The following is a 72,089-nucleotide window of genomic DNA, read 5'->3' on the forward strand; positions in this document are numbered from 1 at the left end:
AGGGGTTCAGACCCAGATGTCTGGTTGAACACAGCTGCGTCACCATCCGGCTATTCAACCCGAACTGAATTTTAAGTGCAGCACAATGAGGTTATAAATGCCAGAGAAATACCTTATAAATGCATTATAAAGCATTATGTCTTCAGGATTCACAGAGCAGCTGAAATAAACTGGTGAACATCTCGTGTGGTTTATTTGGATCTTTTCTCTTTTATCTCTGAGCTGGAATGAAAAACAGCCTTGTGATAAAAAGTTAAACTGATTTTATCTGTTCAGTAATAATTAGTTGGTTTCACAGACGCTTTCAGGGCTTCACTGAAGAAATGATGTTCCCATGATCTTATTTAGGAGGTCATTCTGCCATTTCATCAGGGTCAGTCCCTTAATTACAGGCGACAACTGCTCCCTCACGCAGTGGGAGCTTAAAGAGTCGCTGTGGTCTGATGATTAAGTGTCTATGATTTTGATTAATATAGAGTTTTAAAGTCAATATTCTTTTTAGCTCCTGGAATATTTAACTCGATTACCATCGTATTTCACTCACCTCCTGCCAAATTTCCCTCTAGGTAGCCTTTTAGCGACGACTGTCAACTGTAACGGATCCAGCCAGTGAACTGATGACCGCACTGAAGTGAAGTGAACAGAACGGAAGATTCGATTTCCCGAAATCTGGACGATGAACCTGTAAAAGAATCTCTAAACTCCAGCTCTTCCAGTGTACTGTAGAAGCAGAGCTGCTTCTGGAAAAGCCAAATGAAATCTGGTTTCTGATCCGCTTTCAGGCAAAGGCAGTGGAAGCAGGTCTGATGGGAAGATTCAGCTTTTACATGTAGCTGTAAACACTGCCATGATGACCGCCTCTGCCCCAGCGAGCCAATAAGAGCTCTTCCATTCTCATATATGCACTTCAGAGTCATGAGGAGGCAGGAATTTGGCACCTTTGCCTGTGACAAACCTATATGTTGGTATTTTCATTATTTCTGAGAACTTTGCTAGAACGGTCCCACATCTGGGGAGGGGAGGAGGGGAACCTTTAGCTGGAGCAGCTCAGAGCCCACCAGGCCCACCCTCAGCACTGCAGCTGTGCTTTACACATTTACACAATACACTCCAAAATCAGGGACCTGGATCTCGTGAAGTTTGGAAATATTTCACACACAGTTTTTTTTACAGTTGCTACGAAGAATTTTCTCTTCTTCAAGACTCACAGCTGAACAAACATTCAGTGATCATCATTTCTAAAATTCTCTAATTACTCAGTATCAGCCTTAACCTCTTAAAGGTCCAGGGCTCAGCAGCAGGTCCAGTGTTTCATTTTACACTCCTACCTGAGAACAGCCCAGACAGAGTGCATTAAAGTCCCTGTAGTTACTGAATGATAAAGGTCATCCTACAGAAACGTCCACTTCTGTCTCTCCATAGGAGTCACTGGTGTTGCTGACCGTCATCGGTGTTCCACATAATAAAGGAAACACTAGAGACGTTTTTAATGAACGATGCATTTCACAGAACATCAAATCACACGCTGTCCATCAGGGAACGTCCACTAAAATACGGAATTTAATCCATTTGTGTTTCTATTTTTTCACAGTGACCTCAGAATAAAGTCGGTCACACCAGTGACGTCGGCTAGTAGCTTCATATGAGGTCATGAGCTGAATGAGAAGATCTCTGAGAACTGAGAGACACAGTGGACTCACCATGAGCTTTTCTTCATAGATCCTCAGAAAACAGGTCAAAGGAGGTCGAGTGACGTCATCAGTGTGACTCTTATTTCAAAATAAGAGTTTTCATTATGCAGTAACGCCAGTGACACGACTCCTGGGGAACTTTCATTACATATTTTAGAATATTTACTGGGCGTTTGATTTCTTCATGTAATTTAATTTATATATTCCATAGTCATGTAGAGATTATTGTAGTTAGCTGCATAAAATAAGGCGTCAGTTTTCACACATTACTGTGGGGACGAGCTCTTCTGCAGTGATTGGAATTCTAGATGATTGATTTAAAAACTAATATTAATAAATCAATAAATAACTTATTGCTTTATTTTTAAATAGAAATAAATTGTAACCCTAACAGGTTTAAGTGTAATATATCTGTAAATCCTAGGGGCACAGAAATGGAGATGAAAATATGCTGCATATCTGGTTACTTAAATCATCAATATTATAACAGAGCACAAATCAAGAACCCAGAGAACAAATGATTATAGGGCTTAGAGAGGAAAGTGCTGATGGACTGTCTGTTCATAGCCAATCGCAGCTGATTCTTATCAGAGCTGAAGGTTCTGAACATCTAAAACACTTTACAGTGTTGTTCACATTTTGTGTTTCAGAAGTGATTTTTAAAACCCAGCATGGGTTAGTTTAGACAGATGATTATTTTACAGAATTTAAGAAATAAAAGTGTTTATTTTTCTGAAAAGAAGACCAGTTAGTTGTTTATTAAAGAGACCTTAAAGTCTTTGTAACGGTAAAACAGTTTGAGTTGTCCTGTAACCCCTTGTTTCCAGTTTCCAATTGTCTTTACCACACAGGAGAAGACAGATTCAGCGTCAGACTCACAGCTGGTTTCCAAGAAATCCAAAGAGAGTGTTTGATGCAGAATGTCAGCGGAAATTTATTATAAATAAATAGAAGTACAAAATGAAATATGCAGTGGTAACATGAAGTCTGTATATATCGCATTAATAACTGTTAGGTGAGCCCAGGGTAGAGTGAGGTTGTTTTGGCTAACTGGCCCCAATGGCAGCAGCCTTCAACAAGCAGAACTGGGGTGTACCAACTGAGTACCAACTGAGCACCAACTGAGCACCAACTGAGCACCAACTGAGTATCAACTGAGCACCAAATGAGCACCAACTGAGCACCAACTGAGTATCAAATGAGCACCAACTGAGCACCAACTGAGTACCAACTGAGTACCAACTGAGCACCAACTGAGCACCAACTGAGTATCAACTGAGTACCAACTGAGTATCGACTGAGTACCAACTGAGTATCAACTGAGTACCAACTGAGTATCGACTGAGTACCAACTGAGTATCAACTGAGTACCAACTGAGTATCAACTGAGTATCAACAGAGCACAAAATGAGTATCAACTGAGCACCAACTGAGTACCAACTGAGTATCAACTGAGCACCAACTGAGTATCAACTGAGCACCAAATGAGCACCAACTGAGTATCAACTGAGCACAAAATGAGTATCAACTGAGCACGAAATGAGTACCAACTGAGTATCAACTGAGCACCAACTGAGTATCAACTGAGTATCAACAGAGCACGAAATGAGTATCAACTGAGCACCAACTGAGTACCAACTGAGTATCAACTGAGCACCAACTGAGTATCAACTGAGCACCAAATGAGCACCAACTGAGTATCAACTGAGCACCAAATGAGCACCAACTGAGTATCAACTGAGCACCAACTGAGTATCAACTGAGTACCAACTGAGCACCAACTGAGCACCAACTGAGTACCAACTGAGCACCAACTGAGCACCAACTGAGTATCAACTGAGTACCAACTGAGTACCAACTGAGCACCAACTGAGCACCAACTGAGTATCAACTGAGTACCAACTGAGTATCGACTGAGTACCAACTGAGTATCGACTGAGTACCAACTGAGTATCAACTGAGTATCAACAGAGCACGAAATGAGTATCAACTGAGCACCAACTGAGTACCAACTGAGTATCAAATGAGCACCAACTGAGTATCAACTGAGCACGAAATGAGTACCAACTGAGTATCAACTGAGCACCAACTGAGTATCAACTGAGCACCAACTGAGTATCAACTGAGCACCAAATGAGCACCAACTGAGTATCAACTGAGCACCAACTGAGTATCAACTGAGCACCAACTGAGTATCAACTGAGCACCAAATGAGCACCAACTGAGTATCAACTGAGCACCAACTGAGCACCAAATGAGCACCAACTGAGTATCAACTGAGCACCAACTGTGTATCAACTGAGTATCAACTGAGCACCAACTGAGCACCAAATGAGCACCAACTGAGTATCAACTGAGCACCAACTGAGTATCAACTGAGTACCAACTGAGCACCAACTGAGCACCAACTGAGTATCAACTGAGCACCAACTGAGTATCAACTGAGCACCAAATGAGCACCAACTGAGTATCAACTGAGCACCAACTGAGTATCAACTGAGCACCAACTGAGTATCAACTGAGCACCAAATGAGCACCAACTGAGTATCAACTGAGCACCAACTGAGCACCAAATGAGCACCAACTGAGTATCAACTGAGCACCAACTGTGTATCAACTGAGTATCAACTGAGCACCAACTGAGTATCAACTGTGTACCAACTGAGTACCAACTGAGCACCAACTGAGCACCAACTGAGTATCAACTGAGTATCAAATGAGCACCAACTGAGCACCAACTGAGTACCAACTGAGTATCAACTGAGCACCAAGTGAGCACCAACTGAGTATCAACTGAGCACCAAATGAGCACCAAATGAGTATCAACTGAGTATCAACTGAGTATCAACTGAGCACCAACTGAGTATCAACTGAGCACCAACTGAGTATCAACTGAGCACCAAATGAGCACCAACTGAGTATCAACTGAGCACCAACTGAGCACCAAATGAGCACCAACTGAGTATCAACTGAGCACCAACTGTGTATCAACTGAGTATCAACTGAGCACCAACTGAGTATCAACTGAGTACCAACTGAGCACCAACTGAGCACCAACTGAGTATCAACTGAGCACCAACTGAGTATCAACTGTGTATCAACTGAGCACCAACTGAGTATCAACTGTGTATCAACTGAGCACCAACTGAGTATCAACTGAGCACCGAGTATCAACTGAGTATCAACTGAGCACCAAGTGAGCACCAACTGAGTATCAACTGAGCACCAAATGAGCACCAAATGAGTATCAACTGAGTATCAACTGAGTATCAACTGAGCACCAACTGTGTATCAACTGAGCACCAACTGAGTATCAACTGAGCACCAATTGAGCACCAACTGAGTATCAACTGAGCACCAACTGAGTATCAACTAAATACACGAGCACACTTCAAACCTTTTAATTTAGACATATTTTATTCATTATAAGTTTGTTGTGAGTCTGTTGTTGCTGTCCTTATGTGTTCGTCTGTTGCTCCCCACTGTTAACATAAATCTGATATAAATGTAAGTGTTACTCAAACTTCCTACATCTGTGATGTGTCTTCATTGTCTGTCTCTGTTGCTCACCTCAGTTGTCTGTTGCTATGTTCCATTGTCTCTGTTGCTGCCCTCCATTGTCTGTCTCTGATGTTGCTGTCCTTTATTGCCTGTCTCTCTACTGTTGACATAAATAGATAAGAATTACTTCATGAGGTACACTATCGGTATGGTCATTAAAACTTAAACGAATTAATAATGATATAAATTGAAGTGTTCTGTCTTATTCAAATCTTCCTACATCTGTGATGTGACTTCATTGTCTGTCTCTGTTGCTCACCTCAGTTGTCTGTTGCTTTGTTCCATTGTCTCTGTTGCTGCCCTCCATTGTCTGTCTCTGATGTTGCTGTCCTTTATTGCCTGTCTCTCTACTGTTGACATAAATAGATAAGAATTACTTCATGAGGTACACTATCGGTATGGTCATTAAAACTTAAACAAATTAATAATGATATAAATTGAAGTGTTCTGTCTTATTCAAATCTTCCTACAACTGTGCTGGGACTTCATTGTCTCTCTCTTTTGCTCACCTAGGTCTGTTGTTGCTCTCCCTCCTCTGTATCGCTGTTGCTGTCTGTCTCTGTTGCTTTTCTTCATTGTCTGCCTATTTTTCCTCTCCATCTTTTGTATCTCGCCTTCTTTTTCTTTATTTTTTAATTGGGTCTTGCCTTCACTGTCTGTCTGTTTTTCCTCTCCTTTAGGGTCATTTTACGGGAAATCGGACACTTTGGAACTCAACCGACACAGATTTTAATCAAACTTTGTGTGCCTTTTTAGTGGCAATGTAGAACCCCAGAACTGCATTTGCATGAATCTGCCACTAATATAAAGGGAGAAATGGACTAAGAATGTTTTAAGTAAGAGGGTAGGGCACTACACATTCAACCTTGATTATGTCCATTTAAATTACAAACCGATGGTTTTGATGCTGTTTGAAAGCTCTTATCTGGCTCTACAGAGTACACAAACAACATTGAACTCAACAGTTAGGCCCTTTTTAGTGGCAAGGTAGAACTCCAAAACTGCATTTGCATGAATCTGGCACTAATATTTCAGAGGTTGTTCATGACATTGCAGGCTATGTGTGGAAAAGATACTGACCATTTTAAAATAGTTTGTTTATATTCAGATTTTAGTATTTTAATATCTCATAATTTATACTCGGGTAACTGTTGAGTTCAATGTTGTTTGTGTACTCTGTAGAGCCAGAAAAGAGCTTTCAAACAGCATCAAAACCATCTGTTATTTAAATTGACATAATCAAGGTTGAATGTACTGATTTCACATGAAATGACCCACCATGGTCTGTCCGGTACTGTTAACGCAGGGGAGTTGTAAAGAAATAGAAGCCCTGCACTCAGCAGCTTACCGATTTTGGGCCTTTTTACTAGGGGTAATTTAGCATGTCCAATTGGCCTGACTGCATGTCTTTGGACTGTGGGAGGAAACCGGAGAACCCGGAGGAAACCCACGCTAACACGGGGAGAACATGCAAACTCCACACAGAGAGGACCCCGGTCACCCGGTCGGGGAATCGAACCCAGGCCCTCCTTGCTGTGAGGCGACGGCGCGTTTTATTTATTTGTTTGTTATTTGTTTCATTTCTTTTAATACTATCTGACTCGAATGCAGATATTTCTAAAATGTGAGATGTGATAAAAACTGCCAGATTAATGATGTTTTCTATCAGCACAGCTGGCAAAATCAACATTGATGTCTGCACCTGTGCACAAGGTCTGTATAGGTTGTTTGCAAATGACATGATGTAACTGTGTTGCTGTGGTGTGAATTGAGGATGGGGGGGCAGGAAGTGATTTTCCACATAGGGCGCTCTATCTCACTTTCTCAAAATGACTGACGTTTACGTTGTGTTCAGTCATTTAAAGTCAGTTTAATGGAGAAACTATAAGAGACTTTTATCAAGCACCAGGTGTTGTTGCTGATGAGGGGGGAAACGATGTCACTATCTGTAACATCTTCTCATTAAGTTATTTTAAATGGGCGTAAACAACTTCTGTTCCATACAACAAATCAAACAAATCAGAAGCGATATCAGTTCAGTGGCATGCCATTTTGCTGCAGCAGTATACACTCTGCACAGTTCAATAAGGAGGCTTCTAATACTTATAGTAGAACATCATTTCTACAATTAACTTTTTTTTGTTGTTTTGTTTCTGTTTATAGGTGACTGCAGACATCATACATGTTGCCCATAGCAGCCATGCCGGGAGTTGGTGTCATCTTCACTCAAAAAAGGGGTTTTGAATGGCTGTTGGTTTTACATAACTAAAAAATGCTGGTATGACTCATGGTAATTATGTTTTGCATCTAAACATGAACGCATAGTGTTTCTTTAACTGAAATAAACATGCTTTTCATCATACTTGACTATGTATTGTACTCATAACTTAACGCAATTGCTTTTTCCCTTTGAACCTACTCGATGTAATTACTTCAGTTGGATGAAGCCGGATATGACGCAATGGAAAGGGCGTTTCTTCGCGGTGCGAACGTTTTGGTTTTAATGGCGTCTCAGGTAGGTTAATGCGAAATATTTAAAAAATCCACAATACACACCAACTGTGCCGTTTTTTGTACTTGTACTTGTATTTGTACTTGTTTTAAACATGTGTAGCAACTTTCATTCAAACTCTAGCTATCTTAGTGCTAACGGGCTATACGGTAGCGTTAGCTTAGCTAGCTAGCAGGCTATCGTTATTCTGGCTTTGTCTCGTATATTTTTAATATCTTAAATATAATATGGATGCAGGTTAGGGTTGCCCGAGACATATTTTCGTGGATTCGGTACGGATTTCATGTGTAGTGAGTTTTGTGTGGTAATAAGGTCTCAATAAATGTAGCACCTGCACCACTATGCTAATACTAGCGCTACACGCGATGGCGCTCTCCGCGGCCGAGCGGCCGATCTTAAATATAATACAGATGCAGGTTAGGGGTGCCCGAGACATGTTTTATTGGATTCGCTACTTATACGTAGGGTTATTGAATGTGTAGTCAGTGTTGTGTGGTAATAAGTTCACTACCTCGTTAATGCTAGCGCTATATTAGCGTTAGCTGGCTAGCTAGATAACGGTCATTGTGCTCTTTCTAGGAAGTTAAGAACATGTCTTAACGTGTTTTAGATTGGGACTGTTTGTTCATTGAACCTTACTTATATAAATTACTTTAAAGTGCTTTAATTGGAGTAGGCAAACATTACTACTTTGAGTTGGATTGTCAAAATTCAGTTGGGTTTCTTTCACTCCAGTTTCTTTTGTAGAGTTGAAAAGATAGTAGTGAAAGATATGTGTTGTTCAAAAGAGTTTGGGTTTCATAGCAAAAAGACTTTGCGGATGGTACAGAGAACACTTCAGAGCATTTGAGCTGACTGAATCTCCAACAAAGGATGTTTTCTTTGTTGAATTTAGTGATTTAGTCGATAAATATCCATTGGAAGTGTATATGGTGTCTTTAAAAAGACATGTGCATGTGTAGATTTCACAATAGAGTTCACAATGTAGGAAAGACGTTTTGGAAGTGTGACAGTTACTGTTGACTGTGTTGTGCAATGAAAACCCTGCAAAACTATATATTTTTTTACTACATTCTCTCAGTGTTGTCCAAATGGCAGTGGCTTCTTCAGTCAGACTAAGAGTCATCCTTGGAGAAGACAACTGTCAGCAGGTAATTCCTCGGGATGGTGTGCCACATTTGATGAATGACCTTTTGGCGGAAGTTTAGAGGCAGTGTAATTTTCCTGGAAGTTTTCGACTGCGGTTCAGGAATCCTGAGTTTGACAATGAATTCATGAACCTTACGTCGCCATCAGACCTCCAGGACAAAGCTACTGTAAAGGTTGTTTTTTTCAGAGTCTTCCCCGTCTACCCATGTTGCTGTGTGCCAAGATGGTAGCCCTCCTCCTCCATATTTTGGTGCCTCCCACAGTACAAACCACTCTCCAGTTCTCTCTCCTTCACGCTCATCCTCCTCTTCTGACACAGTCATATTGTCAACTCCTGCATCTACGTCAGGGGCATCGTCCGAGTCCTCACTTGAGTCTCCCTCAGAGTAGGCAAGCAGCTTGAAATCTTCTCAGTGGCCCTCTGTCTTTGATGTCTACTGTCCATCATTTCCAAGTGGCAAAACTGCTGAGAGTCTTGAGAGAGTAAGAGTGACCCTTCTTTCAGAAGTTAAAAAGAAGGACAATGAGCAGACATTGAAAGTGCTAATGGACAAGACCTTCGCACTGAGAAGGCATGAAGTTATCCATGAATCGCCTCTTATTGCAGACTTCAAAACAAGATGGCCTGCTCTTTTTAGAACAAAAGAGGTAAGTGAATGCAGGTGTCAAAATTACAATTACAAATTACATTTTGTCTAAATTCTGTGCATCTGAATGTTTGTAGGTAAGCGCTGAATTCGAGCGGATTACAACAGTCCATCTGCTGTCACGGTTCTTTTCCAAGTTGGATCTTCACTCTGCAAAACTTCTCAAAGTGTTTGCCAAAAGAGGAGGAGTCCAAGGAAGAAAGATAATGCAGCTTGTGACGGCCATGGCACAGGTACTCATGGTTGCATTCAAATATAATTTAACTTTGAAGTAGTGTGGACAATTTGAGAGGAGATGCAGAAATGGCTATTGAGTTACAAAGATGGTGTAGGTAAGAGACATAAGCTGCAAATGTTTAAGGACAAATGAGCAGGAAAGTTTTAAAAATAAATACTTTTTGGGGTGAATATGGTAGGAAAAATTATAATGCACAGGGAACCTAGAAAAGGATGCTCATTGTAACCAGTTAAATGACCAGTTAAATTTAGAATGCTTATAGTTTTAAAAAAGTGGAATAGGTGTCACAAAACACTAATTGATTACTCTTCCCATCCTTAGAGTGACAACGTTGAAGTTAAAAGAGAATCAGTTCTCAGAGCTCTGTGTCTCTACTTGATTGAAGAACCGGATGATCTCATTTGTGAATATATGGTTAGTAAATGTGTTTAATTATTTTGTTGCCTAAATTATCTGTTCACCTGCCTTGTGTTTGGTGATGTAAGGCTTGGATGCAGCTGCAAGGCCATGGAAACCCATTCCATGAAGCTCTTTACGCACTGTTAAGCTATTTTGAAGACCACATGAAGTTTGGAGGTCTGTAGTGAGATTGCCCTCTGTACGCTATGCTCCTCAGCACCTGCTGACATCGCTCCGTCATTTGTAGCTTCCATTGTTATAATAGCACTGACAGTTGGCTGTGGAATATTTTGTAGTGAGGAAATTTCACGACTGGAATTGCACAGGTGCTGCATCCTATCACGGTACCACGCTGGAGTTCACTGGGCTCCTGAGAGCATCGACCTGTTCTTTCACTAATGTTTGTAGAAGCAGTCTGCATGACTAGCTGCTGCTTTTATGCTCCTTTGGCCATTGAAGTGATTAGAACCGGAGTTCAGTGATTTGGATACTTTGACAATGTAGTGTATTTGAAAACCCATATGGAAATAGTGGACTATGAATAAATGATTTATGTTTTTATCTTTCTTTTTCTGTAGGTTTCTGATGTGGCCGCTATTCAGCAGGGAATTGACGGGACTGTCTTGGGCATCTATACAACCAGAGTCGAGGGAGCTGAAGTCATGGACCATCCTGCAGATGTTGGAGTGGTAATCGAAGGTGTTGTGGTTCTGGAAGACCTTGCCAGTGTGTCTCTTGCCATTGCATTGTTGCTTGGATTAATTTATGCCTTTAACTTGAGTTACCCTCCCAAATTCAGATATACATTTGAGGTAATCCAGAAGCTTTTTCTGGACCTAGATGCTAACAAACTGTCACACAAAGTTCAGGCTCTGAAAACCAAGCTCTTCAGTGAGTTGGAGTCGGGTTAAGTTCATGATGGTCTTGATTTTGGAAGAATTAAGCTTGGGACATGGTGCTAATTATATGTTACAATTTGTACTGGATTATTATTGAGGTTATTGTTGTTGCATTTTGCTGACATTTAGTTAAAGTAGTTTAGTTAAATGTATGCTGCATGGTTAAACATTTCAAAATCTGATTTTTGTTCACGATCAGAATGGAGCATTTTTTTGAGGCGCCTTCAGTGTGATGTACTGTTTTGGGGATACTTATCATTTACATTCTAGAAGTTTTGGACAGCCGTTTTGGATGTGTAGTACTTACTGGCATATGCTGTTAAATGTAGTAATGATCAAATATTTGTCCTTCCATATTTAATGTGAGAGCTATCTTGTTAAAATATGTAAAATATTAAAATCTAAAAACTCAATTTGGAAGAACAAATATTTGATGGTTACTACCTTTATGTCAAGATTAATTGATATGTATATCTCATTAAAATACATCATATTTTCAACTTCCTAGGCAAAAATATCTGATTCAGTTCTTTTATTTCACCTGATTTTTAGATAATCTCTTCTACTCTAATTAGAATATCCACTTTTCTGATTTGTGGCCTGAACATTAAACATAATGAGCCCAGTGGCCAAATATTTTAGCTTGTAGTCTCTATGGTATATGTTTATTTGAACTTTATATTGATCAGACATACCTCACCTAGCCTTGTGATTTGAAGTAAAACTGCCCTTTTATATATTATGATGATCTTGACTTCGGAAGTATTAAGCTTGTGGCATTGTGCTAATCTTATGTTGTGATGTGTTGTTTCTATAATTATTAAGGTTACTTTTGTTGCATTTTGCTGACAGACTCTAGAGAGCTAAATATGAATGTTTTTGAAGCACTTTATTCAAATGTATGCTGCATTGCTAAAAATGTGCAAATTGTTGAGGCACTTTCAGTGTGATGTATTGTTTTGGGGTATTTGTATCATTTTACATTTTAGAAATTGACATTTTGGATGTGTAGCACTGTAGTAAACTTGAGGAATTGATAATGTAAGTTATGGCCTTGACATACAGTTGAATCAGCCCTGGTCCATATTTAAAATGCAGTGGTTGTTTTTGTTAAAGTTTTTCTTTAGTGTAGTAATTTATGCTGGATTGTTCAAAGTTTCAATATGTTAAATGTTGTACAGAGACATTGGACATACTACAGATTCTGTAAGTGTTGCATTTACAGTATGGATAATTGCACTTTATAAACTGCACTTTGGGTTCCCTTTTACAGCAGGTGATTTAAAAATTGTATTGCATTTAAGTTGTACATTTAAGTATTGTACTTTCTGTATGTTTATTTTTCTAAATACAGATTTGTACATTTTGTTACACATGTGCTCTGTTTATTTTTCAGCACCACCACACCATTAAGGCTTATCACATGCTTAAACTGTAATGTGGTTTGAATTTCAACATTTTGTGTTGAGGTAACATAATTCAATTAGATGGAACCACTGTCCACAATCACATTACTTAGATCTAAAGAAAATGCTTTGAGTTGGATAAACAGTAACAGTAAATCTAATTAAACATAATAAAAATCTGTTGGTTCATTGAACCTTACTTATATAAATTACTTTAAAGTGCTTTAATTGGAGTAGGCAAACATTACTACTTTGAGTTGGATTGTCAAAATTCAGTTGGGTTTCTTTCACTCCAGTTTTTTTTTTGAGTTGAAAAGATATTTTCATGTTGAAAAAACACAATTCCATTGTGTGGAACCACTGTCCATGATTAAATCAAGTTCGTTCAAAGAAATTTTTTTTGAGTGTTGAAGATTCCTGATGTGACTGGAATTGGAGCTTTTAACCTAAGTTCGATCTGTACCTGTGCTCCATGTGCTCCATGTGCTGTTATTACAGGCAATTTTACATGGTGGTACAAAAAAACTGCTAGTGCTCTACTTTAATGCACACCTTGTTTACAGCTTGGTCCAGTGTTGTCTGATTACTTTGATTGTTGCTGAACTTTAAATGTTTGTGCATTTCTGAAGACACTTAGAACACATGAGCAAAGAAGGGTACAACCTATCTGGAGACATTCGACTATGCTGCTTCTGTTACTATTTGCAATGAAATAAATATGCTTACCTTGAAAGTTCGTGTTTCATTTTCATTGCGTGGTGTTGAACATTGGTCCATCAGGTCTTCAGACACCAGGTACAGTCTTCTTTTTTTGCTGGGTTATCCATGTGTTTGTTGTGATTTTTGTAATAACTAATTGTATATGTAAATATTGACGTTTTTGCTAATTGCCTATTTCTAGGGCTTGGAACTTCAGTGTATGACCCCATGTATAATAAGGCGAGGACAACAGCCATGGACTTTGCTTGGTTAAGTCCTGTTGCCTCCAGGATTTACTATCTTGAGCAGATTAAATATTTAAATTCTGTCCAGTTATGTGAAGACTTCTTAGCAGAGGTAAAACCTGCAAATATTTTTAGTGTTAACATGAAAGAAATCTGTATTGTTGTATGTGCTCAATTCTACAGACAGCTTTATTTAGCTAGTGCTGTTTAGATATGCTTGAGAATGGAGAATGTCTGCATATGGTCATATCTATGTATAATTAAGTTTGGCTTTTGCAAAAACTACAGCCTATATGTTTCTGACTCAACAATGTAGGTAACGTAACGTAATTTCTGTTTAATGAACAGTTATGTCGTCATTGCTAAGTGTTTCATACTTCCTTGATGTCACTTGTATGAACTGGTGATACTGGACAGGGCACTGTGGCTCTGTCTGAAGTGAGAGTTAATGAAGGGTTTATAGTATTAACTGCCTTCCGTCGTGGTTTTTCGCTGCTGCAATACGAAACTCTCTCGCTCTCGCTCTCGCTCTCGCTCTCTCTCTCGCGCGCTCTCTCTCTCTCGCGCTCTCTCGCGCTCTCTCTCTCGCTCTCTCTCTCTCTCTCGCGCTCTCTCTCGTGCTCTCTCTCGCTCTCTCGCGCTCTCTCTCTCTCTCTCTCTCTCGCGCTCTCTCGCTCTCTCTCGCGCGCTCTCTCGCTCTCTCTCGCGCTCTCTCTCTCTCGCTCTCTCTCTCTTTCGCTCGCGCTCTCTCTCTGGCGCGCTGTCTCTCTCGCTCGGTCGCGCGCTCTCTCTCGGGGTCTCGCTCGTTCGCGCGCGCTCTCTCTCGGGGTCTCGCTCGGTCGCGCACTTTCTCTCGGGGTCTCGCTCGGTCGCGCACTCTCTCTCGGGGTCTCGCTCGGTCGCGCGCTCTCTCTCGGGGTCTCGCTCGGTCGCGCACTTTCTCTCGGGGTCTCGCTCGGTCGCGCACTCTCTCTTGGGCCTACAATTGTCTTGATGGCAGCATATATTGTTAAAACATGTATAAATATCGTTCAGCATTAATGATGTCTTCAAAGATTTGAACGTCACCCATACCATGTGCGACCCTATACCATCATGAATACTGACTTTTAAACTGTGCACTCATAACAAGCTGAATGATTTCCAAAAAGAAGTTCAAATGTTGATTTGTTGGACCACAGGACACTTTTCCACTTTTCCTCTCAGTCCATTTTAAATGAGCTCTGGCCCAGAGAAGGCTGCATTTTTAGATCCTGTTTATATGTGGTTTCTTCTTTAGAGTTTTAACTCGTATTTGTGGATGCAACGACAAACTGTGTTCACAGATGGTGGCTTTCAGAAGTGTTTCTGAGCCCCTGCAGTGATTTCCACTACAGAATCATATGCTTTTAATGCAGTGCTGCCTGAAGGGCCAAAGATCACAGCCAGCAAATACTGTTTTTGGCCTTGTCCCTTGCTTACAGAGATTTCTCCAGATTCTCTGAGTATTTTAATGTTATTCTTAAAAGAAGAAACATTGAAAAGGCCGTAATTAAAATGCTTTAAAATGTTTTTTTCATAGTGATATTTTACTTATTTGATCATTTATTATTATTATTATTATTATTATTATTATTATTATTATTATTATTTTTGTGTTTTTATATCTTTTGGTATCTACAGAAAAGTTGGTAAATCTCGGACATCTGAATAAATATTATGGTCTTTTGAGGAAAATATGCTTGTCTTTTATTTATTGTGATTAAACCAAATCAAACATTGTTTCAAATGGATCAAAAGTGAAAAGTCTATCCATATCAAATGTAGCTTTTGTTTGTGAATATGTTGCCCTACATTTAGTAAGTTTTGTGATTAAAGAAAATACATTGATTAAGCAAGAAATTGTAGTTTGTACTGACTCAGGAAATTAACTTGAGAAAAATTAATAAAATTGCTTGTAACAAAATTAGAGTAATTTAATTAGTTTACTTAAAAGTAAAAACTATACTTGAATGTAATAGTAAATATAATTAAAAAAAAATAAGTTGAAACAAGGTTAATAAATGAGTATGTGGTCTTTATAATAAGTAGTCTTTTTACTTTGATTGCAAGTATTTTTTTAAGTTTGAGTAAATAAATATTTTAGTTGATATTAAATTAAAATATAGGATTTTGACTGAATCATAAATATACTTGGAGAAAAATTAATAAATTTAAATGTAACAAATTAGAGTAATTTTTTTAAGTTGGTCCAAAGTATCATTTTTTTCAGTGTGTCTCTATCGCTCTCAGTGCCGCAGTGGGCCACTCCAACATCCTATCTGCCTCCCGTATGAACAGTGCTGTTGTGCTGTTTCTGAAATCGGTGGACCTGGCTAATGACCTGGTTCAGAGTGGGGTCGTTATTAATGGTCAGCTGACTCCGGTCTTGCCCCTTAGTACCCCCTCGAAAAAGTTCATTCTGTCTAACGTGCCCCCCTTCATTAAGGACGAGCTTATGAACTGTCCCCATAAGGAAAAGTTGTTTCTCCTATTCGGAAGATCCCCCTGGGCTGTAAGAACCCTCGGATTAGACACCTGGTGTCCTTCAGGTGGCTTGTGTTCATGGTTCTGAAGGATGGGTAGGATCTGGACTTGGTTCTGAAGTTCAGTGTTGATGGGTTTGAATACCCTGTTTATGTTTCTTCTGAAAACCCCAATGAAGTGTTTCTGGTGCGGGCAGGCGGGACATCTTGTTCGCGCTTGCCCTGTAAAGGCAGATGGGAATGCTGATGCTCCGCTGAGGGCTGAGCCGGAGCAGCCAGGGCCTGTTGCTGCTGGGCCTGTGGTAGTCGTTCCCCCTGCGGCTGCTGTGCACCCAGCTGCGGCGGACCCAGCGGCTAACCCGGAGCCTGAGGCGGGTGAGCCGAGTGTGGTGGAGTCTGCTGCTGAGGAAACTGCAGGGGCTGAACGGGCCATGGAGGGGTCTTCCTCGTCTGCTCCTACTGTGCCAGGGCCAGCTGTGGTGGAACCGGGCAGTACGGATGGGGGGCACTGCTATCTCTGAGGGGCAGGCCGCTGAGGTGAGTGGCTGTAGTTAACCTGTCTCTGCTGAAGTGGTGATGCTGGAAGCTGTGGCTGAGGTGGACATGGTGGATGAGCCTGTTTTTAAAGTTCCTGCTAAACGGAAGAAGCAAGGGAAGGGGAAGAAAGAGCTTAGTGGTGCTGATGCCAACACTGAGAGTGAGGGTTCTCTGTCCGACTCTGGCTGGTCAGTCTGCTCTCAGGAGGAGAGGCTACCTGTGTGCTACACTGCTGAGGAGATAAAGAAGTTCCTGAGTGTGACTAAAGGTTATAGAGGTGTACAGGTAGAGAAGCACTTTACGGACCCTCAGCAGTTTGTACATGATGTCAAACACTTCAGGAGGGAGGGGTCTTTTAATGCACTGGAAACTTTTAGGTTGAAAAAGATGCTGACTAAGCTACATAAAGCGGGTCCTGATGAGGAGGCTTAGTGTGTTTAGTCCCTGTTTCGGACTGGCCTTCGCCATCACAGTTTTATGCCCTTTTATGATCTTGATGAGTGACATTAAGATTGCTACTCTGAATATAAATGGGGCGAGAGACCGGGGGAAGAGGGCGCTGTTTTATGAGCTGGCGTGCTGATGTTTTCTTTCTTCAGGAAACACACAGTGATGGTGATAATGCAGTAGATTGGGCTAAAGAGTGGGATGGGCTGGTCATCTTAAGCCATAACTCCACTGTAAGTGGTGGAGTTGGTGTTTTATTTTCGATTTTACCTGGGAGGCTGTTGAAAGTACAAGCCTGTTATGAGAACGAAACCCCTGTCGTTGGCCAGACTCGATCGGTTTTACAGTTTTAGACGTCACTTGTCTGTTTTTATGCAGTGTTTTATTTCTCCTGTTGGTTTTTCCGATCATTGTATGCATTTACAAGGCATTTTGGTCTGTATTGGGTCAGGATGTGCTTGAAGTGCTCTGGGTCAGTGTACAGGAAGGAAAGCTTCCTCTTAGCTGTCGGAGAGCTGTCCTGACCCTGCTGCCTAAAAAAGGAGACCTGACGGTGCTGAAGAACTGGCGCCCTGTGGCATTGCTGTGCACAGACTGCAAGCTGCTCTCAAAAGCGTTAGCCTCCAGACTGGGGAAGGTGATGGAGCAGGTGGTGCATCGTGACCAGACGTACTGTGTGCCTGGTAGGTCTATCTTTGATAATGTTTACTTAATTCGGGATGTTTTGGACGTCTCCAGGCTATTGGGTTTGAGGGCTGGTCTTATTTTCTTAGACCAGGAAAAGGCATTTGACCGGGTTGGACTTGTTTTTCCTCTCTACCTCAGGGTGCATGTCGGCAGCAAGACTAGCCATTTTACTTACAGCAGTGGACTAAACCAAAATTACATTCAGGTATTCTTAAGGCAGTCACGTTCCAGTTCACAATACAAGCATATTCAGCATTTAGTTCAAGTATATATTTCTACAGATTTGATTCATGGCACATGTTCAATATTAGCAATTAGATCATAAACAGTGTTTGTTTTTCTTTTTCCAGGTTGACCTGTGTACCCCCCGTTTCTCTGTCCCTTCCAGGCCTGCAGACCTACAAGAGGACTGGATGACCCTCGCTGTCACTCTCTCCAGGAAACAGGTAAGTATCTGTCTCTTTACATTATTTTAAACGAAAGGCTCAGTCAAACCTTTGTCTGTTTCAGTCGTTATCCATGGCTAGTGATATGCTAGACCAGCTAGCATCATCACAGTGCTAAAAAGTTTTATTTGGCGTGTGCCATAGAAGAACCACTTTTGGTTCGCTAAAGAACCTTTCAGTTGAGGATTCTTTAAACAACTATTTTTATAAATAAGATATACAAGGTTGAAAACATTTGTTTTTTTAATTTAAAGAACCTTCATATAATGTAAAGGTTTCCTGGAACCGTATGTCTAACCCAAGAACCATTTAGGAACCTCTATTTTTAAGAGTGTACTGCTCTCTGAAAGAGAAACTTCAGCAGATTATCTTAATAACTAACATTCTCCTTCTTCACTCTTTTCACTTCCATTATTTAGGACTGTCATGATTCTGAAATTTTAACTGATGACTAATCATCATACAGATAATCACAATTAATAATACAATTGTCTGTTTCTACACTTCCACTATTTTATGAGGCCTATATGCTTAATAATAGTTCAATAAAAAAACAAATTTATTGAACAATACATTTAAAAACATAAATAAGGGTATGCTCTTGCATTTAAATTAAATTTGTATGCATATTACCTTGAAAATAATAGTTAAACATTTTCAAAATAAAAAACAATGCTGGTTTTTCTGCCAGATGTTAACTGCAGCATTTCCTTGGCTATAAACCGTGCTACACTGTGGGTTAACGTAGATATGTAGATACTCCCTCCGTGCCTCCGGAATAGCCAGCTACCCGGGAAGAATATGATGATGCTGTTGTCTTTCCAAGTTCACCTCAAATGTTTGAATATTTTGGACAAATCTACCTTTAGTAGCTGTGGTTTGTCTCTCCATTTCAGCTGAACTTGAAGTTTGGCAGTTTAGTGCACACCAAGCCATTTAGCTTTATTTTCAAGTTAGAATCACATTTACCTCCAACTTATTAGTCATAAACAGTTGACTAAAAATGATCTTCAAGGCAGTAGTTGCTTGATATATTTTAGTAGTAGCTAATATATTTTGTGCTGATTGACTGTTGGGTATCAGCTACAAACAATATTGAGCTTGCATATGTAAAATCACTATTGCATTAACATTGCGTTAATATTAGTTTTGATTGTAACATTTAATTATTAGATATATAGATATATAAAACATTTAAAATATAGTAATATTTAATGTTGGTGTTACTTACAATATTAGTGTTACTTAAAGTATAGTAGTATTTAATATTAGTGTTACTTAAATGTAATTTTATCAGGTGCTTAAAACATTTACACATTTCATGTCTCATTTAATTAGTCATGTTCACTTTTACTTTTACTGTTGCTTAATTTTCATGTTCATTGCCACATGATAACATATATTTATGTATTTGTATATTCACCCTCCATAAGAGCTCTTCTCTACATTGGACACTTGTTAGCATAATTCCCAAGAAAAATTCCTTTGTAACAGTCCAAACAGTTGGACTATTTACTAAATCAATCAACAGTCTACTTTAGTGCTACAGGTTCTACTCTGGCCTGTCTGTCTCCTACTGAAACAATGTGGTGCATGATGAGGTATAAAATTCTACCGTGAGCAGCGAAAGACCTGTAAAACTAAAAACTGTAGCAGTTTCTGTCTTCATTCCCCAAATGACTATTAAGTGCTGTTAAAAGTAAAGGTGATGTAACACAGTGGTAAACATGCTCTGTTTTCAACTTTCTTGTACCGTGTTTCAGGCATCACATGTGGAATAATCGTATATTTTCAGAAAACAATATAGGTCATAAGGTAAAACATCAAATATATTTTGGTATTACAGGCCAAACAAAATGTCTCAACTTCCTTGGGACTGAGTTTGTACAATGAAATTGTCTTACCTGTTTGTGGACAGAACTGCATGATGTTAAGTTGGGTTGAGTGATTGCTGACTGGGTTGGCAGCTGCACAGCTGTAGATGTGATTTTCCTGAAGGTGTATCTCCAGGTGGAGGCAGAGAGGGACACTGAGGTCAGGATTACTGCTTTGTTTCAATGTATCTCTGTTTCTAACCCATGACAGATTGACCTTTGGGCCATTTGTAACTGAACAAAGCACTGTGCAGAGATCTAAAGTTGACTCTTTCTTTATGTGGATACTCTGAGACTGCATTGACTGATTTACTGGAAGACAATGAAAAAAATTAAGAATTAGGTGGTTTAATACAATGTTTTTGACAAATTATCACTTGTTCTACTGGTTGTTGACATCATCATCATCGTTGTTGACCGCTTAATCCAGATAGGGTCGCAGTAGCAGTTGGGAAAGCAGAGAATCCCATATGACCCTGTCCCCTGCAGCTTCCTCCAGCTCCCCAGCTTCCCAGGGACCCCAAGCCACTCCCAGGCCAACTTGGAGATGCAATCCCTCCAGCAGGTCCTAGGACGACCCCGGGGCCTTATCCCGATAGGCCGTGCCTGGTACATCCCCACCGGGAGGTGTCCAGGGGGCATCCGAATCAGATGCCCGAACCACCTCAGCTGGCTCCTCTCAATGTGGAGGAGTAGCAGCTCCTCTCAGGGTGGCATGTCTCCCGGATTAAGGAGTTCTTATAATGACAATATCCTCATTTGAAGTCAGAGTTTCTCCATCCTTGCCGAATAAAGCTTGGGCACAGCCACCCCGACCACTCCTGAGTCACGGGACACTTGTCCAGAACCTCCTTGAAGCTGACCAAAAGTCTTTTTCCATGGCAACGCCAAACTCCTCCCATGCCCTGGATTTTGCTTCTGCCACCGTTGCAGCTGTCACCTTTTTCACCTGTCGGTACCTCTCTGCTGAGTCGGGAGTCCTTTGGGCCATCCAGTCCCTAAAGGCCTCTTTCTTCAGATTGACAGCCTCCCTCACCACTGGTGTTCTTGAGTTACCGCCTCGACAGGCACCCACAAGCTTTTGGCCACAGCTATGCCTGGCAGCTTCCACAATGGAGGTTTTGAACAGGGTCCATTCAGACTCCATGTCCCCTACATCCCCTGGGACATGAGAAAAGCTCTCCCGGAGGTGGGAGTTGAAATCATTCCGAGAGGGGCCTCCAACAGTCGTTCCCAGCACACCCTCACTATTCACTTGAGCCTACCGGGTCTGACCATCAGTTTTCCTTGCCATCTGATCCAACTCACCACCAGATGGTGATCAGTTGACAGCTCAGCACCTCTCTATACCCAAGTGTCCAGGACATATGGTCCCAAGTCAGATGAAACGACAACAAAGTCGATCATTGATCCCTGACCCAAGGAGCTCTGGTACCATGTACACTTATGAACATCCTTGTGTTCGAACTTGGTGTTTGTTATGGACAATCCATGCCTGGCACAGAAGTCCAATAACAATTCACCATTCGGGTTTCGATCGGGCAGGCCTTTCCCAATCATGCCTCTCCAGGTCTCCCAGTCATTGCCAATATGAGCTTTGAAGTCCCCCAGTAAGACTATGGAGTCTGTAGGCGGGACCCTTTCCAGAACCCCGCCCATTCGCTCCAAGAAGGCCGAATACTCTGACCTGTTGTTTGGTGCGTAAGCACACACAACAGTCAGAGTTTTCCTCTCTGCAATTTTAATTCGCATTGAGGCAACCAGCCTGGGACTCGTGAGTATCCCCACTCCCACCCGGCGCCTCTCACCCTGTGCAACCCCTGAGTAGGAGAGGGACCAACCCCATATCAAGGAGTTTGGTTCCAGAGCCGACGCTTTGGGTGGAGGTGAGCCCAGCTATATCTAGTTGGTACCTTTCAACCTCCCGCACAAGCTCCAGCTCCTTCCCCCCCAGTGAGGTTACATTTCACGTGCCAAGAGCCAGTTTCTGCCACAAGGGCCTAGGCCGCCAAGGGCCCCCCTGCAATCTCCCACTGCCTGTGCAGCACTGCACTGCTCCCCCATGCTGGACCTTGCGGGTGGTGGGCCCACACGGTCCCCCCGCGTTGCCTCTTCGAGCTGAGCCCGGCTGGGTTACGTGGGCTTCCCGGCCACCACTACCCCCAGGCCTGGATCCAGGGGTAGGTCCTGGTGACCCTTTCCCGCGCAGGGTACACAATGTTCTGTGCCTGTTTTTCATGGTGGGTTTTGTTGACATTCTCTCTTATAATAAATGTAGTACCAGTCAAAAGTTTGGACACACTAGTTGGAATGTATTGGACAAGCAGCCACGTGGGTCACAGCCACGCCACACAGAAAGCAAGGCTTTAGGTTAACAGGTAGCTCTAGCATTAGCCTGTGTCTGCATTCTCGCACATTCGAGCTCTGACTGACTCAGTTTATCCGGTTGTACAGGCAGGACGTAACAAGCTGGCTAATCCCACCCATAAGAACAAGAGTCTTTAGAAAAATAAACTCAGAAATTAACTGCAGCAGAGCAAATAATCAGAACAAACATATAATATTTCTTAAACACCCACACAACCCTCTTACTGAAGGTCCTCAACCCCGAGGATCACAAAATCTTTGAACCAAACTGGGATCCGCCCTCTTCTCTTGAGTTGCGCTGGGTTGGGGACACTCTTGGTTTATGAGCCATCCGTACTGACTGGTGCTGGTGGACAGCCAAAAACCAACTCTGTGGCATTCTCCATCAGTGTGCCAGAGCGGAAAGAGCAGGGTGCGACTTTTGCAGCAGCTTTTCTTGACCACGCACAGATCACAGCAATGCACAAATAGGTCTGTGTCATCCTCTTAGGCATGAGAAAACCTCTCTCCAGAGACCCTGGGAGTAATGACAACAGAAGCAGCCTTCTTCTTGACCACCTTCTGCTCTCTCTGACATCCCCTGTGTGATCAACGCTGGTGGGGCTGCCGCTTGTGCGCACACCCCATGGAAAGCCGTTCTGCCCCTGATCTGACAGCACATTCTGCCCATGGAGATCCTCCACTGGCTCTAATGTTCCACTGTGCACTGGACATCTGATGGCTTCCCTGTTAATGGATGGCCACCTCTGAAATTCAGCATGGCACCCTCTAGGTCCACTTGGTACCCCTTGAATCTCAAAAAGTCTAGGCACAGGATGCACATTTCTTGGTGCACGTTCTTGTTTCTGGCTGTCAGCATCGGCCATCCTGTCCCCATGATTGGTGCTAGATCTTCGGTCAGCAGGCAGAGATGAAATGTCATGTCTTCCCGCTTGAACCCTGGAGGCACCACTTCTGGCCAGGCTACTGTGACTGTCAAGCCTGTGGCAGGCATGGAAACCAGCAGCACACCATAAACAGGGGCAGTGACACCACAGCACTGATATACATTCAGGATGGTCATACATCCAGAATACTCTTTCTCTCTCTCCCTCTCACTTTCTCTTTCCCTCTCTCTTATTGGGAACAGTGTAAATAAGGAAAATGCTTCAATAAGTGTTTGGGTCTGTCCAAACATTTGTTCTAAAGACATTATCAAACATTTGCACAACAACGTGCACTTAGAGATTTCTAATGTTATGTATTTTTACATACCTGAGTGTTGTGTTGTGTTACACTCACTGCTATCTGATATGTGTTTGATGGTCGGTACGGAGACAGGTGCTGGAGGACAAATAGTGAACATTGCAAAGTACATTGAAATTTAAAAAAATGATTTTATAAGTATATATAAGTAGACCTATATTACTTGTATGATGGTATTGAACTCCAATCTACATTGACTTTAAAACTGAATTGAACATTTATCAGCTAATAGATAAGCTAAAACCAATACTCCCTTACCATAAACAGTGACATTGAAATGCTTGTTAGTAAAATGACCATATAAAGGAAGATCTGTACTTTATAATCTCCAGAATGTGTGGTGCTGATGTTGCTGATGGTCAGAGATCCAGTCTTTGTGTCCAGCTGCAGTCTGTCTCTGAATCTTTCATCATAATGAGTGGAAGAGCCTGATGAATCTTTCAGTGCTATGCCAGTATTTGCAGTTCCAAACATCCAAACTATATCAGCATCCCTCTCACTAGGCCAGTCAGTTCTTAGAGTTACAGTGGCTCCCTCTTTTACTTCCACTGTCTCCACTTCATCCCCTGCAGTTGCTCTCACAACTGCAAGACAGACGGATATTGTTATAGAAGTGTTCACACAGCTTAAACACAGTGTAAATTCCCCTAATGTGTGTAGGTAACCCACACAGGCGAAACAGGAAATGACTAGTATAGCTTCATCCTCTTTACTCAGTCCACAATGGACTTTTATGGTTACAGTTTCCACTGCATACTTCTTATACTAGTTTTAAAACTACATAGTTTTACAAGTACTTGATTTACAGCAAAAGCACTAATTTATGAAGCAAGCATTAAAACTATTCAAAAGTCAAAACTTAGACACTGAGTGAGAAAATGCAAGCATTTGAAAATTGGAGTATTCAAATTAATGAAAGCACAAATCTGAAAATGTCAAGTAGGTGAAACAACATCAGCTAAAAAAGAAATGAAGAGAAAATCCAAATTTGATTGTTAATAAAAGTATAAAAATTTTAAGCAAACAGATTAAAATAGGAACTCTTACGTGTTTGTTCAAGATATAACCATGCAAAACTTTATTAACCAGAAACAAGTCATTTGAATTTTCCTTTATTACAGAAACATTTGTTGCTGAACATCAATAGGTTAAGACTACTGCCATTGAAGGCTTGTTTGTCTCTTTTTTGAACCAAGACAGAAAACGATCCCAATTTAAGTAACTTTTTAAATATTTTTAGGGCCCTTAGATATTATTACTGTTTCAAATACATCAGCTAAACCCCCATATGAATGAAAACACTATGAACAACTAAACGTCTCACCCGCGGCGCAGATGAAAAAGCAGACAGTGGCCATCATGCTGGAAGTCTAACAGATACCCGCAGAGATACTTCTAGCAGAGCGTCTGAAAGCTATTGTAAAAACCTTAGTGACCGAGCGCAGCTCCACTGAAGCATCACTCTCTATCAGAGAAACAATGAGTAATGTAGACATAAATAAGGAAGAAGAACCTTCAGATCAGAGTCATACAGTCCAGCAGATGGCAGCAGAGCCTGTGTGTGATAATTTAGGCATACACTTTGCTTGATACTGATAAAACACACATTTCCTTTACATCTTATCAACATTCACATTAGAAGGAGCGGCCTTTGAGCTTCAGATATGCAGTATCTTGGCCAACTGTATTTGTTTTAAAAGGAAAGTTAGGTCAATTTTCAGAATGTATTCCTGTTTATCTATAGATAAAGGCATGGAAGACAGGTTTACTGCTCTGTTTGAAGCTCACATGGCCCCTAATTCATAAAGTGAAATCTCCATTTTCAAGTGAACAAGGCACTTTTTCACACCCTGTATTAATCTTAAAGAGCTAGTGATGATATAAAGCATGACACTATTAATAATAGTGTGGATGCTTAAGCTTGTGTCCAGCACAACTGTTGATTTTCCTGACTAAACACACCTAATTACACGGATCTGTTAATTGCCAGGTTTAAGGGGTGTGTGAGTAGAGATACTATCATACAGTCATGCACCCCTGAACTAGGGCCTTTCAGAGAGATGGTGAGATGCCAGGCTAGGAGAAGATAGGAGCAGCTACGCTATCAAACATCAAGTTGGTTTAGTACCAGGCTATTGTTTTTCATAATGCTATTGTGCTTAATCCAAGCAGCAGCAAGACTGACTTTCCCTTGCACCCAAGCTCACATACCACCTATCACAATTCAAAGCACCAATTCAATGCTATTCAAACAAAACACATATTTTAACTGATTATTTTATGCTTCAGGAAAATCTGAAATTCACAATCCACCTTTTTTGAAACAGCCTACCAATATTACCTGCTCAATTATGGTTCAGTGCAGCATGGGGTCAAAACTCAACACATTTGAACTCCTCCCCCCGAGTGGCAACCAACACCTCTCTTAAAAGTGAATGGCTGAGACATGCAGAAAAAAAACGCTGCTTAAAGCTCCGCTCTTAAGTGGCACTTTATCTGTGAATGAAAATTATGGAGCAGAATGCAGTCAGTTTTCTCTGCTATGTGCATGGTGAGAGAGCTGATTTGAGAACCACAGTTATACCTGCTAATGTTTATGAGCTGTGGTTTACGATAGTGTTTGAAGAAGTGTAGTAATGTATTTCATGCATGCAAAATTTATCATTTAATGTAAATCTTCATCTAAAGGGAGCTTCAACGTTTTATCTGGAAAAAAGTGTGGCAGTATCTCTCCTATTACTGCAGTGGTACCTTTAACGGCACTTTGGGGACCATACCACATTCATTTGTAATTATATCCATACAGGCTTTTTGCCTTTATCGAACATTAGGTTTTGAAAAGGCACAAATACATCATTTTATCCTGGGGAAAAAAAATAATAAAGGCACACAAATGGACCTTAAGATCACGGTTGTAGATCTAAGGGTACATTTACATTATCGGTGCCTTGATGAACAACAATGAACATGTAAAGTACATTTTTTCTGACAGTTTTTGACTACAAATCTACTTAATCTGCACAAAATTGAGAGTCGTGGAGGGGTAATATCTTATATTGTGCTTAAACTGGCTTCAATACTCATACTGACTTTATGAAATTATTACATCTCTATGTTTGCATTTAAAAATTCAAAAACAACATGAAAAGGCATGGATTGTACAGACTGCTGGATGCATCATGCAGGGATCATGTGGAAATGATTGTATTGTGGGTGCAACTTTGCCACCGTTGCATCAAGTCAGCTGTGAAATTTCTTCCCCCCTAGGTTCACTAATCAACTCTGAGTGGTATTATTAAAAATTGGAAATGTTTAGAAACCACAGCAAACCAACTACGTGAAGTTATGGGGCCGAGGTCACTGAGTGCTGAAGCACGTAGTGCATAAAAGTCACTAACACTCTGCTGACTCACGAAATGGTTTCCCTGGCCGATCAGCTACACACAAGCCTAAGATCAAAACGCATAGTACCAAGGGTCGGTGGAGGAGTGGTGTAAAGCACACCAACACTGAACTCTGGAGCAGTGGAAACATATTCTGTGGTACTGACGAATCTTGCTTCTCTATCTGACAGTCTGATTGATGAGTCTGGGTTTGGCAAATGCCAGGAGAACATTACTTGCCTGACTGCGTTGTGCCAACTGTAAAGCTTGGTAGAGGAGAGATAATGCTGTGGGGTTGTTTTTCAGGGATTGTCCTACACACCATAGTTCCAGTGAAGGGTAATGTTAATTCTTCAGCATACAAAGACTTTGTTATGCAATTGTATGCTTCCAATTTTAGGGCAGAGTCTGGGGAAGGCCCTTTTCTGTTTCAGCATGACAGAGATCCAGTGCACAAATCAAGGTCCATAAAGGCATGAGTTTGGTCTGAAAGTACTTGACTGGGTTTCACAGATCCCTGACCTCAACCCCATCGAACACCTTCGGGTTAGAGCTAGAACAGAGATTGTGAGCCAGGCCCTCTTGTCCAACCTCAGACAAACTGCAAAATGTTGTAGAAAGTGTCCTGTAAGAGTGGAAACTGTTATTACTATAAAGGGGGGGCAACTCTATATTAATGCCTATGGATTTCTAAAGGGATGTCATTAAAGGTCCTGAAGATGTCCCAATACTTTTGCTAAATATAGTGTATGTATGTTGTAAACCTAAAATGTATATGATGTGCTGTAAACCTGACGTCTATCATTTTTACCAACTTGTTATCTAACTTATTGGTGCTTGTCTGAATAATGAATGGTAAACCAGTGGCCATTAAGTCAGTCTGCAAAATTTTTTTTATGATCCTGATTAAATAATAAGTCAAGTTGTCAAAAGTAACCTGATTAGAAGTATCAAAAGTACCAGGTTAAAAATCTATTGAGCTGCCTGGAGAACTGCAGTAGAACGTTCAGCATCTGTCATCATGGACTAAAGTTTATTAGGTACAACACAGCTTTAGATCATTTTGGCCTAAACTAAAACCTTAAGCTCCAAGGTGAAATGTGCCAATCAGAAAACAGTCCTGATGCTGCCACCAATGGAACAATGTGTTCATTCATGGAAAAAAGAAAGGAATTTAAGCTAAAACATCACTGAGTATAAAATAAATTCCTTACCTCACAAAGACGATTGTAAATAAAAGTATTATCATTTGAAAAAGAACAACCTAATTGAAATATAACATCATTATATTTAACTGATGTAATGTTCAGGGGGTGGAACTGCCATTACCTCTGCTGTATTTTTTTTGTGATCAGATGTTTTTGTTTTTAAGATAATGCTTCAATGTAATACCAAATACAATAGGCAACAAAAGAAATAGCAACAAAATGCAGCACATTCCCCAGCTACATGGCACCCAGTAACCCACCACTGATCAAGGAAGAAAATAACAGTGAAAAAATAAATGAATTAATAATCTCTTTGACATATCTGGTAATACAAACAAACCAGTACTATATGACAAATATAAAAATAGTTGTAAAATATAATAATGCTGCTTGGGGAATAAACATCTTTCACAAAAAGTTGCCAATTTTCTTTCAACTTTCTAATGAGTTCAAGGTTCTCCCATTAGCTCCATGGATCTGTGCAGTTGAAAGTTCCATATTGATAATATCCACAAAGGTGAGGATCCTTTGCCACCAGCACTGAGGATGTGGAGATTGCATCTCTGCTGGATTTTGGTGATTACTCTTTTTGCTACAGACATGAGAAATCTCAAATATTTCCTAAAAAATTAATAACTGGTTAGTTACATAGCCACCTCCTCTGTATATTGCTAATTCTGCTCCGTTTTTGCTGGTTATTCATTTTATAGAGGGGAAAAAATCTCAGAAATATCTCCTGAATATCCTGAAAAATGAATAGCTTGTACATGCAGCACAGCGCCATAGAGCATGGCATTTTCACCTGTACGGGGTTTAGCTGATGGGGGAATGGAATTCCTGTGGCCAATCAACGAAGGAGGACAGACACCTCAAGAAGGGTTAGAGGAGGAAGACTTTAAATACAAGTTCAGTGATTCGACCACAAAAGTGAACCAGTACTTGAAACACAGCCGAAGTACAAATTTTTCGCACCATTGAAAATTTGTTTCAGCATATCTGCTGTTTACTTTTGCCTCCCTCGGGAGGTGTCACAGGCAAGTCCACCCTGGAGGAGACCCCAGGGAAGTCTCAGGACATGCTGGCATGACTATATTGCCCAGCTGGCCTGGGAGCGCCTTGGAATCCCCCTGGGGAGCTAGTGGAAGTGGCTGGGGAAAGGGAGGTCTGAGCCTCATTGCTTAGGATGCTGCCTCCGAACCCCGGAGAAGTGGAAGATAATGGATGGATGGTTGGATGGATGGACTTGGGCTCATAAACATCATCTTTATGTTTTCTGAAAATGTATATTTTATAGGAAATTACACAGAAACCTATTACACCAAAACATGATCTTTTTCAGTATTTAGTATGTCCATTTCATCTTCTCTGTGACAGCTTCTTGACAGCTCCTCATCCTTTTAGATTTAGTTGTCTTCTCACAGTGACAGGATGGACAGAAACACATGTAGATTTTTTCAGATCTTTGGTCTTTTAAAGCTTCAATAAAAGAGCAATTTTATTTGAGCAGAAAAATGACATGTATAGTCACGGCAGGTCCAAGGGTCCTGCCGGCATAGGCCAAATCAAGCCACCCCGGGATTTGCAAGCCTTCTCCAAGGTGCTGAAGAGCCTGGCAGAGTGCTTTAGGACTAATGATGTATATAGCGAGGTACAAGTGGCTAAGACGAGGACCCTCCCTTATTCTGCTCAGCTGGGACCTGTTAATGAGAGCCCAGCTGCACCTTGTTGATGAGCTCTGACTGCCCTTCAACAACAGAGCTTGAGGACAGGAAGAAGCAGCAGGTTGGGCTAACGGTTACTGTTCTTACCCTTTTTCTGTTTTGTCTCCCTACAGACACTTAGACATCGCTGGACTGCACGAGTGTCACCGTCCTGAGCCCTGGGTTTCCCCCTCGGCGATAAAAATTCTTTTTTTCCTCTCTTTTCTTTTTTTGCTTGTTTATATAAACATCTCACTGCTAGGCATGGTAAGTCTGAAACTAGTCTCATTCTTTCATATGTGGGCCCAAGAGTCTCACCGACTCACAATAATAATACATTCTGTAAAAAATATTAGTCTGGTCTAGATCTGGTCTCTGTCTTGGTCTTTTTCACTCCAGGTCTTGGTCTTGTCTCGTTTACTAACAGTCTTGATCTTGACTTGGACTCTATGTATCCTAGTCTCAGCCTTGTCTCTGACTCTGTCTCTATCCATCTTGATTACAATGCTAGCTTTCAGTGCTGTTTATCTTACGGGGGTAGTTTTCGTGGTCTACCACGAAAATCCCATTCTTATTACATACTAAAGCTTATTTAGTTAGTTATTATTCAGTAACTTCAACACAAACTGGTTGAGCTCTTCTCAGGTTATAGAAGTGTGTAATTAAACGTTGGGTCTGTTGGTGTGTTCTGGCCACATAAGATTTTAAAGAACATAAGCTTGACTCTATGTTTCTAACAACGTCCTATTTGGAAGAATGAATTTGTTTTATATCTATTATATATTTTTATATTACATGATTATTATTTTATATTAATGTTAAGTTATTTATAAATATTTATAATCTTATATCTGTGTGAAAATGTGATGTATTGGCCAGTGGTTCCCAACCTGGTGCTCATTTTTCCTTCATCCCCTTGTCTGTCGCAGGCTGGGGGTGGAGAAAAATGACCCTGGGGAATTGGGTTGGGACCCTGTTGGGAATTGGGTTGGGAACCAGCCTGTGCTGATTGTTAGATCACTTTACTAGCTGACAGGCAATGTTAATTGGCCTATAATATGTTTAACTGCTTTTATAATTGGTATTCAGTTAACTGCATTTTGCTACATTCCTGAGTTTTGTTGCGATTGAGAATGCATGACCAAAGATGAATCTTAGTGAAGACTGAGTGATTTTTTTTCCTTGTCCATTAGAGAAGACCGTCCTTTTCTGAATATACCTGTATTGCTAATGCTACTGCTATTGACTGCAATATCTGCTATGCAGAAAGTACCATTGATGGCAATGGTGAAATCTCGAACTGTACCACGAGCCCTTCGAGCTTCGAGTACAGCTCGGCTTGACCCGCCGTCCTTCAAGGTGCACGGAAGACGAGCGCCGAGAATGTTCTCTGTACTGGCGCCCAGGTGGTGGAATGAACTCCCACTGGCTGTCCGAACAGCAGAGTCTCTTGCTGTCTTCAAACGCAGACTGAAGACTCATCTCTTTACACAGCACTTAAATGAGCATTGAATTATAAGCTGCACTTATTTTATTTATTGTATTGTATCTTATTGTTATTGTATTGCATTGAATGGCTCAGAGTTCTGCGCTCAACTCTGGTTCTTTTTCTCTTGGTGTCTGCAGTGACTGTGTCTCTAGCAGTATCTGAGCTCAGGACCGTCTTTTCTCTAAGCTATTGATAACTAGCAAAGATACTTTCTCTAGATTGACAAAGCACTTCTTGTAAGTCGCTCTGGATAAGAGCATCTGCTAAATGCTGTAAATGTAAATGTACCATATAGGCTGACCATAAGGCCAGTATAAAGACAGTTCATGTCCTGTGTTTTCAGTGTGCAAAGTTATTTGTTTTCTTGATACATAATATTTTAAGACAAAAAAGACAGGCCTTACTCATAAAGAAAAGATAAGCTATTTCCCTGTCTGTCATATGTTTGTTTCTGCATTAGGTTACCTGTATGCACTGATCAGCCATAAAATTATGACCACCTCCTTCTTTTTATGCTCATTGTCCATTTTATCAGCTCCACTTACTATATAGGAGCACTTTGTAGTTCTACAGTTGCAGACTGTAGTCCATCTGTTTCTCTGCGTACTTTGTTAGACCCCTTTTACCCTGTTCTTCAGTGGTCAGGACCCCCATGGACCAGAGCAGGTACTATTTGGGTGATGGATCATTCTCAGTAATGCAGTAACACTGATGTGGTGGTGGTGTGTTGCGCTGGTCTGAGTGGATCAGGCACAGCAGTGCTGCTGAAGTTTGTACACATGTCCCAGTAATGATGTGTAATTGATAAACTCCAGAATCTTCTCTGCTGATGTTTGTGATGGTTAAACATCCACTGGTTCTGTTCAGCTGCTGTAATAGTCTGTAATAGTCTCTCCTCTAATGATCAGGCTGTTCACTATCTTTATATCTGCATTCTCAGATCTATAGAACCACAGTATGTGAGCATCACTCTGAGCTCTAGTTAATCCAGTATGGATGGTTACAGTGTTTCCCTCCAGCTCCTGCAGTCTGACAACCTCTTCTCCAGCTGTGAGCACCAGACCTGAGACACAAGTGAGTCGGTCAAATTTATCACATAAAACCAAAGCCGTAGGCAGTGTTTGGAGTGGACTGAATTGCCTTCCTGCCTAATGATTCTTGCCTGCTTAAATGCTCCAGTGAAATGCTCTTAAAGGCAGCTATGTTGTTGTTGCTGAGTGCTGCTGCTTAGGATCTATGGTTGGGAACTCGTGTTGTGTTTAGCAGTCGTGGCTACAGACTGCATGTTGTACTGTGATGGAGCACCTTTATGGATCCCAGGTGCATGTGGTGCGTACTGTGGCTGTCAGAGACTTTTGTGCATTGTTGTTTTCTGCTGCTCTGGATCTGTGGTTGGGCAGCTGTATTGTGTGGGCCTAATTCACAGTGACAGTGAGAAGTTTGGCTGCTACAGGAGGTCCCCAACCAATAGAGCTAAGAATGTAACGTCTTTTCCTGTGTATAACTGAAAAAAAGGAATTTCTTAATGGTTTAATTTAGCCAAAATAGTAGTTCTCTCTTGCAGAGCCACATGTTCAGTAGGGAATAATCAAAGAGCCACATCAAGTCACCACAAGTGACATGTGAGTCCAAAGGAAGGCTGCCTCCATCATCAAAGACCCCACCCACCCTCAGCATGGACTGTTCAAACCTCTGCCCTCAGGCCGGAGGTATAGGAGTATGATGTGCAAGACCTCCAGACTAAAGAACTCCTTCTTCCCCACCGCAATCAGAGTTCTGAATCAGAAATAACTATTCACACTTCGGTCTGCCAGACTTGGGTACAGACGTGTGATGTGTATCCCACTGGTAAAGAACTCTTTCCTCAGGAATAACCTGCACCTACTGTCACTTTAACTGTAGCACATGTTTACAATTGCACTATCGCACTTTAGCACTCATTTCTGCTGCAGATAATCATGTTCCCGGCAAGGCACAGCACCATCCATCCATACCACTGTAATTTATACACTGTAACCTAACCTGTTGTAGATTTCAAAACCTCTATTAGTAGCCTATATTTAGTGCGTTATTTCTTGATTAATATATATGCTTGTATATATACACTCTTTTGTATTTTTAATGTTATATTTGGCATTCTTAGTGAGGAGCAAAGTAAGCTTTTCATCGTATATAAGGAAACCTGTTTCCTCTGTGCAAATGACAATAAACACTTTGAACTTTGAACTTTGAACATCTCCACCCATTTAGGAAATCTGCTGATTTATATTCCCACAATGTACAGTGCAACCCTGTAATGGAGCCAATACAAAGTGACACATTCAATCTCTTCTGTGCTAACTAGTGTAGCCACTAGTATGCACAAAGTTTACTCTTAGCTTTTTTTTATCACCTGCTGCTATAAAAGCATAACATGCTTGACCCCAGCTTGCCTATACTACTGCATCTGATCTTGGCAATTAAGGAGTTCTGAAGGAGTTAATTAGCTGGACGAGGTGTGACTAATCTGGTTGGAATTAGACTCTGCAGGAAGGTAGATCTTCAGGACCAGGTATGGTGACCACTGCCATAAAGCAGTGCATCTACATCAAATGTGTGCTCCTTTACTTCAAATCAAATCAAATCAAATTTATTTGTATAGCGCTTTTTACAACGGATGTTGTCACAAAGCAGCTTTACAGGATTTCAGAAAAGACAAAGTTTCCACAGGACTGAAAGAATGTACAGAATGTACAGAAACCCCCCAGTGGGCAAGCCAGGGGCAACAGTGGCACTAGCGTCTCAGTTTACTATAATTCCCTGTGTCCATGGACCCCTGGATCTGCTGCCTTTATCTAGGGGGGGAACATTACCTACCAAAAGCTAAACTGAACAAGTGAGTTTTCAGCCTAGTCTTAAAGATTGAGACTGTGTCTGAGTCCCAAACAGTTTCTGGAAGATCATTCCAGAGTTTGGGGGCTTTATAAGAAAAAGCTCTTCCCCCAGCTGCAGCCTTAGGAATTCTGGGAACTATTAATAAGCCAGCGCTCTGGGATCTGAGTGGTCGTGATGGCTCATAATGAGAAATAAGGTCTTGCAGGTATTCAGGGGCAAGACCATGTAGGGCTTTATACGTCAGTAAAATGATTTTATAATCAATACGGAATTTAATAGGTAGCCAATGAAGTGATGATAGCACTGGACTGATATGATCAGATGTTCTAGTTTTAGTGAGGACCCTGGCTGCGGCGTTTTGGACTAGTTGGAGTTTGTTTAAATTCCTGCTCGTACATCCTGACAGTAGTGCGTTACAGTAGTCTAGCCTGGAAGTAATAAAGGCTGTACTAGTGTTTCTGCATCACGCAGGGACAGGGCATTTCTGATCTTGGCAATGTTGCGAAGATGTAGAAAAGCTGTCCTAGTGATGCCGCCTGTGTGTTGATCGAATGATAAATCTGAATCTATTATAACGCCGAGATTTTTTGCTGCTAGCCCATGTCGGCTGGAAAGTCGGCGAGATTTAAGATTAAATCTGGTAATTTACTTCTTGCTAATTTTGGACCCAGAAGGAGAACCTCTGTTTTGTTACTGTTTAATAGGAGGAAGTTGCATAACATCCAGCCTTTCACGTCTTTTACACAGTCCTCCATTTTCTTTAACCTGTGTTGGTCATCAGGCTTGGCTGATATGTACAGTTGAGTATCGTCTGCATAACAATGAAAGTTTACGCCATGGTTACTTATAACTGTGCCTAACGGTAACATGTATAGTGTAAATAGTAATGGTCCTAATATAGACCCCTGCGGAATTCCAAATCTCACTTTTGAATAAGTGGAAGATAAATTGTTTACCCTAACGAACTGATAACGTTCTGATAGGTAAGATCTGAACCATGATAGGGCCGTCCCTGTGACTCCAACCATGTTTTCTAACCTTTCTAGGAGAATATTGTGGTCTATTGTATCGAAAGCCGCGCTGAGGTCAAGTAGCACTAAGAGAGATATGTAACCTTGATCAGAGGCAAGAAGAAGATCATTAGTTATCTTAACTAGAGCGTCTCAGTGCTGTGGTGTGGCCTGAATCCAGACTGAAATTTTTCATATATATGGTTCTTGTGTAGATATGAACTAAGTTGTTGGGCCACAGCTTTTTCTAAGATCTTAGATATAAACGGTAAGTTAGAAACAGGCCTGTAATTAGACAAAACGGCGACATCAAGATTTGGTTTCTTGATCAGAGGTTTGATAACTGCTAGTTTAAAGCTTTGGGAACATGGCCCAGACTAAGGGATGAGTTTACAATAGTTGAGATAGGGTTTATAATAACTGGCAGTACTTCTTTGAGTAATTACTTGTGATTACTTGTAATTACTTGCTGTACTTGTGCAGGATGATGATTATGTATTATTATCATGAACCCATGCACAGATACGCTGAAGAAAATGCAGAAAGATCAATTCCTAGATGGTTGCTAGGGTCTTTCCAGGCAGTTAATATGGTGTTTTAGCTGGTTGCTATGGTGTCCCAGCTGGTTCCTAAGGTGCTGGTAAGTGGTTGCTGTGTTATCCCAGGTGGTTATTATGGCATAGCAAGCGGTTGCTAGAGTATTGGTTCCAGTAGTCTGGCCCACATGGTTAATAGGGTTTTGCTAATAGACTTGTACCATCATGATATAAGTTAACACCTTCATTCCTTTGGGGACAATTCATCATTTAACTATGATTGTTTGAAAATCGTACATCCGATCCAAAAGCTGTCAGCAAGCACACCATTCCCAATGAGAGTAAATATTTTGGAGTTGGAAAGGTATTGATATCTCGAAAACTGTGGGAGAATCTAGCAAACAAAATTCGTTAGAAAAATAATAAATGTAGGATGCGGGGCATTTTAAAGAAGAAAGAAACTGAGCCAACTGTGAAAACACCGTATAGAGCACCGTTAAAGGAAAAAAGTGTCGCTGTGGACAGCAGCGGTCAAATGAAAAGTCACTTTGAACAGTATCTCAAGTGCAGCCTGAACGCAGTTAAAAGAGATAAAAAACCTGTTTGTTTTGAAGCACTCCACTAATGGTTTGTTTTCCTAACACACGTGACCAGTGATGTGCATAGTTTTCTTCAGCACAAAACCATGTGACTGCTTTAGAACCTGATCCAACAGAACTCACTTTCTGTAGTTGCTGGGTTGTTTGGTTCTCACAGCTTCTCAAACACTAGAGGGTGCTCCTGAGCTTGACCAAAATGACTGGGTTAAGATGGAGCAAAATCACAGTTTATAAACGCATATTTTAAATAGAAAAGAATACAATCATTTCCTGAACATTGAACAGCGTAAAACATTTTAACCCTGCTGTTTTACTTTTAAGAGCTTTTAAACTCGAGTTGTAGGAGTTTAAATGGTGCCTCACGTAGGTCCATAACGTCAGTGAGCACAAACAGCCAACCAATCAGTCAGTACTCAGTATCAGTAATGACGGTGTCCTGCTGCCTGAAACCTGTTTGCTGTAGAAAAAAGAAACATGCAGGTGAGTTTTCTTTGCTTCGTTAGTGAAATACATCCTTCTACTTTGTAGACTTATAGGAAGGTTCTGGGCGAGTGATCAGAAACTATTTTTATATTATTTCACAGCCATTGAGCTCCATTCACCCCCATTCATTGACGACTCGCTCGCGAGCGCTCTCTGGCGTTTTGCAGTCACGTTTATGATGTAACAGATAAACAGGAAGGGGCTCCTCGTAAACCCGGCTCTGGTGCTGATTTCTTCTCAGTGAATGCGGCTCCTATTGACTTGATTCGTGAAGGAGAAAATGAGGAGGAGTGAATCTGATGCAACACCTGCACCGGTTTTCATGATTTTCAGCCCAAACCGCTTAAATCTTGATTTAGATTTTATATATGAAGCTCACACCTTGGCTATTATAGAATATGTGGAGGAGTAGAGCAAAGGTTAATGTGAACCCTGCAGAAAAAAACACAATCATAGAAACCATTCAAAGAATCTGTTGGTTCCTGGTGGTGTCCAATAGTCACTAGTGGTATTTTATGTTTTCCTGATGGGCTGATATCACAGTGTAAAGGACTCTGATGGTTGAGCAGGTGACCTGGGAGATGCAGATGCATTTGATGGTTTCCTAATGGGATCTCAAAGTGTCCTTCAGGAAACTAGTGGTCTCCTAAATGTAACAATTATGTCTATTCCCCTTAGAAAGCAAAGCATTCAGGTTTAAATCTTACTGATTCTAATGGTCTTTTTTCAGCAGGGAATGAGGTCAAATGTGTGTTTGTCAGGAGATTTGCTATAAATACCAGCTATAAACTGCGTTGAGGCTCAAAGGTGATGTAACTTTTTGTAGAACCATCATGTTTATGTTAGTTACCTTCAGTGCTTTAGAAACAAGTGAGTTGCTTTTAAAATCACTAGAAAATAAAGAATGGGTCCTTTATTGTAAAATATCTCCCAAGACAGAGTGAATTTATAGCTGCTGTTCATGTTTTAAACCACCAGGTGTCGATAATGTGCACTGATTTTAAAACCTTACAGTAATTAACCCTTTTTAGATAGTCTTCACTGATTTAGACAGCTTTGTTTTTGCCATCACTACTTCCACGTTCCCACATGATTATTTGGTTGGGAGGCCGAAAAACGTTCATGCACGCTGTTCTACTGTCTACAGAAGATTAGCCCCGCCTATTCATATAGAAGTGTTTTAGTCCAGACTGCAATCAATCAATCAATCAATCAATCAATAAATAGGGACAATACAGGGAAGCCAGCGAGAACCAAGGTTATTTACATATCGCTGCTGTCAGAAACAAAACCTCGTATCTCCAAAATAATAAGTTTACCGGAGGAGGATAAACATACTTTACTTTTAACGCAAGTCACTGGAATCAACCCCCCACCGCCCCACCCAAAGTCATTTTGGGCCGTTTCTTTTAGTCCGTTCATCATGAAATTTACACACATTGTAAACAGCAACAGGTATTTTCAAACTATATCCAAAACTGAAAAGCGACAAAAATGGAGATAGATTTTCTTTCAAGAGCAGGATGTGTCAATCTTAAAGCCACAGTATCAAATACAGCCTGTTTAATGATGGCAGAAGGAGAGCTTTTGGGCAAATGAATCACAGCGGGTTTTTTTGTTTGTTTGTTTGTTTTGTTTTGTTTTTTGTGACATCACAAATGTTTTGTGAAAAGAGAAGCTCTCACACTACTATTTTACATAAACATGTAAATAAATTTACTTAGAAAAATCTTTTTAGGAATTTAATACTAAATAAAACTAATCTATAACTAAAAGAAAGGATAAAATAGATCAAAATAAAGAAAAAATTGTTTCAACATGTTATCGCGTTCACATACACACAAACTTACATGCAAAGGCTTAACTAAGGCACAAGTTTAAAGAAAATCTACAGGTTAAAACCAAGGAGTGAGTGAGTGAGTGAGTGAGTGAGTGAGTGAGTGAGTGCGTGAGTGAGTGCGTGAGTGCGTGAGTGAGTGAGTGAGTGAGTGAGTGCGTGAGTGAGTGAGTGAGTGAGTGAGTGCGTGAGTGCGTGAGTGAGTGAGAGAGTGAGTGAGTGAGTGAGTGCGTGAGTGCGTGAGTGAGTGAGTGAGTGAGTGAGTGAGTGAGTGAGTGAGAGAGATTGGAACACCTGAATTCAATGATGTGAATACTTTTGGCAATATAGTGTATAAGTGATATTAAAGTAAATACTGTCATGATCTCTGTGAGTGTTACTTAAAGCATATCAAAACTTTACACTACTGACTAAATAAAAAAAAACAGTGGATGACATTTATCAACACAGGCCATACAGGTTGTGTCAAATTAACATAAACTAAACTCAGAGTCGTTGGTGACTTTCGGTCAACAAAGATAGTGACCTATGGTGTCAGTAAGAGTCTCAGTCAGGCTGAAGGTCTTGAAGGTTCCCAAATGGCCACCTTTCATCCAGTTATAGGATGATGGAAATACTCAGTTCCAAGTACAACACACTGTAAAACATAATAACTGCACTGACTTAACGTTTTTTGGTTCATGTTAAAATTACTAATACAGATCTGGTAACACGTATAAGTTTTTGTTTTATCCTCAGTTACTGAGGTAAACATAGTTAAGATCAGTTCATTTGGAGAAGTCCTACAGACTAAGGAATCTTGGGCCCAAGAAGCTCCTCAGCATTCTAAGCGGTTTTGGTGGTGTCTGTTAATTAACTCTTATTTTTCTCATTTGTGAATGTAATACTCTTAGCAAAATGCTGTTTTAAGCAAAGTATCTGCTTACTGTGTATTTTACTGTAACAATGCCAATTTCCCCCAGTGGGATAATAAAAGTCTATCTTATCTTATTCAAATGGACTGATCTTGTACCATCATTAATAGTACACCTCCTGAAACCAGTTGCTGGAACCACATTTCTCATGACTAGCCTACAGTCCAGGCTTTATCCCACCAAACACCGATCCTCTCCACCTGATAAACGCACGGTTATATTCAGTTTGATGGACTCTTTATATTGCTTGAGAGAGGCTTACCAGGAGGCTTGTGGCAGCCTTTCAGTTTTCAAGATAAACCCCCTAAAAAAAGGATGCTGTGTGTCAGAGTTGGTGGCTTTGTGGGAAAAGCCTTGTCTCATGTCCAAGAGGTTGCCGGTTCAAAGCCAGGCTGGACTCTGCTTGTGGTCCTAGTGGGTGGAGGAGAGAATCAAGGGTGCACAGAAATGAGGTGGTGAGGAGGGAGACCGAAGTGGAGAAGAACAGCAGCGGTCTTCCTCCAAAAAGCCACTCAGAATGTGGGTGATAGGTTTTAAATATGAAGCTGCATATTTAAAACCTAAGTTTTTTCCCTTTCATGTGCCATAACCCCTTATTCTCTTCCTCCAGGAGGCCCGGGGGGGTGGCCCGGGTTATTTCCCCCCCTTCTCGGGTATCGCCCTCCGGCCTTCCTCCGCTGCCAGTGCACCTCCAGGCTCCATCCAGGACATCCTTGGAAGGTGACTTCAACTGACAACGGCAACTGTGACGTGGAGTTCCTGATCGGGATTTGAACCGATAACCCCCCCACCACGGGGCATGGCATCTACCAGCGAGCCACAGGATCTCACAAGGCTTTCTTATTTTTTTTCGACATTTATCTCTCAGATTTCCAACTTGCTGTGTGAAAAGCAGTAGCTTGAGCAAGATTTGAACCCACAACCTTTTGAGTGCAACTACATTGCTTTTCTTAGTGAGCCACCGTGGCTCAGGTCCAGCACCTTTTTTTTTGGACATTTGATTGATGATAATAAGGATGCCTGAACATGAGTTTAATAGTGAAGATATGTGCATAAGCTACTATGGCTTGTTTACAGTGATCTTTTTTGTTTGGATATTTGACTTTGAGATTCCCAGGCTTTCTACTGTTTCTACTGATGCTTCTAAGACTCTTAGACCAGGATCATTAGAGGAAGAGGAAGACTGACTGTTCAGACCTGAATAAACGGCAGTCTAAATAATACAGTCCTGAAAGCTTCCTGTTTTCTTCCTAATAATGCATGATTGTGCATTCAAACAATGGAAAGTGAAATGGGTGAAAAGGGCTTATGTCTCAATTTAATAATCGAATCTGCAACGTGAAGATTTACACCTTTTTTAGTTTGCATGGTTGCAATGTTTGATGCTGATTTCTCAGTCAGTGCTCATTCTTGGGAACTTGATTTGTGAGTGTCTGTGGTGCACCTCAGATAATAAGTAATGCAATTCCTTCATTCTCATATTGACAAGTTTTCTTGAAATTCAGTGATGGCTTTTTTTTGGGTTTGCCACACCAGGATTTCCAGTGAGTCCATCTGGCCACCTATATGAAAAAAATCTGGGGTGCCACTGTCTGGAAGAAATCAGTACCCTTACTAATCTGGTAGTCGATGGCCATGTGTGATAACTACATGTTATTCCAGCCTCTTTCATTAGATGTTCTTTATTATTTGTAACAGACTGTAATGGTTCACAAACCTCTACCCACATACCCACCTACCTACCTACCTATATGTCTTCAAATAGACACCATAGTGGTGCAAGTTGAGGTTTGTGAGCCATTGCAGCCCCCTGTGGTCAAAACTGGTATAGCATGATAGATTTGAAAAACTAGTATTATTTTCACCATGAACGTGCTAAAATATTTCAGTTCTCAGTTGTGGTTAACACATTTTGTTTTACTTTTAATACAGAATGTGTTAAACAGCAAACATTAACACATAAAATGTGTTTAAGGCGAGGGTAACTCATGTTATTTAACACATCAGTTTGTTGAAAGTGTGGGAGTTTCACCTTCAGCCCAAATCAACACACCTGATTCATGTAGAAATTAAATGGACATGGTGTTGTGGATTACAGTTGCTGCTAAACTTACACGAAATAAGGTAAATAAAAATAATCATATTATTACTCATTAAATTCTCATCATCTTGTCCTCACAGGAGGTGCTGGAGCCTGTCCCAGTGTGCATTAGGTAGAAAACACAAAACAGCATGGACAGGTTGTCACTCCATCACAGTGCAAGCACAGCCTTCAGTATCTCCAACTTGCCTGTAGACACCAAAAGGAGAACATGCAAACTCCCTAGTTTGGGAATCGAACCCTGGCCTTTCTTGTTGGGAGACAACAGCACTACCCAGTGCACCACCATGCTACTGCCACAGAACTCTAAATCTCCATATTAAACGATGACCAGTCCTGATGGTTAAAGATCCACTGGTTCTGTTCCACTTCAGTCTGTCTCTGAATCTCTCACTGTCATAGTCTGTAATAATCTCTCCTCTAATGATCAGACTGTTCACTATCTTTATATCTACATTCTCAGGTCCATAAAACCACAGTATGTGAGCATCACTCTGAACTCCAGTTAATCCAGTATGGATGGTTACAGTGTTTCCCTCCAGCTCCTGCAGTCTAACAACCTCTTCTCTAGCTGAGCACAGCAGACCTGAAACAATGTAAACAAGTAACATGGAAAATGTTTCTGAAACTGTTTAAATAGTGACACATTAACATGTAAAAGATATTCCATGTAAATTTAACTTTGAAGTCACTACCACACGTCTAACATAGTGACCTGACCTGCATCAGGTCCTTTTTAAACACTAAAGTTATTAGCTCCACGTTTGCCCCAGTATGTATTGCTATGTATCTAGTATAAAGGAAGAATGCTGGGTGATTTCTCCTATTGGTGCAAGCTTGACATTTTGGTGTTTTATAGAACCATATAAAATACCTTCTTCATCATCTGAAGAACCATTTCACTATGCAAAGAACCACTTAGGCATGAAATCCCACTTGGCATTTCAGTGTTTAACGTCGTGGATGAAGGTTGAGTCACCGTTGGACTTTTTTTTTTGTTTTTGAAAAGTGAACCAGCGTTGATATCGTGACATTGTTTCAACATCTTACCTTTCAACACTGAATCTCCCAGAGAGCAAAAATCATTTGAGCCACATCTAAGCCGAATACTACACACCGAGCTCGGAAGGCATTGGCCGAGACTTTGAATTCAGGCCCAATTCTGGCCCAGTTGCTCAGCTCACATCCGGGTACTCCATGATATTAACCCTCCCCTGCCCTGCCAGCATAATATACTCACTCCATTCACTTCCAGATACGTTCTGTGTAAGTCTAAATCTCTATTTATTAACTACATGTACCGGAATCAATAGCACAGCATCAGATGTAGCCTAACGTTCACTTTTATTGAGAAACAGCATAACAGAGAAAGCAAACAACCACGAAAAGAAAACCAACTGACCCAATCCCCAATGAAGGCAGTACAGCATAGGTGAACACAGCCAATCAATCAATAGTCTGCTAAAGTTTTAACGTGCATTATCATGTCTTCAGCCAGTATGTACTGCCTCGTAAAGTCAGCAATTCATAAAGCTCACCTGTTTTCATCTGTATACATGCACAAATTTCAATGACAACACTAAAAATAATTTGGAAACAATTGCTTTAAATTGTCTGACATAAATCCAAAATACAGCACTTGACTACAACACAGACCAGATTGGTGGAATAGTCAGTACGTAGATAAATAATCAGTTACCATATACCAATATTAGTATCAATATTAGCCACTTTAGTATTTACAGCTACCTTACCTTCGCTCATTTCCAACTTATATAGGAGCATTTTGTAGATCTACAATTACAGCCTGTAGTCCATCTGTTTCTCTGCATACTTTGTTAGTCTTTTCACCCTCTTCTTCAATAGTCAGGGCCCCCTCAGGACCCCAACAGAGCAGATATTGTTTGGGTGGTGGATCATTCTCAGCACTGCAGTGACACTGATGTGGTGGTGGTGTGTTAGTGTATGTTGTGCTGCTACAAGTGGATCAGACACAGCAGAGCTGCTGGAGTTTTAAACACCTCAATGTTGATGCTGGACTGAGAATAGTCCACCAAACAAAAACACCCAGCCAAAAGCATCCTGTGACCACTGATGAAGGACTAGAGGATGACTATCAAACTGCATCAGCAGATGAGCTTATGGCTCTGACTTTACATCTACAAGGACTAGCAAGGTCGGAGTGTCAAGAGTGGACAATGAATGGACACAGTGTTTAAAAACTTAACCGTGATTTAAGTGGTGTTGCTTGTACCTTTTAAACCCACAGATGAACTGTGCAAAATTTTGCCAGCATTTTTGGTCAATTTCTTGCATTTATCCCCCTGTGAACAACAAGATTTGGTACGTGATATAAGTTTCTCAGAGCTATTTAAGCAACCATAAACAATGTAAAGCACAGGCATTTTGAGAGCTTGTGGCAGTTCTTCTAATAAAAATCACTTCCTGCCCTCCAATATGTGCCACAGCAACGCAGTGACGGATTGTCATATGCACACAGGCTCAATTAGTTAGGTGTGGCAAAAGGCCTCTGTGAAGCTGTGACTTCACGTGACTGTGAACATGAGATATTCTGAAGTAATGACAAGCACTTTTGTAAGTCGCTCTGGATAAGAGCGTCTGCTAAATGCCATAAATGTAAATGTAAAATGTAAGCTGGCCCCCCATTTGGTCAGAAATGGAATAAAAATGCCACTATTCGTTTGTGCTGCATTTGTGCTGGTTTGTGCCCTTGAAAGAAACATTCCAGCTCTTTCAATTCTCCAGTTATAAAGCCATAAATGCTGGATTAGTGGCATCACGCATTCATGAGGATGAAGCAAAAAGGCCTTTCTCAGATCTTCACCATCGACTAGTGTTAATCCTGTGGTAAATGATGTCATCTGTAGTGACAAAACCTGTTCATGCAACAACTTAAGAACTATAACAGCACAAACTTTTAACGGGACAAACTAGCACAAACGAATGAGAACATTTTGGTTTGTTTTGGATGTTGATGGGGGGCTGCATGACGTCACCAGTCCAACCTTTATGGCTTTATCACTGGAGAATTAAAATAGCTGGAATTTTGCTTTTAACGGCACAAATGAATGAGACCCTTTTGGTGTGATTTGGACGTTGATGGGAGGCTGAGTGATGTCACAGGCAATAAACTGTAATGTTTAATATCTCAGAAATGGTGCCAGCACAAACGATGATTTCTACAGCTCAAACCAGCACAAAAAATAATAGCATTTTTACTCCATTTCTGACCACACGGGGGGTCAGCTTTACAGAGGTTGTAAGAAGATGTCAGTGAGCATATATGTAGAGCATGAATGGGGGAGAGAGAGACAGAGAGAGAGAGGGAGAGAGAGAGGGAGACAGAGAGAGAACCTCTAGGAGAGGAATGAAGGTCAGTAGAGATAAGACGGTATACATGTGTGTGAATGAGAGGGAGGCAGGTGGAAAGGTGAAGATGCAAGGAGTAGAGGTCGTAAAGGTGGATGACTTCAAATATCTTGGGTCAACCATCCAGAGCAATCGACAGTGTAGAAAAGAGGTGAAGAAGAGGGTGCAGGCAGGATGGAGTGGGTGGAGACGGGTGTCAGGGCTGATGTGTGACAGAAGGATAGCAGCAAGAGTGAAAGGGAAGGTCTACAAGACAGCAGTGCGTCCTGCTATGATGTTTGGTTTGGAGACTGTGGCTCTGTCTAAAAGACAGGAGGCTGAGCTGGAGGTGGCGGAGATGAAGATGCTGAGATTTTCGTTGGGAGTGACAAGGATGGACAAGATTAGAAATGAGCAGATCAGAGGGACGGTGAAGGTGGAGCAGTTTGGAGATAAAGCCAGAGAGGCCAGGTTGAGATGGTTTGGACATGTGTTGAGGAGGAATAGTGGATATATTGGGCAAAGAATGTTGGAGATGGAGCTGCTGGGCAGAAGGAGAAGAGGTAGACCTCAGAGAAGGTTTATGGATGTAGTGAAGGTGGACATGGAGATGGTTGGTGTAAAAGCAGAGGAGGCAGTGGATAGGACAAGATGGAGGCAGATGATTCGCTGTGGCAACCCCTAAAGGGAGCAGCCGAAAGAAGAAGAAGAAGAAGAAGAAGAAGAAGAAGAAGAAGAAGAAGAAGAAGAAGAAGATACACGAGTCTTAACAGTTGTGGGGTTTCTGGTCAATTTTTTGTCACCTGCTGCTTGTGACTGTGGATTCTACATGGCTGCACCTAAAATAAAGACAAAAGTAAGCAAAATGAGTAACAACCTCACCAGATAAATGAGAGCTGGCCGACTACATGGCCACAAGAGAAAAGGGGATGTGTATGAAATAGCATACAAGTAGAAGGCATACAAGGAGGGTTTTACTGTGAACTAAAACAGCTGTTTTTCCCAGAAGTACTCAACATTCAAAGCTCAGCTTTTGCAAACTAAAGAAAAAAAAAAAAGAAAGCAGGTGAGTCACGGTTTTAAATACATAATATTGTACTAAAAGACACAGTAAAATATTATAGAAATATGATAATGAGGAGCAACTCTGTAACCATTACTATACATAAAAATACCTGGGACGAGCTGTAAGTCTTTATCTGTCAAGAACCAGAGGCAGCAGGTGGGTGGCTGTAGGAAGAGGACACATTTAGTCAAAGTTTAAAATGCTAACTTTAATAACTGAAACAGATACAGGCATATTTCTGTTGACTACCTGCATTTCTATAAGTCTACAAGCCTCCCAAATCCAGTCAAGACATTGCTTCCAAACCTGAGAAATACCTGTTTATGCAGACAGGGTTTGTTTCCCAGCCTCTGCTCGTAAGCCAGGAGCCGGGTGGACGCAGCACACAACCTCTGTACTGGAGTAAAAGGGGAAATGCTCTTGGTAAAATTTTACTTGAGCAAAAGTAGCCGATCAATATATATATATTTTTTTTAACTACTTGAGTATCAGAAGTAAAAGAACTAAGCTATTAAAGACGTTCTGTAATTCTGAATACTTTCCAGTGAGGAGAGGGACAGTTCAATCTAATGCCTGCAGCCACACAGGCCTCCTTAAGAGAAAGGATTAAAAACAACAGAACTGCAATAATTCTCAGTAATTTGACTTCAGATAATTTGATGAAATACAATTGAAGTCAACCTGAAATCAAATGGAAACTTCACCTTTGTTAGTGCATATTTACTTCGATAAGTAAGTAGAGGAAATCTGGGGCTAAACAGAACTCATAATGACTTTCTGGTTCTGAGACCCCTGACTGTGACAGGAGCACATCTCACATAGGGGAGTCTGGCCACTTCAAGGTATGACAATGATAACTGTCCTCTCTACAAATACTCTGTGGAGAATGACCTCCAGCAGAGCCGACTCACAGAGGCTGAATCTCAAACAGCCCTGTACTCCCTACGTACTGCAGTCTTCTTATACTGACTCTCGAGCCAAATCAGTACATATTAAGTCATGTGTGCATAATTTCCTACTTGACACTGAGAGAATTATCTTCATGAAGAAGTTCCCCTAGTGCACTACATAGGGAAGAAGGGAGCCATTTGAGACACAGCCTGAGGGAACAGTGAGCAGAGACGGTTTATGAAGAGCCTGGCTACTTCTTATTTCCCCAGTTATATCAAAAAACAGCAGAGGGCGCGAGTGAGTCCTCACTGAATGGGAGTAAATGGAGCTCAACGGCTAAAAATGAAAATTTAAAATAGTTTCAAATCTTTTAATTTTAGAAAGCAGAAGGATGAAAGAAAAAGAAAACATACATATTTTGTATTTTTTCTACAGCAAACGGGTTTGGGGTATTACTGCCGGTATTACTGCCACTGACTGCTGATTTGTTAGCGTTACTGCTACTGAGTGCTGATTGGTTGGCGAACGGAGCAGCTAACTGACGTCATTAACGTACATGAGGGGCCGTTTAAAAGCTCTTAAATTATTTTACATTAAAAATGTTTAAGCATTTATAAACTATGATTTTGCTCAAATGCTCCATATCAGCCCATTCATAGTCGTAATTCACCCAGGGAGAATTACACTCTGCAATGTCTTCTGGTTTTCTCAAACGCTAGAGGGCGCGCCCGAGTGAGACCAAAACAAATGGGCTGATATGGATCATTTGAGCAAAATCATAGTTTATAAAGTTTTTAAAGGCTTAAACATTTTTAGTGTAAAAGAATGCATTTCATTTCCTGAACACAGAGCAGCATATAACATTTTAACGCCGCTGTTATATTTTAAGAGCTTTTAAACTCGAGCTATAGGAGTTTAAAACGACGCCTCATGCACGTCACTGGGCGCGAACAGCCAATGAGCTGCTCCGCTCGCCCATCAATCATTCCGCTCTAGCAGTAAAGCCCGTCTCCTGCTGCGCAAAACCCGTTTGCTGTAGAAAAAGGTACAGTCTGTTTTTTTTTTCTTTTTAGTGAAATACATCCTTCTACTTTCTAAAGTTAAAGAAATGTTCAGGGCGAGTGATCAGAAACTATTTTAACCGTCCGTTTTTAGCCGTTGATCTCCATTCACTCCCATTCATTGAGGACTCACTCGCGGGCGCCCTCTGCTGTTCAGCAGGCCCGTATTTGATATAGTGGGGGGATATGAAGCGGAACGGCTCTGGTTCTTCTTTCTACAAGTTCTCTGCTGTGAGTTCTTACCGTTCTGGTCTGTTCAGATGCTGTAAAATTCACATCCACGTCTTCCACATTCAGGAAGATCCTTAAAGAGAGAGTCTGAGGTGCCCAGGCGAACAGCGATTTCTTGGAGGATGCTTGAATACCATGAGCCTTTGCGTGAAATGTATATGAACCTTGTTCTCACTATCAAGTGCTCTCGCATTGTATCTCGTCTTTTGTGTACATCAGATACCCCCTCAGTAGATGCTTCTAAACGGTGTGGCGTGACATTAAAAATGAAGCTCTAAGAAATGCAACTTATTATTATTCAGTGAATTAAAGTCAATTCCATATGGATTCATTTTCTCATTCATACGGATTGTTTTGGCGAACCAGACACTATAAAATAAAGCGGTTTATTCAAATAAACACCAGACCAGGAGCAGCAAAACACGATATTGACATGGGAGAAAGTCACAACCAAGGTCACGTTAGATAAACATGTGAGGGTCGAGACCAAAGAGCCGATGTAAAGGTAATCTTAGCCAAAAGGGGAAAATCCGAGAGATCGTGAGAAACAAATCAAGGTCATAAAAGGTTATCTACCACAACAAGAGAACAGCAGGCAGCACTTCAGACAGGCATTTATACACAGGCGCTAAACGGACGGGGTTCCGCTGATTAACGAATGATTGGTTGGCGGAGTCACATGACAAACTGAGGTATCTTGGGAGTTGGAGTCCGAAGGAGACGCGAAGCGTGGCGTTGCTAGTGTTTGTCTTTGTGTCGGACTTTACTGGTGTGAAATGTTCGGTTTTAAACTTTCTAAACTCAGAATTGTTCACAGTGGTGATGATGAGAACCAGACACGCCTCTACAAGCTCCTTCACAGTACCACTGTTACCCAAAATGGTTATGAATCCACTGCCGGACACCTGAAATACTGTTTTACAACACATTTGTCAGACGATATTGGCTTAAAACACAAAAATCTCATCTGTTAATGGCACAGAGGTACAAGCAGGGTGTCCTAAGGCAAAATAATCTGAAAAAGGAAAATAAAATATATTTTTCAGATGCACCTACTATTTTATTATCAACACTATAAAACGTAAAAACGTAGAACACGGCTTTGAGTAAGAGGTGAGGCTTACTTTGGTCAAGAGTCCATTTATTTGCTTTCTTTGTTGTCAAAAATTTGCCCCTTCCTTGTTCAACCTGTACACTTCAACTGACTTCAAGTAAAACACACAGTCCTGTCATCTGCAGAAATTCCCTGATGACACGTCCATTGTGGGGTGCATGAGGAACGGACAGGAGGAGGAGTACAGGAAGCTGAACCAGCTGTAGCTAAACATCAGTAAGACGAAGGAGAAGGTGCTGGACTTCAGGAAGTCTAAACCTGCCGTGTGACCAGTCACCATTGATGGTGTTGATGTGGAGGTGGTACAAGTACCAGGGTGTGGACAACAAGCTGGACGCCTTGGACATTGTTCCAGTCTGTGGCAGCGAGTGCTTTATTCTGTGCTGTTGTGCTGGGGCAGCAGCATTAGCACAAGTACTCTGAACAAAATAAACTTATTAGGAAGGCTGGCTCTGTTGTAGGAGTCAAGCTGGACTCAACAAGCTGTTAGCCATCTTGAACAATATCTCACACCCTCTGCATGCTACGCTTGATGAACAGAGAAGCACATTCAGTGGCCGTCTGTTACGGCTATGCTGTGTTAAAGAGCGCTGAGTGAGATCTTTCTTACCCACAGCTATACGGCTCTACAATGAGTCTCCTTACTGCAGAGAGGGTACTGATCTTCTGCTGTCTGAACTGTGCTGAACCACATCACTGTATCTCTTCTCTGACCAATACACACTGTGCAGTATATCACAGCTGTTACTGTAATAACGCTTTCACTATGCACTTTACTTTTCACTGTAATATTGATGCAACTCAGAGTTAGTCATGTCTATAATATGTGCTTTAGTTTACCTCATACCACTCCATGCCTGCTGTCTGTAAATACAACAAATCTGTCATGTAAATAGATATACTTTTACTTCTCTTGTACTTTAACTTATGTCTAGATTTATTTCTATTTTTCTGCATAGTATATGTAAGTTTATATGTAATTATGTCTTGCTACTGAAACGCTGCAGTTTCCCTCCAGGATCAATAAAGTTCTCTCTCTCTCTTTATATATATATATATATATATATATATATATATATATACACACACAGACACACACACACACACACACACACACATATATATCACCATCACAAAATAGTCAATTGTGTTACCGAGAGAACACTAAACAATGAAGACTGGTGATATGTGTTTGTTAAAAAGTGTCAAGACACATTTGATCAGACAAGCAAGAAAAAATGCAAAGGAATGACATGGTTTCATTGCTTGTTTATTTATAAATATGCAAACATTAAAAATGAGACAGGCAGCAGCTGCAGGCCACAGTGTAATGAAATGTTTAGCAGCAAGAACCGTTAAGCAGTTTAATGATCTCAGTTCTGCCTATCTGGGGCTATTTTCAAAGACAACCCACTTAAAACAGCCTATTTTCACATTTTTCATACAGACCTGTACTTCTTAACCATTTCTTTTTTTTTTAGCTTTTTTTTTAAAAGAAACAAACAAATGAGAAAACACGCTATGGGAGTCCAACCCCCGTCATATTTTTCACTTTTTTAAGTTTTGCGCCATTTTCAGAAGCCACTCAGCAGCTGTTTGTTCATCATACTACACTCCTGCCACCTTCATACTGGGCACTTGTCAGTAATCATACTCAAGTAATCAGTTTGGAAAAAGACCATAACACAAAGTAAAACTGATAATGTCCACTTTCCCTTCCTGTCTACGCAATTTCACTCATGAAGGAGACGCTTGGCCCACAGTGTTGTTCTGCTGTATACTTTATTCCTAGTATTATTACTACTTTATTGTATCTTTCAGCTACGGAGGAACCTGCAAAGATAAGCAGTGGAACATTAGTAGGATCACAGAGAGCAACAGAACACATGCTCAGTATTTACATTACTGAGATTGTGAGCATTGTGTGCTGGCCTGCTGCTGCTGTTTATGTGGGTTTATGCATTGCACTGCATGCTGTATCTAACTTAGTATAAGAAAATTAAGCCATAATAAAGTTAAATGATAGAACAGTTGTAGTGGAGATGAACAAACTCGACTATGTTTACAGTCCCATTTACTATTAAGACGTCGTGGAATGAGCACAACTTTATCTCTGAGTAAACGTAGATCACTGTTGCTGGGGATGCGTGGACTGCCACACTCACCGTTTCTCATGAGCAGCGAATTAAAATGGATACTGCACCATTATGTCATGTTTACGTTTGTCATATGGAGAGATTTCACGCTATGAGTAAAGTTAACAAGCGCAAGGCGACTCGATTAAACAGACTGGCATTCCAGAGAATTCAGAGGCAACTGACTGGCTGTCATACAGTTATAGTTGAGTCAGATTGTTCAGTGTTGATTATAACAGCTCACAGTCGTATTAAGTCTAACAGTAAGAGATCATGTATGATGGTTACACGCTATCACCGCCTGTTTGTTTAGAGTTTCTGTATTGTTTGGATCAGATTGTAATGGCTCGCCGGCTCTATCTTCTCTTTCCACTGTCTTGGTTAAAAAGTGTAGGTGATGAAGAAAAACACTACAAATGCTATCAGATAATAGTCTCTGGGTTTAGGGTTAGGTTTTAGGTTTAAGGGCAGATTTGATTTCAGGTTAGGTTAGGTTTTAGGGCTAGCATTTTGGGATTAGGGTTAAGGTTAGGTTTAGGGTTAGGTTTTAGGTTTAAGGGCAGATTTAATTTCAGGTTGGTTTTTTTTGGGGGGATGGGGGGGGTTGTTTGGTTAAGGTTAGGGTTAGGGGCAGGGTTAAGGTTAGGTTTAAGGACAAGATTAAGTCTAGGTTTAGGGCCCGGGTCCAGATTAGGGTTAGCGGTGGGGTTAAGGATCAGGTGCAATCCTTTAGATAGTCCCTCATCACCAAAGTCCCAAATCCCCACGGCCACCAGCCAATTAGGGAAACCCCACTGGTCTGGTGCCTGTGTTGCGCACTGGCCTATCCACTGTCATCAATCACAAACTATCCATTCTCCCATTCTCCTTAATTCCCGTACAGATTTATAAAATTATCCTTTTTTGTTCGTTCAGGCCCCCTGGATGCATCGATCCCAGTTTCTCTATCCATTCCCTCTCTTTTTTCTTTCTAGTGTTGAGGGACCACAGAGGACTGTACTCCAGTCCCATAACCCTCAGTGATTCCGGTCCATGTCTGAGGAAATGCCGAATCAACAGGGTATGAGCCTCTTTTCCGTATCTCAAATTGTGTCTGTGTTGGTACATGCGGGTAGCCAAGTTATTCTTGGTCTCACCCACATATTGTGCATTACACTTATAACAATAAATTAAGTAGACACAGTTTGAGACGTCAGATTTTAGAGGTGGCCACATTGAAAATAAGCTTTTAGTATTTGGGTTGGAAATCCAACGTTTTGGTTCAAATTCCAAAATGTTATTAGATTTATTTTTGTTTTCCTGTAATGGGTGTAATTTAGTGTGTACCAATAAATCCTTCAAATTTTTATTCTTTCGATAGGCCGAGATTATCCTGTGATCCTTCAGCATTCCCTCCGACGTGGTAAAATTGGTAAAATTATCTTTTAATTTTTTATTGAGATCCACACTCCCTTTCGAGAATGTGGTAATCAATGGAATCATTTCTGTGGTTTCTTTTTCTTTTTTGGATAGATATCCCTCCAGGCATCCCCGAAGAAATGAACGGGAGTACCCGCGTCGTCTGAGGGCCTGAAAAAGGATTTCTTTTGCCGTCCAGAAATCCTTCTCCTGGGTGCAGATTCTGCGAAACCTCAGGAGTTGAGATTTCACAATCCCCCTAAAAGTATGTTTAGGGTGATAACTGGACTTAAATAGAAGGGCATGTGTATCTGTTTCCTTGAAGTAGACCTTGACATGAAGTTTCTGGTCCTTTAGAAAACCATCACCTTTATAGGTTACAGTGTCCAAAAAATTGACCTCTGTTTTGTGTAAAGTGTATTTAATCTTAATCGATTGATTAAATCGATTAAGATGGTCTGTGAACTTTGTGAATTCCTCTTCTGTTCCAGACCAGACCCCCCAGATGTCATCAAGGAATCTAAAATAATAGAGAGGCTTGGTGTGCCACGCAGCAAGTGCCGCTTCCTCCCATCGGGCCATAAATATGTTGGCATATGATGGGGCAAACCTCTTCCCCATCGCAGTACCCTTGACCTGAAGGTAAAATTTGGAGTCAAATTCAAAATCATTCTTAGTTAAATTTATTTCCAATAATTTTAGTAATAAATTGTCAGGTCTGCTTTTATCAGGGTATCGCGTGAACCACTCTTTCACCGCCTCCAGTCCCGCTGGAGTCTCTATGTTAGTATAGAGACTGTCTATATCCACGGTGAACAGGAGGCAGTCAGGTGGAAGGTGGATGTTCTTGATCTTATCTATGAAATCATATGTGTCCTTAATGTAGCTTGGGTGTCTGGTGCTAATTGGATTCAGAAAATGTTCTATGTATTCTGCTGTGGCGTAGGTCTCACTACCACAGTCAGATACAATGGGCCGGCCTGGTGGCATTTCAAAAGGAACACTCCAGGACAGAGGGTCCTTATGGATTTTAGGAAGGAGATAGAAGAACCTCTGACGTGGACTGTCAGGGCCCTTAAGGTAAGTTTCCTGTTTTTTGTTAATAAATCCTCCTTTCCGTAATTCTGCCAGGATATTGTGAACCTCTGGAACTGTTTTTAGGAAGATAGGTTCAGAGAGCTTCTTATAGTAATTTTCCTGATGTAATTGTCTCTCTGCTTCCCTCACATAGGCGTCCCTATCCATGATCACCGTGACACTTCCCTTATCAGCAGGTTTGATGACCAGGGACGTGTCATCGCGAAGCTGTCTCAGAGCCCGCTGTTCCTCCCTATCCAGGTTTGGAACTTCTCTATAATTCCACGGTAAGTTTTTCACCGCGTATTTATCTGCTCTAATGATCTTTCTCACGGTGTTAGGTACCTGAGACAGTCTCGGAGTCCATGCGGACTTGGGGGTGAATGGAAGGGGCTCAGACCCTTCATCATATCTAAAGTAAGAGGCTAAAAGTAGCCTTCTATGGTATTGTTGTACATCCAAATTAATTTGTTTTTTCATGTCAAGGTCTATTTTAGGAGTGGGTATGAAAGTTAAGCCCTTGTTTAATAGTCTAATTTGACTTTTTGTAGGGGTAAAATGTTTGGAGAGGTTTAAGACCTCTTCCCCCCTCTTTAGACCCTTTTTCAGGTTCACAGGGCTGGGTAGTTTAAGTGATTCACCCAATGATCCAGCATGGCCCTGGCACAATCCGGTGTCCAGTGCACTCTGTCCGGTTTGACCTTGAATTGGGCTGCTGGTAAGAGAGGAAGGTGAGGCATATTTTTCGTCATGTGTTTGTTAATGCCTGTTAAATTGTTTTGTTCCTCTGATTTCAGGGCCCTGGAGAAATTAATTAAAGGGATCCAGATCGTGGCATCTGAGAATTTCTCTTCTGCCACCTTTAAAGCCCGCTGGATCTGTTTTACAGCCGTCTCCTTACATTTTTGGTTGCGGTGGTTGATGCCAAATGACAGAATAACTGTTTCCACCTTATTTTGAAATTTTGCCCTGTTTAGTATGCTCTCTGCATGCCTAAATGTAGCTCCTGGATAGCTGTCAATTTGAATATTTTCATATGGGTGTTCTGGAATTTTGGCCAAATTCGAATCAAATCATCAAATCAAATCAAATTTATTTATATAGCGCTTTTTACAACTGATGTTGTCACAAAGCAGCTTTACAAAAATGGGAATCACAGCACAGAGAATCAGACAAAACACTGAACATAATATACAGAATATACAGAACCCCCGTGAGCGCTGAGGCAAGGAAAAACTCCCTCAGAGCTGGAGGAGGAAGAAACCTCGGGAGGACCAAGACTCACATCTAAAGGGGGGACCATCCTACCACTGGTCAGACAACTTATAAGTTAAACATTGAAAAGTCAATTTTACATCCACGCAGTTCTAATATATTCAGGTGTGTATAATCAACAGTGGAAACAATTAGAGTTCATATAGATTTGGATGTGATCTGTAGTGGAGAAGCTGCGTTCCAGAAACTTCCATCAGTCTGGTCAATCAGGGGGACAGGGGGACTTGAGGGTGGGACATCCATCAGTATTGGGCCGGACCGGTGGACAGTCAGTAACTCGGAGGAAGGAAAGATTTAGGAATTAGTTTAGACTGGATTTATGAAGAACAGAAAATGTAAAAAATTATCAGAGTGTGACTAATGACTCCGGCAGGTCTGAATATGACAGCCTAACTAAAGGGAGAGAGCCAGAAGGTAACATAGACACGGAGGCTCCCTGAGACACTGGCATTCACCCACTCCACCGTCCACAAACCTGAGTGACTGCATGTAGTGAGTGACAGCAGCACCAGCATCTCAGTTTACCCACAATTCACTATGTCCATGAACCCCTGGATCTGCAGCCTTATCTAAAGGGAATTAACATTAACTACCAAAAGCTAAACTAAACAAGTAAGTTTTTAGTCTAGACTTAAAGATTGAGACTGTGTCTGAGTCCCGAACATTATCGGGGAGATTATTCCAGAGTTGGGGCGCTTTATAAGAGAAAGCTCTTCCTCCTGCAGAGCTTCTCTGAATTTTGGGAACTACTAGGAAGCCAGCACCCTGTGATCTAAGTAATCGTGGTGGTTCATAATAGGAGATAAGGTCTCTCAGATACTCAGGAGCGAGCCCATGTAGGGCTTTATACGTTAACAGGAGAATTTTATAGTCTATGCGGAATTTGACTGGAAGCCAGTGAAGAGCTGATAGGACTGGACTAATATGGTCAAATTTTCTAGTTTTAGTAAGGACCCTGGCTGCAGCATTTTGAACTAGCTGAAGTTTATTTAAGTTACTGCTAGAACATCCTGACAGTAGCGCATTACAGTAGTCTAGCCTTGACGTAATGAAGGCATGTACTAATTTTTCTGCGTCATGTAAGGATAAAGCATTTCTTAGCTTGGCGATGTTACGGAGATGTAGAAAAGCTGTTTTAGTAACATTAGATATGTGTTTATCAAATGCTAGATCTGAATCTATGATAACGCCAAGATTTTTAGCTGTTGAACCAGGTGTGACTGAGAAGTCGGCCAGATTCAACATTAGGTGTGATAATTTATTTCTAGCAGCTTTAGGGCCTAATAGAAGAACTTCTGTTTTATCACTATTTAATAGAAGAAAGTTGTGTGACATCCATGATTTCACATCTTTTACGCAATCCTCCATTTTCTTTATTCTCTGTTTGTCATCAGGTTTGGCTGATATGAAGAGCTGCGTGTCGTCTGCATAACAATGAAAATTAACATTATGTTTTCTAATAACTTTGCCCAGGGGGAGCATGTATAACGTAAATAATAACGGTCCTAAGATAGAGCCTTGTGGAACTCCATATCTAACCTTTGTATAATTGGAGGGTATATTATTTACCCTCACAAACTGAAAACGATCGGTCAAGTATGATTTGAACCACGATAAGGCAGTTCCAGTTATACCGACCATTTTCTCTAATCTTTCTAGGAGGATATTATGATCTATTGTATCAAAAGCTGCGCTCAGATCAAGAAGTACCAGTAAAGAAACGCAGCCTTGGTCAGCGGCAAGAAGCAGATCATTTGTTATCTTAACTAGAGCTGTCTCAGTGCTATGATGAGGCCTAAATCCAGATTGGAATTTTTCATAGATCTGGTTTCTTTGCAGATAAGAGCCAAGTTGTTGGGCCACGGCCTTTTCTAAAATCTTAGAAATAAATGGTAAATTTGAAATAGGTCTATAGTTAGATAGTACACTAGGATCAAGATTTGGTTTCTTGATCAAAGGTTTAATTACTGCTAGTTTAAAGGCTTTGGGAACATACCCCAGGTTTAATGATGAGTTTACTATTGTTAATAGTGGTTTAATTATGTCTGGTAATACCTGTTTTAATAGTTTTGTGGGAACTGCATCAAGTGTACAGGTTGTGCAGTTTGATGAGGAGATAATTTTCTCCAGTTCTAAATGATGTAGTGGGTTAAAAACTTCCAACCTGACTTCGGTAGCTGGATTTTGTTCTATATCAGCCACACCAGATGACAGACAAGATGTGCTATTTATCTGTTGAATTTTGTCCCGAATATTTTCGATTTTATTATCAAAATAGTCCATAAAAGCATTGCTAGTGTGGATTGCTGGAATCTGAGGATCAGTACCTGCCTGATTTTTAGTCAGTTTAGAAATAACACTAAAGAGAACTCTAGGGTTGTTTTTATTAATCTCGATCTGAGAGGCCAGATACTCTGAGCGGGCTTTATTAATTTCTCTTCTATATTCAACAATACTGTCTTTCCAAGCAGAGTGGAATACTTCCAGTTTGGTTGATCGCCATTTTCGCTCAAAATTTCGTACTAATTGCTTTAAAGTACGAGTTTGGTCGTTATACCACGGCGCAAGTTTTTTCTGTCTCTCTTTTTTGTGTTTAAGTGGTGCTACACCATCTAAAGTAGACCGGAAGGTATTTTCTAAACAATCAGTTAGTTTGTCTAGTTCTGCTGGGTTACCTGGAGAGTACACTATGGTTGATAAATCAGGAAGGTTATCAGTAAATTGTTGAGCGGTAAAGGGCGTTATTGAACGTTTCATAGAGTAGCTGGGGGATGTACGTATATTATGACTAAGATGAAGTTTAAAAGAAATAAGATAATGATCTGAGATTACTGAGGTTTGAGAAAGAATATCTAGGTTATCTATGCTAACACCCAGGGTCAAAACCAGATCCAGAGTATGATTACAGTAATGCGTAGGTCCTGTTACATTTTGAGCAATACCAACTGAGTCTAGAATTGATGCAAAAGCCTTTTTTAATGAGTCATCAACTTTTTCAAAATGAATGTTGAAGTCTCCTACTATAATTACTTTATCACTACAAACTGCTAAATCTGCAGCGAAATCACTAAATTCTTTTAAAAATTCTACATAGGGTCCTGGTGGTCTGTAAATATTAATTAAAGAAAATGCATTCTGTTTTGTAATTGGATTAATTATATTGATGTAAAGAAGCTCAAAAGAAGTGAAATTATCATAGTGTTTCTGATTGACAGCTAGGGAATTTCTAAAAATTATGCAGACCCCGCCTCCTCTACCGGACAATCTGGGGTTGTGTATATAATTATAGCCTGCAGGGGTGGCTTCGTTTAATGCTAAATATTCATCGGGTCTAATCCAGGTTTCAGTGAGGCACAACACATCAAATTTCTGATCAGTTATGATTTCATTCACTATTACTGCCTTTGAATTTAGAGATCTTATGTTAAGTAAACCAATCTTTAGTTTTGAAGTGCTAGTGCTACAGTCTGGATATGATTGTTTAATATACGTTAGGTTATTTAGATTTACTGTTTGAGTTTTTTGACATTTATGTTTGACTCGGGGGACAGACACAGTCTGAATACATTGGTAACTAGGTAACGTCTCTTTGCAGCTCACAGACGGTCGGTTAAGCCTCTCTGTCTGTGGCCTGGTCCCGGCTCCGGTTTGTCAGCAGCTTCTAAGGCTACTGCTACTCTGCCGACTAACTAAGAGACTATGTGCTATGCTGCACGAAAGTAAGGCAGCACCATCCCGCGTGGGGTGGACACCATCCCTACCTAAAAGACCAGGCTTGCCCTCAAACATTAGCCAGTTGTCTATCACCAGAGTACCTTTAACAGGCTCCTCAGCGGGTGCTTCACTGAGCGGGGCAAACCTGTTTGACACGTGAACTGGGGGAGCATGGTGTACAGGTGGGCTGGCTGTGGCCTTTGCAGTAGCATTAGCCTTAGCCTTTCGACTATGCCGCCGAGACGTTACCCATTCGCCCTGCTGTGGGGGCTCTAAGGCCGGAGTCGAGGGGGTACTAGCTCTCCCTGGTGTACCCGGGGCTGCTAACAGTGACCCTTGCTGTCTATCCCTTATTAAACCCCGGATACGCAGCTCTAACTTGTCCACCTTCTCTACCAGGCAGTTAACTAGCTTGCACTTTGAACAAACACCACTATCATTATGACTATCGGTGGAGAAGGGGTCTAAACTAAACATGCCACACTCTGAACAAGAGAAAAACCCAGCAGTAGCCATGACAAAAAAGCACTCACCTTGTTTCAGTTGAAATTAGAAACTAACACAAACCAAACAGCAGCAGCAAACAGCTAATCCAGCAAACCACCAGCAACAGCAGCAAGACAGTAGCAGAGAGCAGACCAGAGTCACCCAGGATGCACACAGGTTTACGAGCATTGAAGTTCCAAGTGGAAAGTTTCTTATTAGTATTAACATGTCTGGTGGGCCTAAAGGTCCCTACTGTCTTTGGACCCACCACCACTGGTTCCATGGGAGGGTTCGGCAAGAGGCTCACCTCTCGTTCCTCTCTAGGAACACTGCCTAAGGGATCGACTGGTGAAATGATCTCATCCAGTACACTCCCTTTAGTCCTCCCCATTGGAGTGAAGGGTATTTCAGGGCTTAATGCGGAGTCAGGTTCTGCCAGCAATCTCACCTGAGGGTCCTCATCGGTTCCCTGGGTGTGCGTGGGAGTGCTGCTCTCTGCATGCACCTCCACAATTGCTGGTGACAGACACAAGGACTCCCTCCGTGGCTCCTCAATAAGCGGCGGGTTCCTAGTCTCTTGTGTGTCAGCACAGGGCAGAATCTGGATTAAATCCAGACAGTCTTCCGTATGGGCGACTGCTGGATTTTTAATTGCAGACTCTCGTCTCTTGATTCTTTGTCGGGACTGTTTTCTGGGTGGACGAGGTGGCAGAGTGATAGGAAAAGGGGTTAAAGTTCCCCATGATGTGGACTGTGGCGAGGGAGTATCCACCCGCTGGGGCAAAGGTGGAAAATCCTCCTCATCTAGAGGAATCTCCTGCACTGAGGGCATATTTATCCCCTGTTCCTCCCTTACAGCCTCAGGTGTGCTTTGAAGTGTGGAAATAATTTTTTCTACACTATTAACTGCATCCCCCATGTATTTCTTTGGGTACCTTTTTTGGTACCATCTAGTGGCGACCTCTAGTGCCTCTCTCATGTCCTGCACCCCCACCTTTATTAGCTCTGCTGTTTCCTGGCTAATGTGTGTTTGATAATGCTCTGTGAGTATGAGCCGTGTGGTGTAGGCCCAGTTTCTAGCATTTCCCTCTAACAAGATTCTGGTCTGGGGTGTTATGTTTGCTGGTTTCACCACTTTAGAAAGGTAAGCAGTTAGTCTGGAGAAGGTTGGGGGCTCTGTTTCAGCGTTAGCCGCAACCATCTCCATGTGGTGGTGAGACCGCATCAGATTAAATAAAATCCTCACCAGACCAGTAAATCTTTTGTAAGTAGCACTATTTTTGTCCTGTGTGTTTGTTTGTGGGTTAGCTAGATTTGTATTTGTGTTCTTTTTGTTGTGTTTCCTATTTTTGTGTTTGTTATTTTGTTTTGTTCTCTGTTTTGCAGGTGCGGCACCCTGTTTGCCGCTTGGGTTTTGCAGTGCCGAAGCACTGTGGTTTTTGGTCCAGGTACGTATTGTATCCCGTTCCTGGGGTTTCGAAAAATTTACATTATTCCCACGGTTGGGAAAATGTGAGTAGCTGTATCTGTTTACAGGTCCCCGAACCCTTGTGATTTCAGGCGGAAAAGGCCGATAATCACGCCATTCAGGTCTCCTATACTGAGACCTGGGTCCACTGTCAGCCCAGAAAAACCGTACGTCAGGTCTGATCCAGTGGTCACGGGGCTCCCTCTCAGAAGACCTCATCGAGAATCGAGGTCCTGTCTTTTAAATTGCATATTTTGACCAGGTCTATACTGAAACATTTTAAAATTTTGAGATACAAGTCTGTTGTTGCAACGTTTCGGTTTTTAACAAAACCTTCTTCAGGCACAGACTTGTATAAAAAAAATTGAGAATCTGTTTTTGTAGCAAAAGGTCTTTCCTACATAGAAAAGATACAAAACCATACAAAAACAAAAATCCCCTTCCAAAAAGAATTCTCTTCTCGTATAGGGAGAGAGCTTTTACAAGGGAAAAATTTCAGGTCTGGCTCTTCCTAAGTAGGAAAAGTCAGATAAACTCAGTAGAGTAAACAGGGAAAACAAAAAAATAAATAAAAAGAATATATATTTTTCTCTTTACCAAAAAGGGAGAGAGAATTGAAGGAGGATTCAAATAATGCTCCTTCCCAAGTGGAGAGAAATGAGCTTTCCCCAAATAGGGAAAAAATATTTAAATCAACAAAGTAAATTAAATTAAATCCAATTGAAGTCTGAAATGAAATAAATCAAAAGAAAGTTTAAAGTTGGAGCTCTAAAAAGAGCTTTTGTGGTCTTGTCTCAGGAGAAAGGTAGAGAAGTAGATGACTGTCTGTCCGTGTCTCTCTCCGAGTGGATCTGGCTGTGTAATGTGAGTCCTACTCAGCTCCTTGCTCAGCTCTGTTGTAGGACCGCCCCTAGTTGACCGTTTGAAATTTTAAACGATGCTCTCTGTCACCTGTGTAGTTCGACCGCCATCTAGTGGCCGTTGGAGGTTATTAAATTAGGTCCTTTTTCTGATGAGCAGAAAAGGCTCCTTTTCACCTAATCTTTTCTCGTTTTTGTGAAAAATAAGGAGAAATAAGGAAAAATAATTACATAGAAAGATGAAAGATCATTAAAGGTAATGTTTAAATGTTTTTAAAGTGGATGTTAATATATTAATTTGGAAGATAATATTTAATTTATGTCTCCTATTTTAATCCATTGTTTTTAGAGGTCAATTGCTATTATATTTATGAATGAATGTTCTGTGTTCCTAAACTATATGAAGTTTCTTTTTTATGGAAATGCCCATTGAAATTTAAACCATTAAGTAAATAATTTTTTTAAAAAAATGTCCAATGTGTTTTAATTTGACCCTTTGAGATTTTTCTTGTTCCAGGAAAAGGAAGAGACAAGGGAGAGATGGCATTCTTCTGTAATCCAATGACTGTAGATGGCACTGGCTGGATTAGGGTATTTAGGATTTAGGGCTATGGCCACAAGGGACTAAGAACTAAGTTTGGGGTTAAGGTTAGGTTTAAGGCAAGGGCAGGGTTAAGATTAGGTTTTGGGTCTAATGTTTATAGTTAGGTTTCTTTTGGGACTAGGGTTAAGATTAGGTTAGGTTTAGGGTTAGGTTTTAGGTTTAAGGGTAGATTTAATTCCAGATTAGGTTAGGTTTTAGGGCTAGTGTTTTGGGATTAGGGTTAAGGTTAGGTTTAGGGTTAGGTTTTAGGTTTAAGGGCAGATTTAATTTCAGGTTAGGTTAGGTTTTAGGGCTATCATTTTAGGATTAGGGTTAAGGTTAAGTTTAGGGTTAGGTTTTAGGTTTAAGGGCAGATTTGATTTCAGGTTAGGTTAGGTTTTAGGGCTATCATTTTAGGATTAGGGTTAAGGTTAGGTTTAGGGTTAGGTTTTAGGTTTAAGGGCAGATTTGATTTCAGGTTAGGTTAGGTTTTAGGGCTAGCATTTTGGGATTAGGGTTAAGGTTAGGTTTAGGGTTAGGTTTTAGGTTTAGGGGCAGATTTAATTTCAGGTTGTTTTTTTGGGGGGAATTTGGGGGGGGGTGTTTGGTTAAGGTTAGGGTTAGGGGCAGGGTTAAGGTTAGGTTTAAGGACAAGATTAAGTCTAAGTTTAGGGCCAGGGTCCAGATTAGGGTTAGCGGTGGGATTAAGGATCAGGTGCAATCCTTTAGATAGTCCCCCATCACCAAAGTCCCAAATCCCCACGGCCACCAGCCAATTAGGGAAACCCCACTGGTCTGGTGTTAGGGTTAGGGTTTAGGGGTTAGGGTTTAGGGTTAGGGTTTAGGGTTAGGGTTAAGGGTTAGGGTTAAGGGTTAGGTTTAGAGAACATACAATGACTTCCCCCATCAACTGTCCTCAACAGCCGTGGTTAGATTAGGGTTAGGGTTAGGGTTAGGGGTTAGGGTTAGGGTTTAGGGTTTAGGGTAGGGTTAGGGTTAGGGTTTAGGGTTTAGGGTTAAGGGTTTAGGGTTAGGGTTAGGTTTAGAGAACATACAATGACTTCCCCCATCAACTGTCCTCAACAGCCGTGGTTAGATAGGAAGATCAAGGGTATTGCACGGGCCACCGCTTGTTAAGTCACGCCATCGGGCCTTTCAGTTCCTCCGTCTGTGGATGAATCTCCTTTTGTTTGTTGGAAAACTTTTTTTTATTTATAATTGTATTCGGGCTAAGTTATCTTTGATTCTTCTAACTGCTTTGCGAGGCAAAGAACAAAAAGGTGAAGAGAAGTGTGCGCCACTAGACTGAGCAGGGCACCCTCGAGGCCTGACTTGGCCTATGTTTTTCACCCATTCATTCTCCTTCCCACAACTGCAAGTCAGAGAACGAACAGGTGTGAGATAATATATTAAGAAATTTTAGGACCCATTATCATTAGCGCACCTCCTAGTAGTCTGGTAGTTTAGGTTTTTTTTAATTTACTAAGAGAATTATTCCTTATATATGGATAAATTAGAGTTGTATTTATATTTGATTCTTCTAACTGCTTCGCGAGGCAAAGAACAAAGAGGTGAAGAGAAGTGTGCACCACTAGACTGAGCAGGGCACCCTCGAGGCCTGATTTGGCCTATGTTTTTCACCTATTCATTCTCCTTCCCACAACGGCAAGTCAGAGAATGAACAGGTGTGAGATAATATATTTAAGAAATTTTTAGGACACATTATCATTAGGGCACCTACTAGTAGTCTGGTATTTTAGGTTTTTTAATTTACTAAGAGAATTATTCCTTATATATGGATAAATTAGAGTTGTATTTATATTTGATTCTTCTAACTGCTTCGCGAGGCAAAGAACAAAGAGGTGAAGAGAGAAGTGCGCCACTAGACTGAGCAGGGCACCCTCGAGGCCTGATTTGGCCTATGTTTTTCACCCATTCATTCTCCTTCCCACAACGGCAAGTCAGAGAACGAACAGGTGTGAGATAATACATTAAGACATTTTAGGACACATTATCGTTAGCTTACCTACTAATCGCCTGGTATTTTAGTTTTTCTTATTATTAAAAATATCTAAGAGAATTATTCCTTATATGTGGATAAATTAGAGTACAGAAATAGTAGATTAAGAAATTTTAGGACACATCATCAGTAGTGTACCTCAGAGTCATCAGGTGTTTCGGCCTTTAAACACTATACACCTTCGTCCGAGGCGGCCAGCCATAGGTTGATCATGCCTAGGCTTGTGTCCCATGTCCAATTTAGTTATTTTATCCTTTAGAAAGTAATTAGTTTCCTTTTTATTATTATTGTCATTATCACTGTTATTGCTATTAATATAAGTAGGAGACTGGGCGCTCATTTAAGGTCTGTATGCCCCAGACCACCGTCCCTGCGTGCTGTCCTAGTGGACCCAGGGGGGCTGAATACTTACCTCCTGCCCAACTGACCCTTTGTTAGCACCGCTAGGTTACCCAGGTCAGCCAGACAGGCCTTTAGGCCCACCCTGGCATACACCAGAGCTCGGAATCCAAAGACCAAAGGCCCAGGGCCAGCCGCGAACCGATCACTGCCTCCCAGGACCCTCAGAATCGGAAACCGTGCCGCAATCACCCGTTGCCAGGTGATCGACTCCAAGCCCCGGGAAGGTAGGTACCGTGCAATACGTCACCCCCCAGACAGTCTTGGGCGGAGATCCAAGCCGGCGGATAACTTCCCTTTGAATTCCAGGCTGGTGTTAGCCAACACTGAAATTTTTCTGGGAAGATACCAAGCTTCTACCGCTTTGGCTCTCCTGTTTGGGGTTGTACACCAATGGCGGACTCATCCCTTACCTTTAAAGATGTAGGATGAGTCAAGCTTCTACCATCAGCGCTCCCCCCACCTAAATGTATTGTGGTTTTGGTAAGCCTAGTCTATCTTAGCAGTAGTAAATTCCATCGGGGTGAATGCGTATGGTTTTATGATGTAGTATTGTTGGGAAAAGTGTGTAGTTTTATTAGCAAAAAGTTCTACGTCTCTATCTAATTTTGTTTAAAAGTTATTAACATTTAAAGATGTGAAGTTGTTCCTCATTTGCATATTGGGAGAATTCGCCTATTTGGGGGAATTTTGGTATGTTTTCATAGGTTCTAAGTCTCTATCTAATCATTTAAGGATGTGGAGTTGTTGCCATTGGTCTATTGGAAGGATTTGCATATTGGGAAAATTTGCATATTTTTCTTGAGAATCTACCGTCCTCTAAAGCTTTACTCATTTTAGTGTGGTTCTGGGTTTAATGCTGTATTCTATGTACTCGATCCCCTCTTCAGGGGATCACTCACTCTGTTCTCCCTAAACGGACGAACGCCGGGCTCCCGAACTCGTGTTCTGTAGTTTGGGGTCCATCTATGGTTAAAGTCGGGGGGCCCGTCGTTGGGTCCCCTGACTACAGATTGGGTGGGGTCTGGTTTTATAGGTTAGGGATTAGATTGAAAGTTTTAGGGTTAGGTTAGCTAATGCAGTGTGTGTTGTGTGTGTGGTGGTGTGTTGTGCAGTGCGGTGTGTGTGGTGTGTTGTGGTGCAGTGCGCGGTGTGTGTTGTGCACTGCATGATGTGTGTGCAATGTGGTGCAGTGTGTGTTGTGGTGCAGTGCGCTGTGTGTGTGCCGTGTGTGTTGTGAGGTGCAGTGTGGTGTGTGGTGCGCTGTGTGTGTTGTGCACTGCATGTTGTGTGTGCAATGTGGTGCAGTGTGTGTTGTGTGGTGTGTCGTGGTGCAGTGTGCTGCATGTGTGTGCCGTGTGTGTTGTGAAGTGTGGTGTGTGGTGCGCTGTATGTGGTATGCTGTGAAGTGCAGTGTGTGTTGTGCGGTGTGTTGTGGTGTAATGTGTGTTGTAGTGTGTTGTGTGGTGCGGTGCGTTGTGAAGTGCAGTGTGTGTTGTGCGGTGTGCTGTGGTGTAGTGTGTGTTGTGTTGTGGTGTGTTTCGTTTAGTATTTACTGTTTTTAGTTTAGTGTTGGGGTTTTTTAGTCTAGGTGTTAGTAGATGAACAGAGTTATGATTGCGTAGGGGCTGTATTTTAGTGTTATTATAATTTAGGGAGAGTGGTTAAGTGTTTGGATTGGTTTAGGGAGTACGGTTAAGTGTTTGGATTGGTTTAGGGAGTACGGTTAAGTGTTTGGATTGGTTTAGGGAGTACGGTTAAGTGTTTGGATTGGTTTAGGGAGTACGGTTAAGTGTTTGGATTGGTTTAGGGAGAGTGGTTAAGTGTTTGGATTGGTTTAGGGAGAGTGGTTAAGTGTTTGGATTGGTTTAGGGAGAGTGGTTAAGTGTTTGGATTGGTTTAGGGAGTGTGGTTAAGTGTTTGGATTGGTTTAGGGAGTACGGTTAAGTGTTTGGATTGGTTTAGGGAGTACGGTTAAGTGTTTGGATTGGTTTAGGGAGTACGGTTAAGTGTTTGGATTGGTTTAGGGAGTACGGTTAAGTGTTTGGATTGGTTTAGGGAGTACGGTTAAGTGTTTGGATTGGTTTAGGGAGTACGGTTAAGTGTTTGGATTGGTTTAGGGAGAGTGGTTAAGTGTTTGGATTGGTTTAGGGAGAGTGGTTAAGTGTTTGGATTGGTTTAGGGAGAGTGGTTAAGTGTTTGGATTGGTTTAGGGAGTGTGGTTAAGTGTTTGGATTGGTTTAGGGAGTGTGGTTAAGTGTTTGGATTGGTTTAGGGAGATAGGTTAAGTGTTTGGATTGGTTTAGGGAGAGTGGTTAAGTGTTTGGATTGGTTTAGGGAGTACGGTTAAGTGTTTGGATTGGTTTAGGGAGAGTGGTTAAGTGTTTGGATTGGTTTAGGGAGATAGGTTAAGTGTTTGGATTGGTTTAGGGAGTACGGTTTAGTGTTTGGATTGGTTTAGGGAGTACGGTTTAGTGTTTGATTAGTTTAGGGAGTACGGTTTAGTGTTTGATTAGTTTAGGGAGTACGGTTTAGTGTTTGATTAGTTTAGGGAGTACGGTTTAGTGTTTGATTAGTTTAGGGAGTACGGTTTAGTGTTTGATTAGTTTAGGGAGTACGGTTTAGTGTTTGGATTGGTTTAGGGAGTACGGTTTAGTGTTTGATTAGTTTAGGGAGTACGGTTTAGTGTTTGATCAGTTTAGGGAGTACGGTTTAGTGTTTGATCAGTTTAGGGAGTATGGTTTAGTGTTTGATTAGGTTAGGGTTAGGGTTAGGTTAGGGTTAGGGGTTAGGGGTTAGGGTTAGGGGTTAGGGTTAGGGGTTAGGGTTAGGGGTTAGGGTTAGGGCTGGGGTTTAGGGTTAGGGGTTAGGGTTAGGGCTGGGGTTTAGGGTTACGGTTAGGTTTTAGGGCTGGGTTTAGGGTTACGGTTAGGTTTTAGGGCTGGGTTTGGGATTACGGTTAGGTTTAGGGCTGGTTTTAGTGTTGGGGTTATGTTTTTAGTGTGATGGTAGTTTTGGGGTCATATTTTTTAATGTTCACTGCATTATGAGACTAAGAAGGAACAGATAAAGAAGGAAGGAATTACCCTACTAGGCTGAGCCGGGCATTCTCTAGGTCTGACTTGGCCCATGTTTTAAGCTTATTTATTCCCCAAGGTTTGGGATGTTTTTTAGTATTGTATTCGACAGGAGACTGCTGGGATTCGATTAGCGTGCTTGGTCCGAAGGCTCTGGCTGGGTTAGGTTTAGAGAACATACAATGACTTCCCCCATCAACTGTCCTCAACAGCCGTGGTTAGATAGGAAGATCAAGGGTATTGCACGGGCCACCGCTTGTTAAGTCACGCCATCGGGCCTTTCAGTTCCTCCGTCTGTGGATGAATCTCCTTTTGTTTGTTGGAAAACTTTTTTTTATTTATAATTGTATTCGGGCTAAGTTATCTTTGATTCTTCTAACTGCTTTGCGAGGCAAAGAACAAAAAGGTGAAGAGAGGAGTGCACCACTAGACTGAGCAGGGCACCCTCGAGGCCTGACTTGGCCTATGTTTTTCACCTATTCATTCCCCTTCCTACAACGGCAAGTCAGAGAACGAACAGGTGTGAGATAATATATTAAGAAATTTTAGGACCCATTATCATTAGCGCACCTCCTAGTAGTCTGGTAGTTTAGGTTTTTTTTAATTTACTAAGAGAATTATTCCTTATATATGGATAAATTAGAGTTGTATTTATATTTGATTCTTCTAACTGCTTCGCGAGGCAAAGAACAAAGAGGTGAAGAGAAGTGTGCACCACTAGACTGAGCAGGGCACCCTCGAGGCCTGATTTGGCCTATGTTTTTCACCTATTCATTCTCCTTCCCACAACGGCAAGTCAGAGAACGAACAGGTGTGAGATAATATATTTAAGAAATTTTTAGGACACATTATCATTAGGGCACCTACTAGTAGTCTGGTATTTTAGGTTTTTTAATTTACTAAGAGAATTATTCCTTATATATGGATAAATTAGAGTTGTATTTATATTTGATTCTTCTAACTGCTTCGCGAGGCAAAGAACAAAGAGGTGAAGAGAGAAGTGCGCCACTAGACTGAGCAGGGCACCCTCGAGGCCTGATTTGGCCTATGTTTTTCACCCATTCATTCTCCTTCCCACAACGGCAAGTCAGAGAACGAACAGGTGTGAGATAATACATTAAGACATTTTAGGACACATTATCGTTAGCTTACCTACTAATCGCCTGGTATTTTAGTTTTTCTTATTATTAAAAATATCTAAGAGAATTATTCCTTATATGTGGATAAATTAGAGTACAGAAATAGTAGATTAAGAAATTTTAGGACACATCATCAGTAGTGTACCTCAGAGTCATCAGGTGTTTCGGCCTTTAAACACTATACACCTTCGTCCGAGGCGGCCAGCCATAGGTTGATCATGCCTAGGCTTGTGTCCCATGTCCAATTTAGTTATTTTATCCTTTAGAAAGTAATTAGTTTCCTTTTTATTATTATTGTCATTATCACTGTTATTGCTATTAATATAAGTAGGAGACTGGGCGCTCATTTAAGGTCTGTATGCCCCAGACCACCGTCCCTGCGTGCTGTCCTAGTGGACCCAGGGGGGCTGAATACTTACCTCCTGCCCAACTGACCCTTTGTTAGCACCGCTAGGTTACCCAGGTCAGCCAGACAGGCCTTTAGGCCCACCCTGGCATACACCAGAGCTCGGAATCCAAAGACCAAAGGCCCAGGGCCAGCCGCGAACCGATCACTGCCTCCCAGGACCCTCAGAATCGGAAACCGTGCCGCAATCACCCGTTGCCAGGTGATCGACTCCAAGCCCCGGGAAGGTAGGTACCGTGCAATACGTCACCCCCCAGACAGTCTTGGGCGGAGATCCAAGCCGGCGGATAACTTCCCTTTGAATTCCAGGCTGGTGTTAGCCAACACTGAAATTTTTCTGGGAAGATACCAAGCTTCTACCGCTTTGGCTCTCCTGTTTGGGGTTGTACACCAATGGCGGACTCATCCCTTACCTTTAAAGATGTAGGATGAGTCAAGCTTCTACCATCGGCGCTCCCCCCACCTAAATGTATTGTGGTTTTGGTAAGCCTAGTCTATCTTAGCAGTAGTAAATTCCATCGGGGTGAATGCGTATGGTTTTATGATGTAGTATTGTTGGGAAAAGTGTGTAGTTTTATTAGCAAAAAGTTCTACGTCTCTATCTAATTTTGTTTAAAAGTTATTAACATTTAAAGATGTGAAGTTGTTCCTCATTTGCATATTGGGAGAATTCGCCTATTTGGGGGAATTTTGGTATGTTTTCATAGGTTCTAAGTCTCTATCTAATCATTTAAGGATGTGGAGTTGTTGCCATTGGTCTATTGGAAGGATTTGCATATTGGGAAAATTTGCATATTTTTCTTGAGAATCTACCGTCCTCTAAAGCTTTACTCATTTTAGTGTGGTTCTGGGTTTAATGCTGTATTCTATGTACTCGATCCCCTCTTCAGGGGATCACTCACTCTGTTCTCCCTAAACGGACGAACGCCGGGCTCCCGAACTCGTGTTCTGTAGTTTGGGGTCCATCTATGGTTAAAGTCGGGGGGCCCGTCGTTGGGTCCCCTGACTACAGATTGGGTGGGGTCTGGTTTTATAGGTTAGGGATTAGATTGAAAGTTTTAGGGTTAGGTTAGCTAATGCAGTGTGTGTTGTGTGTGTGGTGGTGTGTTGTGCAGTGCGGTGTGTGTGGTGTGTTGTGGTGCAGTGCGTGGTGTGTGTTGTGCACTGCATGATGTGTGTGCAATGTGGTGCAGTGTGTTGTTGTGGTGCAGTGCGCTGTGTGTGTGCTGTGTGTGTTGTGCGGTGTGTTGTGGTGTAATGTGTGTTGTAGTGTGTTGTGTGGTGCGGTGCGTTGTGAAGTGCAGTGTGTGTTGTGCGGTGTGCTGTGGTGTAGTGTGTGTTGTGTTGTGGTGTGTTTCGTTTAGTATTTACTGTTTTTAGTTTAGTGTTGGGGTTTTTTAGTCTAGGTGTTAGTAGATGAACAGAGTTATGATTGCGTAGGGGCTGTATTTTAGTGTTATTATAATTTAAAGAGAGTGGTTAAGTGTTTGGATTGGTTTAGGGAGTACGGTTAAGTGTTTGGATTGGTTTAGGGAGTACGGTTAAGTGTTTGGATTGGTTTAGGGAGTACGGTTAAGTGTTTGGATTGGTTTAGGGAGAGTGGTTAAGTGTTTGGATTGGTTTAGGGAGAGTGGTTAAGTGTTTGGATTGGTTTAGGGAGAGTGGTTAAGTGTTTGGATTGGTTTAGGGAGAGTGGTTAAGTGTTTGGATTGGTTTAGGGAGAGTGGTTAAGTGTTTGGATTGGTTTAGGGAGAGTGGTTAAGTGTTTGGATTGGTTAAGGGAGTATGGTTAAGTGTTTGGATTGGTTTAGGGAGATAGGTTAAGTGTTTGGATTGGTTTAGGGAGTACGGTTTAGTGTTTGGATTGGTTTAGGGAGTACGGTTAAGTGTTTGGATTGGTTTAGGGAGTACGGTTAAGTGTTTGGATTGGTTTAGGGAGAGTGGTTAAGTGTTTGGATTGGTTTAGGGAGAGTGGTTAAGTGTTTGGATTGGTTTAGGGAGAGTGGTTAAGTGTTTGGATTGGTTTAGGGAGAGTGGTTAAGTGTTTGGATTGGTTTAGGGAGAGTGGTTAAGTGTTTGGATTTGTTTAGGGAGAGTGGTTAAGTGTTTGGATTGGTTAAGGGAGTATGGTTAAGTGTTTGGATTGGTTTAGGGAGATAGGTTAAGTGTTTGGATTGGTTTAGGGAGTACGGTTTAGTGTTTGGATTGGTTTAGGGAGTACGGTTTAGTGTTTGGATTGGTTTAGGGAGTACGGTTTAGTGTTTGATTAGTTTAGGGAGTACGGTTTAGTGTTTGATTAGTTTAGGGAGTACGGTTTAGTGTTTGATTAGTTTAGGGAGTACGGTTTAGTGTTTGATTAGTTTAGGGAGTACGGTTTAGTGTTTGATTAGTTTAGGGAGTACGGTTTAGTGTTTGATTAGTTTAGGGAGTACGGTTTAGTGTTTGATTAGTTTAGGGAGTACGGTTTAGTGTTTGATCAGCTTAGGGAGTACGGTTTAGTGTTTGATCAGTTTAGGGAGTACGGTTTAGTGTTTGATCAGTTTAGGGAGTATGGTTTAGTGTTTGATTAGGTTAGGGTTAGGGTTAGGTTAGGGTTAGGGGTTAGGGTTAGGGGTTAGGGTTAGGGCTGGGGT

General features: G+C 41.3%; 1 protein-coding gene and 1 long non-coding RNA gene across 2 annotated transcripts in view; both read left to right on the plus strand.

The window, feature by feature from the left end:
* Positions 1 to 146, plus strand: part of LOC119262561 — a 4,573-nt gene extending 4,427 nt beyond the window's left edge. The window contains exon 6 of the mRNA XM_037535352.1: positions 1 to 146. This exon is cut by the window's left edge and continues 1,050 nt beyond it. The gene's annotated coding sequence lies outside the window, so the exon portion shown is untranslated.
* A 17,338-nt stretch (positions 147 to 17,484) lies between these two features.
* Positions 17,485 to 40,814, plus strand: LOC108418750. The gene is made up of 6 exons (XR_005129745.1): positions 17,485 to 17,617; positions 17,760 to 17,826; positions 17,972 to 18,067; positions 29,979 to 30,111; positions 32,274 to 32,407; positions 40,197 to 40,814. It is a non-coding gene; the product is annotated as an uncharacterized LOC108418750 (long non-coding RNA).
* The last annotated feature ends 31,275 nt before the right edge of the window (positions 40,815 to 72,089 follow it).

The sequence above is a fragment of the Pygocentrus nattereri genome, chromosome 27 (genome assembly GCF_015220715.1).
Source record: "Pygocentrus nattereri isolate fPygNat1 chromosome 27, fPygNat1.pri, whole genome shotgun sequence".
Classification (NCBI taxonomy): domain Eukaryota; kingdom Metazoa; phylum Chordata; class Actinopteri; order Characiformes; family Serrasalmidae; genus Pygocentrus; species Pygocentrus nattereri.